This window comes from Mirounga leonina, unplaced genomic scaffold (genome assembly GCF_011800145.1).
Source record: "Mirounga leonina isolate KUSES-001 unplaced genomic scaffold, KU_Mleo_1.0 Mir_153, whole genome shotgun sequence".
NCBI lineage: Eukaryota > Metazoa > Chordata > Mammalia > Carnivora > Phocidae > Mirounga > Mirounga leonina.
The window spans coordinates 14,310,385-14,379,952 of NW_023270387.1; the positions used below are offsets into that span (position 1 = coordinate 14,310,385).

Sequence of the window (69,568 nt, forward strand, 5' to 3'; positions counted from 1 at the left end):
AATAAATAAATAAAATCTTAAAAAAAAAAAAAAAAAAACAACCCTGAGCACAGTGCCTGGCATATAGTAAGTATTTGATTAATGTATGCTTAAAATGAAGAAAGGCCGTATCAATATACAATGACATCAGCAATTTTTTTTTTAATTTTATTTATTTATTTGAGAGAGAGAATGAGATAGAGAGAGCATGAGAGGGGGGAGGGTCAGAGGGAGAAGCAGACCCCCCGCTGATCAGGGAGCCCGATGTGGGACTCCATCCCGGGACTCCAGGATCATGACCTGAGCCGAAGGCAGTCGCTTAACCAACTGAGCCACCCAGGCGCCCGACATCAGCAAATTTTGAGACTCACCTTTTACCCTTTCCAACACTGAATGCTGTGTTTTTAAATAATTTTGTAAAAATACATGTATATTTTTGTAAATTCATAGGCAAAAAAAAAGCGGGGGGGGACCTCATGGTTTTAAGCCAACGTGTATTTTCAAGTCAAGAGGCTTTGTTAATGAGATGTCCCTGCTATCCCATGACGGGCACACCATAAAGAAAGCAAAGGGTGCCCGGCTGGCTCAGTCCACAGAGCATGCAAATCTTGATCTCAGGGTTGTATGTTCAAGTCCCACGCTGAGTGTAGAGATTACTTAAAAATAAGATCTCAAAAAAAAAAAAAAAAATCTCATGGGGCGCCTGGGTGGCTCAGTTGGTTAAGCGACTGCCTTCGGCTCAGGTCATGATCCTGGAGTCCCGGGATGGAGTCCCACATCGGGCTCCCTGCTCGGCAGGGAGTCTGCTTCTCCCTCTGACCCTCCCCCTCTCATGCTCTTTTCTCTCTCAAATAAATAAATAAAATCTTAAAAAAAAAAAAAAAGATCTTTAGGGGCGCCTGGGTGGCTCAGTCAGTTAAGTGTCTGCCTTCGGCTCAGGTCATGATCTGACGTCCTGGTTTAGAGCCCAGAGGTGGGCTCCCTGCTCAGCGAGGAGTCAGCTTCTCCCTCTCCCTCTGCCCCTTTCCCCTGCCATGCTCTCCCTCTCACGCTCTCTCACTCTCTCAAATAAATAAATAAAACCTTTAAAAATAAATAAATAAAATAAAATATTTTTTTTAAAAAAAAGCAAATATTCAGTGCTCCCCTCCTTGTCACAGCTTATTTGGGGGGACGGGGTATTTGAGAAGGGAGTCCCAGCCATGGCATTATTACCATGCAAGGCCCCGCGCAGTGAAATTGCAGGTATTTCTCATCTTCCCTTCAGGTTTTGCCACAGCGCTGTTGCTTGTGCTATGGGAAGATAGGGGGCCCATCTCTCCCCAGCCAACCCAGGTGGCTGCCTCTGCCTCCAACGTTTCCAAGTGACGTAGAACCCTACAGGCCCAGAGGCCCCTCCACACTTCCTGTGTGGGGTTCAGAAACTCGCCTCCCCTCCCAGCCTTAGGTGCCTGCTTCGGAAAATGGTGAGTCTTCCTCTCACGGGTCCCCTTTTTCATCCCGGCATTGGGAACGATGACCTCAGGGTCCTCACCTTCAGCAGGGGTTTTGGGAAAGTCCTCTGGTTTCTTTTTCAGAAGTAATAAGCCACCGGCCTCCGCCATCTTAGGTAGAATAAGGGTCCATCCAGTGAGAGAAGGATGCAGTCGGGGAACCTCTGGAGAATTCTGGGACTCTGTCTCTTATCAGGTAAGTAGGATGAAATGAGAAAGGGTGGTATTTCTCCAGACTATGGGAAGGCTCCCAGCCTACCTTTGTGCTGCCCAGTGGTCCCACGGAGCCTCATTTACCAGAAGACGGAAGGAATGTTTTGTGCTACATGAAGGCAGGGATCTAAGACTGCAAGCTAGTGGGAAAGAATACGCTCCATGCACGGGAGAATTTTCAGGGAACAGCCAAAGAAAAGCATTTGGGATCATTGCTTTTGAAAGCAGAGAACTTTCTCTGCCTCCAAGAACAAAAGCTGGTTCATCAGTAAACTACCCAGCCTCGAAGAATGAACACAAAAGAGATTAGAGCTAATCTCCACCCCTCCTCCAGCCAGGAATCTCAAAATTAATCCCCAAGACAATACACGCTGGTGACCAAGAGCTTTCAATTAATTTAGTCCTTTTTGAAGCAAGGGAGAATATAAATTGATAAATAACCAAAAGCAATTCCACATCCCAAAGGAGATAAGATAAAAAAAATAAAATAAAGGTTGCTGTTTAAGTGCCAGACACTGTATAAAGAAAAAATTCTTTACACGTGTTACCTAATTTAATTCTTACCTCCATCTTGGAAGGTAAACGTTACATCCTCTATTTTACAGACAAAGAAACTGATACGCGAAGGTAGTAAATAACTTGTTTAAAGCCACGCAGCTAGTAAGTGCGAAAGCAGACCTGGGGAACGCGACTGTCTGCCTACAAGGCCTATGCGCTTCATGGCTACATGGTGTAAAATGGCTCTGGATGGCTTTATTTCAGCGGCCTAGAAAAGGCTGGGGCTCCGCAGAGCCAGAGCCATGATGTCTCCACTTCCTGCTTCGCTGTAAGGGTCTCAGGCTTTTTTTTTAAGATTTTATTTATTTATTTGACAGAGAGAGACACAGCGAGAGAGGGAACACAAGTGGGGGGAGCGGGAGAGGGAGAAGCAGGCTTCCCGCCAAGCAGGGAGCCCGATTCGGGGCTCGATCCCAGGACCCTGGGATCATGACCTGAGCGGAAGGCAGACGCTTCACGACTGAGCCTCCCAGGCGCCCCAGAGTTTCTCAGGCTTGAAGGCTCACACAAATCACCTGGTATTCTGCAGCTTCTGCTTCGGCGGGACTGGAGTAGCGATTGCCATTCTGCATTGCTAATAAGCTCTTGGGCTTTTAAATCTGCGACTGGTCCAAGGAAAACATTTTGAGGTTGTCAAGGGGCAGGGTGTGACTCCTGCAAGGAGGGATCAGGCATTTTCTTAGAGGCTTATAATATCAACTATGTTTTCCCAGGGCGGAGGGGACAGGGGGGATGGAGAGAGAGAAAGAGACTGGATATCAATGTCCCAAGCACCCCTCAAGATTTGACATCATGAGACTGTGCCCCATCTGCTCTGGAAATGGATGGGCGGTGGGCAGGTGGAGGGGGTCTCACTCCATGTAGAGGCTGTTGGTAAAAGAGAGGTCCAGGTATACGGAAAACTTTCAGGCAACATCAGGGAAACTGGTCATCCATAATGAGTCCAAGTTAGTGCTAAGTGAGGAGCCCATTGGAAATGTGACCAGGCACAACGGCTCTACGTGATGAGTAAGGGGAGTGTCAAATATCTCCATCTCAAGCAGAAAACAAATGGAAAAACTGAACAGACAAGCCAGAGCCAGAGACAGAACAAGATTCTCAACATTTGTACCTAACCGAGAGCTTGCTTTTCTTCCACAGTCTGATTTTCAAAATGGAGGCTTGGTGGCAAAATTCTTTTGCTATTTCTCCAGTGGCCCAAAAAGTAGCCTGAACTTTTTCTACCTCCTGTTTGTCAAATACTGAGTGTTCATGTTCAATGCTAGACGCTTCTTTGCTTTGTTTCATCCAAACTGATCAGGAACCCCTGGTCCATACCCAGCAATACGCATCCCTTACCTGGGGTACAGCAATGAATATGACCCAGGGGTGGTTGGGAAAGACTTTAGATGTTCAGAAATGGTCAGACCAGACCACATTACTTTCTCGGCTTGGAATTTCAGGGACCCACAACATTTACTAACTCCTTTTTTTTTTATTATTTTATTTTCTAGTTGGCGCTTGGGGGCAGGAAGGTAAGATATGCTTTCTTTCCTTGTTATGAAATCAACCTGGCATTCTTTGTTTTTATGAATGGAGCTTTCTCTAGACTCCCCCCACCCCCACCCCCACCCCCACCAACAGAGCTTCCCCAGAGACCCATAAAAGAGGTTTCTACCACCTTCTCCTTTGCCTTTTCCTGGTCAGTCTAAAGATAGTTCCAGCCCAGAAGAGGAAAAGCAATGGACATCATAGGAAATACAAGTCTTAACCATTCAAAAGAAAAAAATTTAGACTGTTGAGTTGAATGTGCCAAAAGTTTTCATTTGTTTGCATGTCATATTTGGTGTGGGATTTTGTAGAAGGTATGAATGTATGCACGGGGATGTGGTGAATAAGCCTCTGGAGCATCATGTGGGTGCACCTTAGAGTCACATGTCCAAATACTCTGAATGCGTGTGCATTGCATTCATGTGTGCACACGAATGTGAATACACCTGGCCTGGACTTACTTCCCGATCACAGTGGCAGAGTCAGGAGTGTCCCTGTATTGGAAGGCTTTCTATTCAATCAGCTTCTCTGTGCTGAGTGACCCATTTTGTGTTTTAAGGCGGCCACTGGGCCCATCTACATTCTGTGACACTGCCCCCTTTGCAATGTTTTTAGAATCCTTTCTTTTTTTTTCTTTTTTACCCTGCAGCATGCTTTAATATTACCTTATTGACAGATGGAATGTGTCGAAAGCACTCATGTGCTTCAGGGTAACTAATCTCTTCTGCAAGCTACTGCCAGTTAAAGTTGATTTTTCTTCATCGTTGATTTATGTGCAATACCTATCTTCTTTTTTCCCCAGCTTTATTGAGATATAATTAATGTATAACACAATGTAAGTTTAAGGTGTATAATGTGGTAATTGATATTGCAAAATCACTACTTAGGATCCATGTTTGTAAATTGCCATCAGGTGTTAATGTAGGATGTAGGGCCCCAAACAGCTTTTCCTATACAGTCATGAGGAATTTGAAGACCCATTGTTGTCTTCTTTTTAATTTAGAAAATTATATTTTATTTTTTTAAGATTTAAAAAAAATCTCCACACCCAATGTGGGGCTCAAACTTACAACCCCAAGATCAAGAGTTGCACATTCCATCAACCGAGCCAGCCAGGCGCCCCAGAAAATCACATTTTAATACTGTAGAGAAGTGGAAAGATAAATATAAACTTGCCCATAATTATTTCACCAGTCATAAACATTGCTGACAGGCTGATGCAATTCCATGATGCAGTCTTTTTTTTCCTTTTCTTTTTCTTTTTTTCTTGGAATTGAGTTGACATACAATGTTACATTAGTTTCAGAAGGTCCTGACCCAGGGGAGCAGGGTCTGTTCTGAGTAGCTGATAGAAGTATAGCTAATAGGGGCGCCTGGGTGGCTCAGTCGTTAAGCGTCTGCCTTCGGCTCAGGTCATGATCCCAGGGTCCTGGGATCGAGCCCCGCATCGAGCCCCGCATCGAGCCCCGCATCGAGCCCCGCATCGAGCCCCGCATCGGGCTCCCTGCTCAGCGGGAAGCCTGCTTCTCCCTCTCCCACTCCCCCTGCTTGTGTTCCCTCTCTCGCTGTGTCTCTCTTCAAATAAATAAATAAAATCTTTTTAAAAATTTAAAAAAAAAAAGAAGTATAGCTAATAGTTGCTTTATCATTTCCTTTTCAGAGACTGAGGAACATACAGGTAAGAGGATTTTCACTCTATGTGGAACAAAATGGTATTAAGGACAATCGTAGTAATAAACACTGAGAACCAGAACTACCAGAAGAAAAATACAATTGTCCATCGGTAGGATTTGTAAGAAATGCGCCTACGTCTGTGGCTGACATGTATCCCTGAGCATGCATTCAGGGAAGCATACACATGTGGGTGTGGGTGGGAGCCACCACTGAATTTTTATGTGAATCACAAGTTCTTTGAAGGCACAGATGGCGTCTTATTCACCTGGCCCAGTGCCTGGCACATAGTAGGTGCCCAGCAAATATTTTTTAAATGAGTAAATGATCACTAATTCCCTTTCTTCAAGAAGCTGATGGTTTTCTGTAAAAGATAAATAACTGATAGTACAGTGCGTTGTGTGCTGTGATATGGGTAAGTACCAGCTAAAATGAACTATAAAAACAGTAGTGGTCGGGGCGCCTGGGTGGCTCAGTTGGTTAAGCGACTGCCTTTGGCTCAGGTCATGATCCTGGAGTCCCGGGATCGAGTCCCGCATCGGGCTCCCTGCTGCGCAGGGAGTCTGCTTCTCCCTCTGACCCTCCTCCCTCTCATTCTCTCTGTCTGAAATAAATAAATAAAATCTTTAAAAAAAAAAAAACAGTAGTGGTCAACTCTACAGAAGATAGTAGGGAAGCTTCCCCAGAGGTGATTCTTTTTTGTTTTGTTTTGTTTTGTTTTTTGTTTTTTTGTTTTCTTTTTGTTTTGTTTTTTGTTTTTTTGTTTTGTTTTTTGTTGTTGTTTTGTTTTGTTTTTTTGTTTTGTTTTGTTTTGTTTTGTTTTTTTCCCAGAGGTGATTCTTGAGCTGAGTTTTAAAGGATGAGCTTTGGGACGCTGGGATGGCTCAGTCAGTTAAATGTCTGACTCGTGATTTTGGCTCAGGTCATGATTTCAGGGTCATGAGATCGAGCCCTGTATCAGGGTTTGTGCTGAGCATGGAGCCTGCTTAAGATTCTGTCTCTCTCTTTCTCTCTCTGCCCCTCCCGCTCACATGCACTCTCTCTCTCTCTTAAAAAAAAAAGTAGTAAAATAAAGGATGACTTTGTATTTTTTTTTTTTTTTAGATTTTATTTATTTATTTGACAGAGAGAGACACAGAGAGAGAGGGAACACAAGCAGAGGGAGTGAGAGAGGGAGAAACAGGCTTCCTGCTGAGCAGGGAGCCCGATGCAGGGCTGGTTCCCAGGACCCTGAGATCATGACCTGAGCCGAAGGCAGACGCTTAACGACTGAGCCACTCAGGCGCCCCAATGACCTTGTATTTTAGAAAGAAGAATATTTTTTTTTAAAGATTTTTATTTATTTATTTATTTGACAGAGAGAGAGATAGCGAGAGCAGGAACACAAGCAGGGGGAGTGGGAGAGGGAGAAGCAGGCTTCCTGCCGAGCAGGGAGCCCGATGTGGGACTCGATCCCAGGACCCTGGGATCATGACCTGAGCCGAAGGCAGACGCTTGACGACTGAGCCACCCAGGCGCCCTAGAAAGAAGAATATTTTAGTCAGAGGAGTTAAGGCTGTGTGGTGTGAGGTTAAGAAGCTTAGAGTGCCATATTTGAACCCTGGATCAACTTCTTATTCGTTGAGTGTCTGAATAATTTACTTCACTCTTCTATGCTATAGCATCATCGTGTATAAAATGGAAATAATAATGATACCTAGCTTGTAAGTTTGTTTTAAGGATGGAATAAGTGATTCACTTAGAACATTATCTGACATATAGAAGCAATGGGTGAATTTTAGTTATTATTCTATGGGAAACATGCAGACTAGATAATAAGCATTAGAGTTTATTGAGCATGCGTATTCTAGGTATTGCCCTAAATATTTTACCTGAATTTCTCATTTAATTCTTCTAATCTCCCTATTCTACAGATAAGGAAACCAAGGTTTAGAAAATAAATAGCCCGAACACTGAGATAAATAGAAATGCAGATCTAGTTGATACTGATGCTCATTTTCTTAACCATCATGAAACACTGTCTCTGGATGGATGTATATTAAATCTTTGTGAGCATTCTAACTATTTCTAGGCACAGACGTCCAGGCCCTTGTATGAGCATGTATGTCTAAGCTCTGCTACCAAATCTGCGCTGATAAAACTCCTGAGCAATTTTCTTTACATTCTTTACATTTCTTTTCAAACAAACACACCACGCAGAGTGAAGTGTCTATTTACTTTTAAATGGTTTTATTTATGATTTCTAGCTTATTTAACATTGCTAAGAAATAGCAGTATTGAAAAATTATTTCTAAGTCAAAATAACATCAACTATCTACATCATTATACTCAACCCCCAATTATTAGCAGATAGATAAATTTGGAGAATGACTTGTTTACCATTCCGTATGATCTCAGCCAGAGAGGTGCCTGAGCAACTGGGTCAGAACTCAGTTCTGTTCTCCATTGTAGCAGGACTCCAAGAAGGAAAGGAAGAAAGTAACTAATATTTTTCTTTAAGCATCCGCTGTGTACCATTCATTTTAACCAGCACAATCCATTTAATACTCACAAATACCCTGTGAGGTGGGTGTTTCATCTCCATTTCCCAGATGAGTAAACTGAGGCTCAGAGAAATTCAATGACTTGTCCTCAAGCACACAGCCTAAGGCAGATCTGGGATCCAAACACAGGGCTGATGCAGTCCAGTGCTCTTTCCCCAACAGCATACTGTAGCAAAAAGCCCCCAACAGGGAGAGGGCTGTCTCTGAGCACCACCACCTCTCCTGTATTCCAGCTGCCACATCCAGGCTTGAGCATAACCTAGTGCCGCCCTGTGTCCCGGCCACAAGTCTTCCAAAAAGCAAGGATGCACCCTAGCCGCACCTCCCAGGATAGCATTGCCTGCTGTGGGGAATGTGCCTGGGCCCCTAAATTATCTTAGTGGATTTTAGTTGTCCACAGCAAGAGTGCCTCCCTCTAACAAAAATTATTGAGAGTTGATTATACTCAGGAGATGGTTCAACATAAAGCCACTTTTTATTGGAAGAACCATTCCTTTAAAATGAGTACAGTCCTTTACATAATTTAAGGGCAATGAAAGAAAAGTGGTATAAAATAAGGAGAAAGATGCTTGATCTCTACTATGAGGGATTCTGTTCATTATAAGAGAGAACTTCTGAATGGTGAAAAATAGGTAAGACCAAGAATCAGTGGCTCAAAGATCTTGTGAAGATGAGTGAAGGTCTTTATCTCTGAGAAGACTCTTTCATGTCTATCCAGAATACAGTTTGTGCTAATGTAGGAGGCTGAGCTTGAAGACTTCTAGAATTTTTCAGCTTTAGGGTTTTAAGACTTTCTGAGCTTTGGGCGCCTGGGTAGCTCAGATGGTTAAGCGTCTGCCTTCGGCTCAGGTCATGATCTCAGGGTCCTGGGATCGAGTCCCGCATCGGGCTCCCTGCTCCTTGGGAGCCTGCTTCTCCCTCTGCCTTTCTCTCTCGCTCTGTCTCTCATGATTAAAAAAAAAAAAAAAAATCTTTAAAAAAAAGACTTTCTGAGCTTCAGTGGATCTGGATCTAGGGGCACATGCTGGTATAGTCTCAATGTGATGCATCTGAGCTGCATCAACAAGCATACCTCACCTTCCAGGCTTGGGGCTCCCTAAAGGATGGGCCTTCTTTGGAGGTTCTTGGGGATAATGTCTAGTCCCACTTGAAAATTTTTGTCTACAATTTAAACTTAATCCAAGGTTATTTTCTTACAGTGCTTTCCTTTTCTCATGTTCAGGTGAATCAACAGGTTCACCTCCAGAGAAAGGTAAGTTTCTCTGTCTTTCATGGATGCCTTGAGGATGCAGGTGGGTGGTTAGAGGAGAGGGAATTGGTTGGGAGAGATTATCCCCAAGAACTGAGGTCATTCCAACTCCTGTTTTGGAAATAGTCCCAAAGGGACTTTTCTAGGCTTTCCTTTACTTCCCTCCTCCCCTTCCCAAGCCCCCATGTCCATGCCTAAACTCTGAAGTCATGCTCAAAACGTTCTCCAGTTCCCCTTCTCCATCAGATCCCCTCTTTCATGCCCTCTAGCCAGTAGAGCTCCCCTTTGATGAGAAAATCCAAGACCTGGATGACGGGTGACCTTCTGCGTCTGGTTGGTTCTTCTATTCCTAATTTACCTTTGCCAAAATCTTAATGGTTTCTCCCTCCAATTTCTCTTCTCTTCTCTCCCGTTTCCCAGGGTATAAAGTTTCCATCTCTGGAACCACGGTAGTGCTGATATGCCCTGAGGAAGTTGAAGGTGAAAATCTACAATGGGAAATGAATGGTGAAAAAATACCAGAGGCTAATGAAAAGCAGCTATCTCTGGCTGAGTTTTCAGAAGTGGAGCACAGTGGTTATTATGCCTGCTATGCAGACGTCTCGAAGAAGAACTATCTCTACCTGAAGGCAAGAGGTAATACAGGTCCCCGGAGCAGACACCATGGGACACCTTAGACAGGGCCATTTCAAGAGCGCATTTTCAATCATTTCTTCCAATGCACCTCACGGTCCCCTGGTATCTTTGTGCTTCTCTTCTACTCAATCCTGAGACTCTCAGGGGCCACACAGCATCAGTGTTTTCTGAAATATGGATTAAACACCAATATGGGGGTTATCTGGGAAAGCTCAGTCAGCACTTAGATCTAAAATAACAACTTTCCAAGAGACAGAATCACGTCATTTGCGTTATGTCGAATCTGGAATTATGGCACATAGATAGGGGTTTATCTGGTGCTTTATCCAGAGATCAATTCTTCAGAAGAATTTGCAAAGCTGCTATAAGAAAGTGTCATAAACTAAGGCATAATAATGATAGCTAACATTAGGTGTTTCAAGCACTTGCATGGATTTTTTTTCATATAATCCTCTCAACAACCATGAGTTAAGTACTATTTAGTTCCCATTTTTTATTTATTTTTTTAAAGATTTTTTACTTATTTATTTGACAGAGAGACAGACAGCGAGAGAGGGAACACAAGCAAGGGGAGTGGGAGAGGGAGAAGCAGGCTTCCCGCTGAGGAGGGAGCCCGATGCGGGGCTGGATCCCAGGACCCTGGGATCATGACCAGAACAGAAGGCAGGTGCTCAACCATCTGAGCCACCCAGGCACCCCTTAGTTCCCATTTTTTTAAAAGATTTTATTTATTTATTTATTTATTTGAGAGAGAGAGAGCACAAGCACGGGGCAGGGAGAGGGGGAAGCAGGCTCAATCGCAGGACCCCGGGATCATGACCTGAGCCAAAGGCAGATGCTTAACCACCCAGGCACCCCTGTTTTATTCCCATTTTATACAAGGGGAAACAGGGACTTTGTGAGTTGAAAACACTTCACACAATTCTCACAGCTAGTGAGTGAAGGAGCTGGGACTTGAACCCAGGACTCTCTGACTCCAGAGCCTCTACCCATAACCTTCACTCTTTGCTTGGTGTTACACACATTGAAAGGTCCGGCTCTGGCCATGGCAAGCATGTGAGTAGTAAAGGGAGAATCGCCCTTATTTGTTCCTTGGTGGTCTCTACTGTCCTTGTGTCTTCTTTTCTCGGTAATTTCTCTTCCCCTCCCCATATCTCTGTCCCCCACAGTGTGTAGGAACTGCATGGAGGTGGACGTGATGGCAGTGGTTGCAATCATCATAGCTGACATCTGCATCACTCTGGGCTTGGGGCTGCTGGTGTATTACTACAGCAAGAACAGAAAGGCCAATGCCATGCCTGTGATGAGAGCAAGAGGTGCCGGCGGCAAGACTAGGGGTAAGACCATGGAGTTACATCGGAAGAGAGTCCCACCAAGGGGGGGATGTCCAGCCTGGGCCAGGATGGGTGGCAAGTCCACAGCCAGCTCAAGACAGCTTCTATAGAACATTCCCCGTGTGGCCAACATCTGGACAGAGGGTATCACGTCTCAGATGGCTTCTCTCTGTCCTGCCCTAGAGAAATACAAAAAGTGTATTAACAGGATGGCTGTGGAGTATTCTGGAGTAACCAGATTCCACACCTCCTCCCTCCAATCTGTGGGGAGAGAGACTTTGGGATCTTCGTTCCTGCCTTTTCCCTTCCCTTACCCATAGAAAAGGAGACATGGAAGGACTTTGAGCTGAGGAAAATCATAAAGTGATACGAAGAGTATGGAGGTCATTAGGGATGGGATTAAAGGAAACAGGAGACAGAGTGGCCAAGATGGAGAAAGGGAGGCCTAGAGGAGAGAAAGAAGGGGTTTGCCGTCCCTCCCGGATCTCGGTCTCATGGCCCCGAGATGGGTGTTCCCTCGTGGGAGCTAACCCTTTCCCCCTCCCTCCTCTGCAGGACAAAATAAGGAGAGGCCACCACCTGTTCCCAATCCGGACTACGAGGTACCAAGGGATGGAGTCGGGGAGGGGAGCTTTCTAGGGGAGAAGGGGACAGGTGGGCCTGTCCATCCGGCCTGCCAGACACTTCGAAGCCCCTCACTCAGGCTTGCCAGACAGCCCGCCTTGTGCTGGCCTCTGCCGAGCTGGGCTGTTTCCAAGGCTGCATGGCTTCTACAACCATGGCGTTGGGTCGGGGGCGGGGGGCGGTGACACCCTCTTTCGGTGGCTTATTCACTAGCTGGGATACAGCATGGGGAATACCATATCCACACACGCCCACATGACAAATTCAGCACTGAGGTTCCACCTGCACGCACTGTGCAGCCACATCGGCCGTTGAAATATGAAAGTACTTCATTGGTAAATAGCCGCCAGCTTCCTGCCCCGCTCTCCCAGCACACACACTGCCAGACATCACAGCCTCTCCCCCCACTAGACTGCCTCTCGATCTGACAACTGAAGAGTTAATGCCTGGCATGGCAGAGAACTGCCAGGATTGTTTCGATTGCTTGGTGTGCGTGTCCTACCAGTTGTTCAGTATCGGGAATATCACACCTGAACAAGGGCCACAGGTATTTCTCGAGCACCAGGCAAGCAGGTGGTATTCACTTCCATGTAAGTGACTCCATTTAATCCTGACAAATGCCCTGAGAGGTGGGTCTTTAGATTCCCATTTTGGAGATGGGAAGGCTGAGGCTCCCAGAAGGTGATAGGTTCAAATCTGTTACCAGGGGGCACCAGGTTAGGATTGGAGCCTGTCTCCTGGTTCCTAGTGCAAGGTTCTTTCCGTGGCACTAAAGCTAGATCTTCAGGGGCCCTTCTTTGTTAGGAACTACTTCCTCCCATCCTGCCGACCACAACCTCTCTATTCACCCCCCGCCCCCCAGCCCATCCGGAAAGGCCAGCAGGACCTGTACTCTGGCCTGAATCAGAGAGGCATCTGACGGCTCCTGAGGACGCTGCCTCCTCCAGGCCCAGCTCTGGCTTCTCCAAGGCCTGCTACTCCCTGTACCCTGGGTAAATCCTGGACTCCAGAAGAGAATTGTTCCTCTGCCTGCTGGAGAACTCACACCCTGCAGCCTTGTCCCCAGCTCCCTCCATTCTGCCTTCTCTGCTGGCCCTCAGCCCTAGACTATCTCTGCCTCATTATCTTGTGAAACATCACAGCTCCTCACGCCCTCACGCCCTCACGCCCGGGCTGCCCTCTGGTCAGGCTATTTATTTCTGTTATTCACCCCCACCATCACCAGTTCCTTCCTACCCTGCAGGAGATGTCCCTGCTCCCTTCCCTTCCCCCCTTTCCTGGGAAGAACTTGCCCCCATCCCTAACTATTGCATCTGTCTACCTTTCTTTTCTTCCAGCTCTCTCTTTGGCAACGCTTTGTGGGGATGGACTGGGTAACTCCAGCAGGGGGCCTGCCCCATGCACAGACCCTGGCCCAGAGCCAGCCCGTTACTCCCTACCCCAGGTCTTCCCTGCAGGCCCCTCCAATGAATATGCTAGGCTCCCTGACAGCTGAGAGAGAAAAGAAATAAAGTGTATTTGGCCGAAAGAATTGCTGTCCCTCTTTTCTGGGAGGCCCTCAGAGGCTGCCTTGTTTCCTCACGTCCTCTCTACCTTTGCCTCAATGCCGCCCCCCCACTATGATCCCCAAAACAGGTGCTGCCGCTGTCTTTGGAGAGGGTGTTAGGGAATAAATAAAAAAGAGACAGAGAAAGAAGTAAACAAATAGTCCTCTGACTCACTTCTCTTGGAGAAAAGCACCAAGGATGTCAGAGAGTGACTGATGGGTCCCCGGTGGAGTGGTCAATTGAGAAAACAGAGGCACAGAAGCAGAAGCCTTCAAAGGCAGGTGGGGGCGGCGGATGGGGAGCTTGGAGGCTTCGGGGCGGGACCCAGACTTCCACAAGCTGCTGGGAGAGGAAGCCAGGGCTGAGCCCCCGGCGGGGCCGTGGAGAAGGAGGTGCTGCCGAGAAGCACCCTCCCGCCCCCTGCGAGGCAGCCAGAAGGTGGCTGAGGTTTGGCAGGCCCGGATGTGGGCTGCGGGGGCCGGTAGGAGGGCCTGGCCCCCACCCGGCTCCCTGTGCTCCTCCAGCACAGAGCAGAGGCCGGAGCTATGAGAAGCCCCAGCAGGCCCCCTTCACCCTCACTGCACCCAGAAACCTCCCCGGCTGACCACAGGGCTATTGATGCGTGTGGCCACCACGAAAAGGCCATTCGTGGTTAGCAGCCTGCCACGTGCCGTGCACACTCAGCCTCAGGCTTGCGGCTACAGGTCTGTTGGCCCCTGTCGGTGCTTCTTGCCCTCTGTGCACAACACCAGATGCTCACTCACTAGCTGCTGACCAGCAGGCTGGCGCTCTTGTCCCAGGTGCACCTGATCATGTTCCAGGAAGGGGACGTATGGCTCAGGGTGAGAAAAGCAGTAACAGCTAAGGGCTAGTGAGCAGTGACTAGGCTCTTGAAATCACCCTCAGCACTTTCCATGCCTTATCTCATTTAATCCTTAGCGCAACAAAGTAGACAAGATGGATGGTGTCCTCCTTTTACAGATGAGGCTACAGAGACTCAGAGAGGTTAAGTTATTTGCCCAAGTTGCACAGCTAGTGAGTGAGGGAGCAGGAATGAACAGGCAGGACTGTCCAACTCCAACGCTCTGAACATCTACCCAGTGCCGGTGCTGACAGTGATCATAAAGAATGCCCTCGGGTTTCCTGGCTTTCAAGTTCTGTATTTAATCACTTAGGCACTCCTGCAGCGAGTGCTTTTCTCATCACTCATGTCGCAGACCAGCACTGTGCTAAGTGCTCAGGGGAGACAAAAATAAAATAAAATAAAACTCTCTCTCTCTCTCCTCTCTTCCCTCCCTTCCTTCTCTCTCTTCCATCTCCTACATACACATTGTGTTGGTTCTGTTTCTCTAGAGAACCCTAATGACAAAGCCTGATGTCAAAACCAGGCAAAAACAGGGGCGCCTGGATGGCTCAGTCGTTAAGCCTCTGCCTTCAGCTCAGGTCATGATCCCAGGGTCCTGGGATCGAGCCCCGCATCAGGCTCCCTGCTCCGCGGGGAAACCTGCTTCTCCCCCTCCCACTCTCCCTGCTTGTGTTCCCTCTCTTGCTGTGTCTCTCTCTGTCAAATAAATAAAATTTAAAAAGTAAAATAAAACAGGCAAAAACATTACAAGAAAAAAAAACTGCAGACAAATATTCCTTATGAATAGATGCAAAAATTCTTCACTAAATTTTAACAAATTTAATCTAATAATATATAAAAAGAAAAAAAAAGAATAGGGCCACCCAGCTGGCTCAGTCAGTGGAGCATGCAACTCTTGATCTTGGGGTCGTGAGTTCAAGCCCCACGTTGGGAGTAGACTTTACTTAAGAAAGGGGGTGGTGCGCCTGGGTGGCTCAGTCATTAAGCCTTTGCCTTCGACTCAGGTCCTGGGATCAAGCCCCGCATCAGGCTCCCTGCTCAGCAGGTAGCCTGCTTCTCCGTCTCCCACTCCCCCTCCTTGTGTTCCCTCTCTCATTCTCTCTCTCTGTCAAATAAATAAATAAATAAATCTTTTAAAAAAAAAAATATATATATATATAATAAAGAATAATACATAATGACCAAGAACAGTTTATTTCAGGAATGTAGGTTCGGTGCAACAAATCATGCCCCCAACGTAATTTATCATATTAACCGACTAAAGAAGTAAAACCATATAATCATCTCAGCGGATGCAGAAAAAGCATTTGACAATACTCAACTATTTTTACTAAAAATCCCCAGCAAACTAGAAAGAGAACGGAATATCCTCAATCTGTTAAAGAGCATCTAAGAAAAACCTATGGCGAATATCATCCTTAATGATGAAAGACAATGTTTCCCCCTAAGATCACAAATAAGGCAAAAACATCCTCACTTCTCTTCTATTCAACATTGTACTGGAGGTTTCTAGCCACTGCAATAAGCCAAAGAACAGAAGTAAAATACATCCAGATTGGAAATGGAAAAGTTAAACTGTCTTTATTCGCAAGCAACATGATCATTATGTAGAAATTCTGATGGGCTTTACAAAAAAAAAAAAAAAAAGTGGTACTATAATTAATATGTGAATTTAGGAAGTTTTCAGGGTACAGGATCAATATACAAAACAACTATATTTCTAGATACTATCAATGAACAATTGGAGATTGAAAGTTTAGAAATACCATATAAAAGAGCATAAAAAAATATAAAATACTTAAGGGATAAATCTGACAAAAGATGTGTTTGTGGATTGGCAGAGTCAGTATCATTAAGATGTTGAGTCTCCCCAAGCAGATCTATAAATTCAACACAGTCCTGATCAAAATCCCAGCAGGCATTTTGTAGTAACTGAGAAGCTAATTCACATGGAATTACAAAAGACCTAGAACAGCCAAACTACTTTCTTTTGAAGTTGCATCTCAGCCTATCCACTCCTGAGTATTTATCCAACAGAAATAAAAGCATATGTCCACACAATAACTTACATGTGAATGTTCATGACAGCTTTATTTATAATAGCCCAAACCAGGAAATAATCCAAAAGAATATCAACAAGTGAATAGATAAATATCCTGTGGTATATACAATGGAATACTACTGGACAGTATAAAGGAATAAAATATTGTAGATGTACCAAGATGTATGAATCTCAAAATAATTATGCTGAGGTGTAAGAAGCCAGACCAAAAAAGGGTACATGTTACATTAGTATACTTATGTATATAAAAATCTAGAAAAACAAAAACTAATCTATAATGACAGAGCAGATCAGTGGTTGCCTGGAGGGTAGAGGGATAAGGGAGGGATTGCAGGCAAAGGGGCACAAGGAAACTGTTCAGGGTGTTGGATATCTTCATTACCTTTATTGTGGTGATGTCTCACGAGTGTATACATATGACAAAACATCACATTTTATACTTTAAATATATGTATTTATTCCTGTCAATTTACCTCAGTAAAGCTTTTTTTTTTTTAAGATTGATTTATTTATTTGAGAGAGAGAGTGTGTGTGTAGGGAGAGAGGCAGAGGGAGAGGAAGAGAGAGAATCTCAAGCAGACTCCCCACTGAGTGCAGAGCCCAACACGGGTCTTGATCTCACAACCCTGAGATCATGACCTGAGCCAAAATTAAGAGTCGCACACTCAAATGTCAGAGCCACCCATGCGCCCCAGTAAAGCTGTTTATTAAAAGCACAGAAAAAGAGGGACACCCGGGTGGCTCAGTCAGTTAAGCGTCTGCCTTCGGCTCAGGTCATCATTGCAGGGTCCTGGGATCGAGTCCTGCAATGGGCTCCTTGCTCAGCGGGGAGCCTGCTTCTTCCTTTGCCACTCCCCCTGCTTGTGCTCTCTTGCTCTCTCTTTCTCTCTCTGATAAATAAATAAATAAATAAATAAATAAATAAATAAATAACTTTAAAAACAAAAAAGAGAACCAAAGGACACAAGTTTCCAGAAGGGCTTAGGTGGAGGGCAGTTTTCTCAACCTTGGCTTCACCATGGAATCACCTTAAGCCATTTTGAAAGTCCTGATGCCTTTGCCCAAGATAATCAGAAGCTCTGGAGATTCCCAAGTGCATGCAATGTTGAGAACTAGTGAGAGGTATGGGGGGATATAAGAGCCTACAAGGACTACAAGGTGAAGGGAAGTGTGCAGGGTGTTGGAAGGAGACAAGTACTGGGTGCAGTAGAAGTCACCGGAAAGTTCCCCAAGGCGGAGGGATCCAATGTGGAAAGTGGGAGGCAGGCTGCAAAGGACTACAGTCCTAGGGATGTAAACGGTATAAAGCCATAACCACGAATGAAGCCTGTGTACATTGGAAGTTCATTCTGTCTCTAACAAAATCAGCATCTGTGTATAGCTCAGGAAAATAGTGGGCAGAATCATCCAGATCTCTGGCTGTGTGGTTGTTCATTCTTTCTTTCCCACTTTGGGAACCTTGGTCTTGGAAATTCCCACTCTTATTAAACTGTCCCAAAGGGCGCCTGGGTGGCTCAGTCGTTAAGCGTCTGCCTTCGGCTCAGGTCATGATCCCAGGGTCCTGGGATCGAGTCCCACATCGGGCTCCCTGCTCGGCAGGAAGCCTGCTTCTCCCTCTCGCACTCCCCCTGCTTGTGTTCCTGCTGTCGCTCTCTCTCTCTCTGTCAAATAAATAAATAAAATCTTTAAAAAAAAATAAATTTAAAAAAAAACACAAAACTGTCCCGAAGTTCTTTCAGTTACCATAACTCAGAGAACAAAAGGAGGGGTTGCCCCTGTGGTAGACAGGAACGAGCATAAAGGACACGAAAGCTTCAATGGCCTCAGTTCTTCCTCTAAACCGGAGACTCTCTATATTGGGGCTGCTTCAGAATCACCTGGGGGCTACATGCCTAGAGTGGAGCCCAAGTGTCTATGTTTTTAATAAATCCTTCAGGCTCCCAAGGTTTCAGAACCACCACCAACCCACTAGCTGAAGATGACATCCATTGAAAATATCCCAAGCCCCTGTCCACTCCCCAATTCCAGCTTTCTAAGTGGGTGAGGAAGGGTAATGAGTTTCTGGTATTAGTTTACCATGCAGAAGACAGGGGCGGGACAGGGCAGATTCCGAGGAGAGAAAGGTGAATGGTACCTTCTCTACAGGAGTAAAGGTTCCTGAACGGGCCTCTACATTGAAACCTCCTCACAGCTAGTGGCTACCACTCCATGGGGGTCATAAAGCCAAGGCCAGCCCCTTAGCAGAAGTGGGACTTTGTCACACATGCTCTCCAAGTCTTGATAAGAAGTGACCTCCTGGGGGGCGCCTGGGTGTCTCAGTCGTTAAGTGTCTGCCTTCAGCTCAGGTCATGATCCCAGGGTCCTGGGATCGAGCCCCACATCGGGCTCCCTGCTTGGCGGGAAGCCTGCTTCTCCCTCTCCCACTCTCCCTGCTTATGTTTCCTCTCTCGCTGTGTCTCTCTCTGTCAAATAAATAAATAAAATCTTAAAAAAAAAAAAAAAGGAGTGATCTCCTGGGCCCTTGATGTTTCCACCTCCTCTGCTCATGATGTCATGGAAACTTCTGTGTGGCTGGGTCTGTAAACATAGCAGCCCGCCCTCAACTGTGGTAAGGAAACCAAAGCCCTTCAGGGGCTGTAATAGGGGGCTGGAGGCAACAAGTATCTGAGGGAGAGTGGTGGAGCAGACCCCATCCCCAGGGAGCCCACCGGGCCAGAAACACCAGTGGGCCAGAATGGGGTGAGAGACTGCCCATCACACTGTCCATCTGGGGCAGAGGAATGGAAGCAATGAAGGAAGGACACAGGTGGACAGGGAAGGCAAGGGTCCAGCCAAGGCAGAACAACTCCCATGCCTTGCCCAAGAGCCTTGAAAAGTCCAGGCACCTGCTGAGTGGAAGAAGACATCTTTATTGGCTGAACAAGGGAAGAAGGTACAGTCGATACTCCCATAAACCACCGGTCTCAGGTTCACTTCTTCCGAGGCCAGTTTTCACCAAGATGACTGTACTGAGCATCATTCCGATCTCGAAGGGGCTAGGAGGTGAGAGGGAACAGTGAGGTAGGGTCAGTTTCTCCAGGGAAGACCCCAGTAGGCCCCAGAGATGAGAGCCCATGCCTGAGTTTTCCAGCCCCGCCAGTGATGAGTTCCCCACTAGGACCCTTCATCCGTACACATAACACCTAACGTCAGGCTCTTCACCCCCTCCCATTCATGTCTCTTTCCCTTTAGGGCTCACCTGATAGAGCTGGTCATTTTCCAACAGAACTTGAGAGTCAGCAGCTAGAAGAAACAGGGGGAAAGAGTCATCAAGGGCCTAGGAGGATAGGACATTGAGACCCCATGACCACTGCAGGAGGACTACAGCTTGTTGTACCCTCAGAAGTCTGCATGGGCAATATGGGCACAAGTCTTCCAATCACCAGTTTTAGGAGTCATTAGGAGATGCGAGAGTGACTCCCACATGAGACACAACCCACTGCCAGCCCCGGTCTTAGCAGGTGCACACTCATACCCACACCCACAACATACATGTGCATGCACACACGCACACACACTCTGTCCCGTCCACTTACCCTTAGAGAGCCTTCCAGTCTCATGTCCAGCAAAGCAATAAGCTCCCAAAGCAAAGAGCAGAGTGGCGATTATGTCAGTGATGATGATACCAGCCAGGGTGGCTGAGTCCAGCTCCACACAGTTCTGACACACTGAGGGGAAGAGGGGCCAGAGGAGAGCTGGAGAGCCTTCAAGACCAGCAACCATTTCTGTCTCCTAGGGCAACCCTAGGACCTCACACCAAGACCTAAACTGCAGTAAGATACCTGGAGAAAGGCCTGCTGATGCCCTGGCTACATCCCCCTCTGCCCTTAATCCCAAGGAATCCCTGAGAAGGGTCAAGAAGCAGTATCAGCTTTGTAAGAATGTAGACAAGGCAGCAAGGCCAAGCCACTCTCCCAACCAAGGCTCTACTGCTTGAGTCATAAGGCCCCTGCTGTTTTTTCCATTAGTTAAGCTCCAAAGTCTGGCTCCTCCCATTACAAGAGTGACCCCCACTTTGTTTAGAGAACAGGTTGGTCCACCACAGTCCCCTCTGGCTATAAGGTTCTCATATCCAGAGGTCCCATTCATTTCAACCCAAAGGGTCCAGAAGGCACATACTTCGATAATATACTTGCATATAAGGTGTTTTGTCGTCTTGTTCATCTGTCCCCTTGCACCGATACACTCCTCGTGGGTCCAGGATGCGTTTTCCCAAGTTCCACATTTTATCATGTGGGAATGGTGTTCCCCTCGTTCCCTCTACCAGAATGATACTGGTATTGCAATTCAGGAACACCTTGTCCTCAAGTTCCTCCACGATTATGTTGTAGGGGCTCACTACAGGGCAAACAACAACAACAACAAAACCCAACCATGATTGCAGCCAGCTGTTTGGTCTGCAGCAGATGCCTTATGCTGCTGAGGTTTATACTTAAAAAGGACCACTTTCTAAGTCTAGGACAATTTATGGTTTAGTGAGAGAGACAGAAGTCACAAGAAAAAGGCTTTGGGAGGCTCCCCATGAAATGCCGGGGCCAGGAAGGATGCAAGGATTCAGTCCGAGCAGAGCACAGACCCTGATGGACATGGAGCAAAAGAGGAAATCGTAGAGCCGGGCGGATCCAAGAACCTTCCTGGAAATGAGTTCAGACCACTGATTAGAAGTAGAAGGGGAGTGTAGACTGCTGAAGCACCCAAGAGATACGGAAAGGCAGAAGAACGTTCCTTGGTTGGAGATGGCCACATTTGTTCTCCAACAAAACTATTTTTTTTTAAGATTTTATTTATTTATTTGAGACAGAGAGAAAAGGAGCAGGGGGGGAGGGGGAGGGGCAGAGGGAGAAGCAGCCTCCCTGCTGAGCAGGGAGCCCAAGGAGGGGCTCGACGAGGGGTTCCACGAGGAGCTCAATCCCTTTACCCTGAGATCATGACCTGAGCCGAAGGCAGACGTTGAACTGACTAAGCCACCCAGGTGCCCCTCCAACAAAACTTCTAATTCTACCTCCCAGCCATCTACAACCCTCCCACTTCAACTTCTCACCCTTTTCCCTCCCTCTTTGCCCCTGCCCCAACTACCAAGAGAATGGGACTCTCACTACTAAAGTCTTTCCCGGGACCGGTGATGGTTGGAGTAGGAGAGAAGCTGGTATGAATTATTCCAAAAGGAGACCCAGGGCAAATCTCATGTAAAGATTTTTAGTTGTTCTACCCTTGCTTAAGGGAAGGGAGGTAGAAAAAATTTTTTTATCAAATTCATTCTTGGGGCTCCATACAAGTCAAGACTTATAGGGAGCTTAAGGGCTGGACGTATGCACAGCACCTCTCTAGATCCACTGGATTTTTTTGACTGAGAGCATCTCCATAGCCCACAGAGGGGATCTGTGTCTCCAATCCCAGGGAAAAGTGGAATCCAGATTTTCCCTGAATTCATATTCAGTTACCAATTTGAATACAAGAACATCCTCTGAAAAATCCCCAAAAGAGCTGTTTCTCATGTGTCTCAAGCAGGCCAAGATTATATGAGTATATCTCAGGAAGATACATGTACATCAGATGCTTCACATCCTACAGCCACGCTTTCCATGGGGATCTCTTTCCATTGGAAATCCTGAATATCCCAAAGCATTCATCCCAGTTTGCCTGAGATTGAGGGGTTTCTGGGACAAAGCACTATCAGTTTTAACACCAGGCAAATCAAGATGAGTTGATCATCCTACCACTCCAGATCTACCCTCCTTCCTTCTCCACCTAAAGTTAACTTTCTCTTAAGACATCCCCCTGAGTACTGGGCCATGGCTCCTGGTGGTGACAAATGATGGCCAAATGACTAAGAGTCCTAGATCCCAGAGACTCTCTGTCTTAGAAGAAATAGTGCTCCCTTACCAGCCCTAGGCTCAGGCCCCCACAGACTGCACATTTCCTGCAGATCTCTGGCCTAAGGCCTTTAGAGAGACATTCAAGGCCAACATGTTCACCTAGCTGGACTCAGTCAAAGCCAAGAGCCTGTTTCCCAAGCCCAAACCCTGTGCTACATCCCAACCCTGCCCTCCTTGACAACTCTGCCTGGTGAAGTAAAGCTACCATTGAGAAGGACTTTCAAGTGGGGCTCAGTCCAGGTGCTAATGTCCCTCTCAGGTCCCTTCTCCAAGATGCCCCCACCACCTGGAGAAGCCTTACCTTGGGAGAGAAGGACAGCCAGTATCACGCCAGCCAGAAACCTACAGTGTTCCATTTTCCAGCAGAATTCCTTCAGTAGGTAGACCCAGGTCACAGAACTATCAGCCAGGGTGAGAGATGCCCTCCCCCAACGGACTCACGGGTACCCGGAAAAAGTAAAGGGGCGGGGAGGAACCAGAAGACGCCTATTTCTCTGCTCTCTGCCGTTGATCATGGGAGACTGTCAGGGTAGGGGTAGACTGGGGGTGGGGTAGGAAGGAAGCAGGTGCAAATTGCTCTTTCTCCGAGCACTGAGCTTGGGGATGAGGTGGAAGAGAGAGCAGAGAATGTGGAAAAGATTGCCTAGACCTCTAGGAAGTAAAAGAAGATTTAGGATGTTCTTTCCCGAGTCACGGATGAAAACCAGTAATTTCAGAGTTTTTGTCAACAGTGTAACTACATTTAGTCACCCCCTGAAAACTGCCAGCTCAAAACCCTTGAGAGAAAGTGTGAGCCCCATCCCATAAGCCATACCAGCAAGGTTCCTCCCAGTTCTGGTCTTTCTTGGGACCCTGCCCAAGGTCCTCCTTGGGCAGCCTGGACACCAGACTAAGTAGCTTCTTACCAGTGAGAGGTTGGGCTTTAGAGCCTTCCAAACCAGACATTTGAATCCCAGCTCCAATACTGCCTACCCACTGGCCCTGGGCCCATTATGGAATTTTTCAGAGCCTAATTTCCTCAGTACCCCAATAAGGATTCGGACAAAAAGTTTGCCTGGTGCGTGAGATATATCACATTTGCTCAATAAGAGATAGTTATTAATAACAGTATGATTGACTCACAGGCAGAGTATGATTGAGCCTCCCCAGGAGACAAGTGGACTTTTCTCCCCTGTGGCCTATGGGGATCCAAACTCTGTACACCCCTGGAGTTGGACTGTAATTTACCTGAATAGTGCTCCCTTACCAGCCCTAGGCTCAGGCCCCCGCAGACTGCACATTTCCTGCAGATCTCTGGCCTAAGGCCTTTAGAGAGACATTCAAGGCCAACATGTTCACCTAGCTGGACTCAGTCAAAGCCAAGAGCCTGTTTCCCAAGCCCAAACCCTGTGCTACATCCCAACCCTGCCCTCCTTGACAACTCTGCCTGGTGAAGTAAAGCTAGCATTGAGAAGGACTTTCAAGTGGGGCTCAGTCCAGAGATAGCATATGTCTTGCTGCCTTCTGTAGCTCCACCACCTGGCTTGTGCCTGGCACGTAACGAGAGGTCTGCAGATTTTTGTTGACTCACTGATGGACCGGCTGAGGAAGACAGGGGCCTAAGATCCTGGAAACTCAGCTCAGGTTCTGGCCCCTGGAAATGTAGGGCTTATCTCATTGCAATTGTCCTGCCTATTCTTGTCCAGGCAGGCACCTTTTTGATGATCTTGTCTCAAAAGAGCAGTGAAAAATTCCTGAACAAGGGCCTGGACCGTGGTGGTTTTCTGCTCAGAGCTCCAGCCTTGCACACATGAGTGTTCTCACTTAAATTCATTAGTTCTAGCAAGAAGCAACAACCAGCTGACGTCCTAGCAACCAGCGGTGGCAGAGATGTTTACCCCTCTCATGAGGAAATGGGCCCAAGCCATCTCCTACCCAGAACCCAAGGGGTTTTTCTGTGCAAGCTGTCTCTGAGATGGGGATCCATCACTCTCTGCCTTTCCCTCCCACCACCTTCCGTTCTCTACTCCTTCACAGAAAGCAAGATACATATGCACCTGCAGCCTCGCTGAGGCCCCTCGCTGCCCACATTTGAAGTAGAGGGTGGTGGCTCCGGATTCGTGCCTTCTCTCAGGGGCCCCAGCCTGAATGATGCTGGGCGGGGCCAGACTAGCTGCTCTAAGGCAGGCTGGCTGCTGGGAGTTGCTTAGTGCTTCTTCGGGAGGAAAGGCAGAGACTGACATGGAGCTGGGGAAGTATCTGGCTGGCCTCATCTTGGCTGTCACTCTTCTTCAAGGTACGGGGTTCTGGCAGTCCGGAGAAAGGCTCAGGAGAAGAGATCATTACAGGGAGAGGAAGGCTACTGGGGTCTCTAACCTCAAGCCTACCTCAGCTGTCGCACTAGAATTCTGAGAAGGAAGGGCAAAAATGAAGCCTCTTATTGTTTTCTCTTAGAGAGAAGCAGTGTCCCATGGGACAGCTGGGGTCCTTGTCTTTTAAGAAATGAAATCAAAGGACTTTACTGGCTAGAGGGAGGACCCGGATGCCGCCATCTTAGGTTGCTTGTAGCCCAAAGGGACACAGGCCAGGAACCTGAAAAGAGAAAATATGTGTTCCTTAACTCAGAGCTGGAGTTAGGAGGAGACCTATAAGGCATTCACTCACTCAGTTGGTCAGTTGGTCAACTGATCAACAAATATGAATGAGATCCTATTACATGATAGGCTAGGAAGATATAAGGATGAATAAAAAGCTTCTGCCCTAGTGAGCTTATAGTCTAATTGGAGAAATAAGCTTCAGTGTCACCAGACTGAGTAAAAGGTGCAATATAGGACGCCTATATGAATATTCTGTTGGAAATAAGCAACAGGAAGTGGATGAACCGTGTCGATGCCCGGAATCTGGACTAGAGATGGTTCTCCACACACTGGGGGAAGCTAAAACTACGAAAGTTGTTGAAATCATACAAGTACTACGTGAGATGTGAGGAAGAGGGGCTGAGGATGGAACTGAGAGGATATTAACCTTTAAAGGGTAGTTAGAGGAAAACATCTCAGAAAAGAGATAAGAGACGATCAAAGAGCTGGGATAATCAGATGAGTGCAATACCATAGAAACCAAGGGAGTAGAGAGCTTCCAGAAGGAAAGAATCACCAATAATGAAATATTATAGAGATGTCCTGCTGATAGAAGAATATGTTTAAAAGTTTAAGCCTGTGGGATTTGGCAAAATAAAGGCCATGGATGATTTATAACACTTTCAATGGGGTAGTATGAGTGGAAACCGAATAGAAATGTGTAGAAGGTGAGGGCGGGTGATTAATACTTGGTACACCAAGTACAGACTATTTTTAAAGACGTTTGGATGAGAAGAGAAGAGAGTTTGAGGGTAAGTAGAAAAGGAAATAGGATCTAAGATGAAATATTTTTGAGTGAGAGAAATGTGAGCACATTTCTAGGCTAAAGGAAAACATAGAGAGTAAGTTCCTGGAGTTGATGTTGAAAGGATGGAGTCAAGAGTGGGGTCGAGGACACAGAGGAGAAGGCAAACTTACCCTCTGAGATGAGGAGAAATGAAGTGCAAATGGCTTTGGCCATGGGTAGGTGTGTAGATGGTCAGGAAGCTGGAGAGGATCATTACAGCATCTACGTTCTCAACGACCTAAGTGGCAGACGATGTTGCTTGCTGAAACTGAGCTGGGTGATCGCTGAGTGAGGGACTTGAGGAGGATAGTGAGAGTTTAGAATGATTTCTGCAGGAAATGGGAAAAGAGCCACAAAAGATCACACAGGTAGAGGGGCAGGGCTGAAAGCCTGTGTGAGGCAGATAGATATAGCAGAAAGAGCAACAGAAACCTGAGCTCTGGGTCCAGCTCAGTCACCTATGAGCTGTGTGAACTTGGAGGATGCCTCCTTCCTATGGGCTCTGTCCTCTTACAAGTCAACCTAGGAAATTTGGATACAAGAGCTCTCAAATCCTAAAAAGAAAGAAGACTCAGAGAAACAAAATTAAAGGATGTCAGCAATCAGTTGGACCCTCTCTCCTATAGAATCGGAGTTAGAACGAGGGGCCTCTTTGTTCCTCCCATGATGATCAGGTGGTCAGGGAGAACCGCTGGTGAGAAATCTGCATAACTGTTTGCCTTGCCTTTTTTTTCTTTTATTCACTCATTCATTCATTCATGCACTCATTCAACAAATATAAAGCTCCTACCATGTTCCAAACACTATGCTAGGTACTATTAATAATCAGTTCAGTCCTGCAAGAGATTCTAAAACAACTGACTCCTTCCAACTGTTTCCATCATACTTTTTTTCCCTTCGTACTTTGATTCATGCTTCATCTGTCCCCATCACGCACTCCACCTCTAGACACGCTACCTCTCTGTCCTTTTCCAACCTGTGTCTTTGCTCAGCTATTCCTTCTCCCCAGGATGCCTTTCTCTGTCCGGTGAATACCTAATCATTCAAGGCCCAACCAAATGTCACCTTCTCTGTTAAGTTTTCCCTGTCCCTGACTCTGGGGCAAAATCAATAGCTTCTAGCCCCTTTCAAATGCATTCACATGAGTACTAAAGGTAATTTCTAAGTTCTATTATATTAATTACATGTGTATTTATTTTTCCTACTTCATTGTAAACTCTTTGGAAGCAGCGAGTTAGTTCTTTGTATCACCACATTTGTCTTTTCACATTGCTTAATCATGCCAGGTACATCATAGTGCATGGTAAATGTTTGCATTCGATCCAATTGAACTGAATTCCGGTGCTAGTTCTCTGTAGTACATCTACCAGTGCAACTCTACTACTCTGAGTTTTGACACAGATCTGAGGGCTACTGAATAGCTACCTCCCCTAGGATGTCCAAGGTTCCTACAAAAAATGGATCACCAAGGCTGAGGATTTTAGAAGTCTTTAGTTAGTGTAACCCCACTTTTTGCCAGAGCTTTAGCTGCTAAAAAAAAACAGAGCATTCTAGACTGTAACAGGCAATACCTTTATGTATATTGCAGTATAGTTCTAATGCTAACCATCCGGAGTTAACATCAGACCCCACAGGTCAAGGGCACTGTGCCCAACAAGAATGCCCTCACTTTAAGTTCCAGGTACAAGTTCAGGGCTTCCTATACCACCTACACTTCTGACAAACTGGGTACAAATCTGGAGGGTTCCCAGATTTGACAATTTGTTAGAACAACTCACAAAACTCGGGAAAGCACCATATTTACTATTACAGTTCAGATTTTTTTTAAAGATTTATTTATTTATTTATTTATTTATTTATTTATTTGAGAGAGAGAGAGAGAGAGAGCACGAGCAGGGTGAGGGGCAGAAGGAGAGGCAAGCTCTTTGCTGAGCAGGGAGCCCAACGCGGGGCTCAATCCCAGAACTTCAGGACCACGACCTGAGCTGAAGGCAGATGCTTAATGACTGAGCCATCCAGGCACCCCTTTATTATTGCAGTTTAATTATAAAAAATAAAATCAGGATTTTCCAAATGAAGAGACACATAGGTGAGGTCTGAGAGGGCCCTGAACACAGAGCTCCTGTGCTCTCTCCCTGTGGAATCAGAATATATTACCCTCCTGGTACATTGATGCATTCACCAACCAGGAAGCTCCACTAAGGTGGGGTTTTTTTTTTTCTTGACTTTTTTTTTTTTAAGAGAAAGAGGGAGCAGGGGGAGGGGTAGAGAGAGAGGGTGAGAATCTCAAGCAGGCTCTGCGCCCAGCACAAAGTCCAATACGGGGTTTGATCTCACCACCCAGAGATCATGACCTGAGCCAAAACCAAGAGTTAGATATTCAACCAGCTGAGCCACCCAGGGACCCCGCCACTGAGTTTTGTTTTGTTTTGTTTTGTTTTGTTTTGTTTTTAAGATTTTATTTATTTATTTGACAGAGAGAGAGAGAGAACAAGCAGGGGGAGTGGCAGGCAGAGGGAGAGGGAGAAGCAGAGTCCCCACTGAGAAGGGGGCCCAATGCACGCTTGATCCCAGGACCCTGGGATCATGACCTGAGTTGAAGGCAGACACTTAACCAACTGAGCCACCCATGCGCCCCTCCACTGAGTTTTTATTGGGGTTTCATGACACAGGTATAATTGAATTATTGGCCATGTGACTGGACTCGATCTCCAGCTCCCTTCCCCTCCCAGGGCTCAAATTCCCAGATTACACCGGTCTTGACCAGCCCCATCCTGAGTCATCTCGTAAAACAAATTCATGTATGGTCCAAAAGCCCACCAAGGGGCATCTGAGTGGCTCAGTCCATTGAGCGTCCAACTTTTGATTTTGGCTCGTATCATGATCTCAGGGTGAGTGGGGCTCCGTACTCAGCAGGGAGTCTGCTTCTCTCTCTCTCCCTCTCCCTCAAGCCCTCTCCCCCTCATGTGCTCTCTCGTGCTTTCTCTCAAATAAACAAATCTTAAAAAAAAAAAAAAAAAAAGCCCGCCAAGAATAAAAAAGACACCCCTATCACTCATGAAATTCCAAGGGTTTAGAAACTCCCTCCTAGGAATCCATGACAAAGACCAGACAAATTCTTTATTATACAACACCCTGAATTCAATTTGGTGATGTAGGCTACAACCCAGGGAAGTAAGTCTAGATACTACCCACTCTCCGAGATTAGGATATCTAATCTATCTTGGCCTCGAATGACCAAGGAAATGATACCTCAGGGCATCTGGACAACTCTATGCCCAGCTGATCCTCTGTCTCTCTTCTGTCTCTACAGGTACTATAGCCCAGAAGAAACAAGGTAGGCTGAATGGCTGCTTTACATCCTCAAACGCTGAGAAAATTCACAGAAATATGGTTCCTATGCTAATAGTCCTATAGGACTGAGTGACAGAGGGGATGGGATGATAAGTGATAATAGCAAACCTCTCATTGTCAACCAAATGAGTGGCCAGTCATGACCTTTCTGGGCACCTTTCCTGTAGCCAAACAATTAACTCTCTAGTTCTTCAAGTAGAAACAGGACCCCAGCAGCTAGGCATTATTCAAAGTGGGACCCATGAACCAACACCATTGGCATCATGTTAGAAATGCCCCATTTCATCTCCTTCCCAGAACTACTAAATAGAATCTGAAATTCTCACCAGATTCCCCATGTGGTCCATGTGCACATTAAAGTTTGAGAACCACCACTACAAATGGTCTTGTTGTGATATCTTGGGGCAGGGAAAATTTCAGAGGAAAGATCCTTAACGGACAGTGGCTTTTCCCTTTTCAGAAGTTCCTGTGGTAAAAGTGGATGACAAACGAGAAGATGGTTTGGTATTTCTGATTTGTGACTCACAAGACACAAATGTCACATGGTTTAAAGACGGGAAGGCAACAACTTCGTCGCATAAAAATAAAAACAAGTTTGATCTGGGAAGCAGTATCAAGGACCCTCAAGGGATATATCAGTGTCAAGGATCAAAGAACATTTCAAAACCACTCCAAGTATATTACAGAAGTATGTAATCCCCTTCGGTTTGTTTGTTGTCCAATTAAGCAGTACTGCTGTTCTGGTGGGCTTCCTATCCCTGGTGAGTGTGGGAAGAGACACTCAGTGGTTCTCGTTCTCTTAATCTCAGCGTGCCTCTTTTTGAATATAACAAGACAGTTCCCCCATCTTCTTGGAAAAGCATAACCAGTCCTGTAAAGCCTGGTTTAATTTTGGATAGGCCTTCATGGATTGGAGCAGTCAGCTATTTATATAAACTGAGTTGGGGTAGCCCAGGGAGACAGAGGGGATTATAAGGGGAGCAGCAACGAAATGTAGAAGGCAGTTGACCACGGAGAAAGGGATCTGATCTTCCTTCTATTTCACATAGTTCCTGGTGGTCAGACTATATAGGCTTCCCTAGGGTGCCTGGGGGACAGAGGGATATCAAGTGTATTGCATTCTTAGTCCAGAGATCTTCCCAGGCAATTCCCTTACCATAGCTTGCACAGAGAGAGGAATCTGCTACCCCAAATGGAGGCATTAGCACTGTAGGCAAGAGTAAAAGATTCAGAAGAACCACTTTCACACCCTGACGGAGTATTGTCCCTCCCTTTCCCCACAGTGTGTCAGAACTGCATTGACCTGAATGCAGGCACTGTATCTGGCTTTGTCTTCGCTGAAATCATCAGCATTTCCTTCCTTGCTGTCGGGGTTTACTTCATTGCTGGACAGGATGGAGTTCGCCAGTCAAGAGGTAAAAGAATGTTCCTCAGTAAGGGATGAGACCCCCTGGGACCCTGAGTTTCCTTCCTACCAGATAGACCCAATAGAAGAGATGAGGTGGGCATGTATTGCCATCTAGCCCAATTGGGTGTAAAGGACACTGGTGTGTCCACAGCATAATTACCTGTCTCGAGATCCACCTCCCTCTGATTTTCCTCCGATTCCTCTGATTTTTAAAAAAAACTCTTTAACTGAACCAAAACCTACAGAGAGAAACATGCATGAATGACAAGCATACTGCTAAACAAGCAAACACACCCATGAATCCAACACCCAGTTTAAGAAAGAGAATATTACCCACACCCTACACGTCCCCCTTGTGGTCAGTTCCAGCCTGTACCTATCCCCCAAAGCGAGTACTAGCCTGACTTCTAAGAATGTTGATTAATTTTGCCTGTTTTCACTCCTTATGTCAATGGACTCCAGAAGTGCTCTTGTGTGTGTGCCTCTGTTACTCAAAAAAACATGCCTGTGAGATCTTTCCGCCTTGTTGTATATAGATGTATTTCACTCTTACTGCTATTTAGTGCTGTGAATATAACCCAATTTCTTCACCATTCTACCTTGCGTATTTTATTTTTATTTTTTGTAGCTTCAGACAAGCAGACTCTGTTGTCCAATGACCAGCTTTACCAGGTAAGGGAAGGGGGAATGAAAGAGACATTGCTACAGTTAGAAGTACAATTGGGGGATGGGGGACAAGTTATTCAGAGGATACTATACAGATAAGGAACTGCTTAAGGCATACCAGATGATTACATAGTTACACTTTGGGTAGAATGGATGAATTGAAGAGAAAGGTTGAGAGAGATTGAGGTCAAGACCCAGGGAGAAAAAGCTGAAGAACACAGAGAGAGGGACACACAAAGAAACTGTATACAGAGCCTCCACCCTCCTTGTCCTCTTTCCACCCCCAGGACAGTGAAGCACCCACTCCAAAGCCTTGCACATGAAAAGCATTCAATAAATATGCATCAAATTAATTCACAGAGGAGGAGGGAAAATGAGTTTATGACCGTGCTGTCCTTTCTAGCCCCTCAGAGATCGGGAAAATGACCAATACGGCCACCTTGAAGGAAAGCGATTGAGGAAAAACTGAACTCAGGACCCAAAGTAGGTGTGTCCTTCTACACCAATTCTAAGAAATTACCTTTCCTGGGGCGCCTGGGTGGCTCAGTAGGGTAAGTGTCTGATTCTTGATTTCAGCTCAGGTCATGATCTCAGGGTTGTGAGCTCGAGCCCCGCACTGAGCTCTGTGCTCAGCACAGAACCTGCTTAAGATTCTCTCTCACCCTCTCCCTCTCCCCCACAGTGCTCGCTCACTCTCTCTCACTCTCTAGAAGAAGAAAAAAAAAAAAAACACCTTTCCTTTACCTGCCTTCCCATCTATTGCCAAGTCTATCTCCTTTTTCCAAACAGCTATAAGCTTAGGAGAGGGTGGGTGACTGATAATCCCTTGTCATGAGGGGACTGTCCTGTGCATTGTAGGGTTTTTAGCAGCATCCCTGGCCTCAGTCCACCAAATCCCAGTAGTATCCCCAGTTGTAACAATCAAAAATATCTCCAGATATTTCCAGTGTATCCTCTGGGGCAAAATCAGCATTCGTTACGAACCACTGACCTATATTAACCTTTTGATCAACCAGTCAATCAATCAGAAGTTCTGATTCCATCAATCAAGTTTCACCCAGGAAAACAGGACCCAAGCATTATTTGGTTTTCTGAACCAATTCCAATTTTGTCTTTTTTTGATCCAGGTGTTCTCCCTTTGAATAGTTCTCAGAAACATGGCAATACGGTTTGCAGCACTCCTAGCAAAGAGACGGTCAGCCCTAAATCTAGATTCAAGTCTCCCAAAGGTGACAAATGGAGAAAAAAAGCCCATCAGGGCAAATTTGGATTTTTCTCAAAATAAACTAAAAGTAAAGTAAAAATATGTATGGTGTTGCAGGAGCGCCACCTATTGGGAGGTAATTTTTCTGTAAAAGAAAACTGAAAAGGTCAAATAACCCCCTCTATTTGAATGTTACTTTTTTAAAGTTCTAATTTTGATTTACCTTCTGTATAAGTCATAATTTACATGGTTCAAATATATAATGAAGGTCTCCCTCCACCTCCATCCCCAGCCATTCAGCTGTCCTTTCCAGAGACAAACAATATACTAGTTTCTTATATATCTTTATTAGGTCTATAAGGTATTATAAATCAGAGGTATTCTAGGCATACGTAAGCAAACTCTCTTTTTTTTTTTCATAAGCAAACTCTTAAGTACACATTATTCTTCCCTTCCCTATTTTTCACACAAATGGTACCATACTATACATCTTGCACTTTTCACCTAATAAAATTTAAGATTATTTCATACCAGCAAGTAAAGGAGCGCCTTTTTTTTTTTAAATGCAACCACATTGCACAGACTCACTATGATTTATTTAATCAGTCCTCTATTAATGGACAAAATATTACTGCCAATATTTTGCTCTTAAAATACTGCAATGACTAACACTGTATAAATGTCATTTTAAAAATAATTGTATTGAGGTATAAATTATATGCTAGAAAATTCACTCATTTTAAGCAATTTCTCCTGTTCTCAGTAAGTTTTACAAAATTTACCCAGCTGTGCAATCAACACAATCATTAGAACATTTCCATTACCCTCTTAAGATTTCTTCTGCTGTTTGCAGTCATTCCCTGTTCCCACTCTCAGCCCCAGGCAACCACAAAAGAGACTTTTGAATCTCTTTTCTGTCAGAGTTGCCTTTTCTACACATTTCATATAAATGGAATTATACAATATGCTGTTAATTATAAAATGTGCTGGACAATCTCATGTCAAAGATCACGCTAATCGTGGGCGCCTGGGTGGCTCAGTCGTTAAGCGTCTGCCTTCGACTCAGGTCATGATCCCAGGGTCCTGGGATCGAGCCCCGCATCGGGCTCCCTGCTCGGCGGGAAGCCTGCTTCTCCCTCTCCCACTCCCCCTGCTTGTGTTCCTGTTCTCGCTGTCTCTCTCTGTCATATAAATAAATAAAATCTTTAAAAAAAAAAAAAAAAGATCACGCTAATCTTTGTGTGCACCCCATGTCTACATTTCTCCGGGACTGACACCTGGGAGTGAAGAATTGCTGTGTTGTATGGCAAATTTATGTTTAACTTTTTAAGAAATTCCCTGTACCTTTTTACGTTCCCACTAGCAATGGATGAGGGTTTCTGTTTCTCTATTATCCTCACCAATATTTGTTACTTTGTTTTTTTAGTATAGCCGATTCTTCTAGGTATAAAATGGCATCTTATTGTACCTTTAATTTGCATTTCCCTAATGATTAATGTTGTTGAACATCTTTCCATGGGCTTGTCTGCCATTCTTTTGTACCTTTTGTACCATCTTATTGTACCTTTAATTTGCATTTCCCTAATGATTAATGTTGTTGAACATCTTTCCATGGGCTTGTCTGCCATATCTTTAGTGAAACGTCTATTTCAAATCTTTTTTTTAAATTTGGGTTGTTTCTTTGTCTTACTGTTGAATTGAAGGAGTTCTTCTATATTTTGAATACAAGTCCTTTATTACATATGTGATTTACAAATACATCGGCCAGTCTGTGGTTTGTCTTTTCATTCTCTTCATGGTGACTTTTGAAGCACAAAAATTTTTAATTTTGATGAAGTGCATTTTACCCTTTTTTTTTTTTTTTATGGATTGTGCTTTTGATGTCATGCCTAAGAAATCTTTGACAAACTCAAGGTCATGATGATTTCTCCTATGTCTTCTTTTTGTAGTTTTTAATGTTCCATGGGTTTACTTCTGTCAAATGTCATTTTGAACATACTTACGACAATTCATAACAAATACCAATAAATGAGATTTGGAAGCCATAATGTATTTGCACTTGTAATTTTATTAAATATTGCCAAATTGCACTTCATGGAGGTTGGACCAGTGTTTACACCCAGTAACAATAATTGAGAGTGCCTTTTACTCCCTACTTTTTGAACTTTGCCAATCTGATAAGTTAAAAATGGCATCTCAGTGTCGTTTTAATTTACATTTTCCTTATTAAAAATGGAAGTGAACCATGTGTTTTTCCTTCTCATGATATATAGGCTCATATCCTTTTATCTTTTTCTTATTGACTTGCAACAGCCCTTTACATATGTGGGAAATTAGATCTTTTGTTTGTGATATTAGTTGCAGATATTATTCCAATTTTGGTATTTGTTCTTTGACGATGATGATTGGTTTTCTATGTACATTTTATTTATCTGCATATAGTAGAATTCACTGGTCTTTTATGGCTTCTAGGTTGTTTCCTATTTAGAAAGGTCTTCCCCAAGTTAAGATTATCCTTTTAGGGGCGCCTGGGTGGCTCAGTCAGTTAAACATCTCTCTTTGGCTCAGGTCATGATCCCAGGGTCCTGGGATTGAGCCCCACAATGGGCTCCCTGCCCAGTGGGGAGTGCCACTCCTGACTGCTTGTTCTCTCTCTCAAATAAAGAAATAAAATCTTCTTTAAAAAAGATTATTCTTTTAAAAAAGTTTTCCTATGGGGGCACCTGGGTGGCTCAGTCGTTGAGCATCTGCCTTTGGCTCAGGTCATGATCCCGGGGTCTTGGGATCGAGCCCCACATCGGGCTCCCTGCTCGGCGGGAAGCCTGCTTCTCCCTCTCCCACTCCCCCAGCTTGTGTTCCCTCTCTCGCTGTGTCTCTCTGTGCAGTAAATAAATAAAATCTTTAAAAAAAAAAAAAAGAAAGTTTTCCTATGAATTCCTCTGACATTTTTATGGTTTCATATTATACACTTAAATGAATGATCCATCTTGATTAATTTTAATGTAAAGGCCTAACATATTGACTAACTTTCACACCACATAGCTACCCAACCATTCCAGAACTATTTTTTGAATGATCCATTTTGTTCCCATTGATTTTAAATGGTGTTACACGGTCACCAGACTGTAAGCTCCAGGAAGGAAAAGACTTGTGTATTTTTTACTAATGTATCTTCAGAAACTAGTATAATGCTGGAACAAGACAGGCATTCAAAGATTGCACAGAGCTCTGTGTGTGTATATGTATGTGTGGTGAAGTATACATAACATGAAATTTACCATTTTAAACATTTTAAGTGTACTATTCAGTGGCATTAAGTACATTCACAATGCTGTGCAACCATCACCACCAACCATTTCAAGAACTTTTTTCATCACCTTAACCTCTGTACTCATTAAACAATAATTCCCCATTCTTCCTTTCCCCCAGCCCCTGGTAACCTCTATTCTACTTTTCTATCCCTATGAATCTGCCTATTCTAGGTACCACATATAAGTGGAATCATACAGTATTTGTCCTTTTGTGTCTGGCTTTTTTCACATAACATAATGTTTTCAAGGTTTATCCATGTTGTAGCATGTATTAGCATTTCAGCCTTTTTAAGGCTAAATAATAGTCAATTGTATGTATATACCACATTTTCTTTATCCATTCATTTGTCAGTGCACATTTTGGGTTGTTTCCCCTTTTTGCCTATTTTGAATAATATTGTTATGAACATTGGTGTACAAGTATCTGTTTGAGTCCCTGCCTTCAATTCTTTGTGGTGTACACCCAGAAGCGGAATTGCTGTATCATACGGTAATTCTATGTTTAACTATATGAGGAACCACCAAAATTTTCCCAAAGTGCTGCACTATTTTACAATCCCATCAGCAATGCCCAAGGGTTCCTTATCTCTCCTCCTCGCCAACACTTCTTTTCCATTTTTTTGATAATAGACTTCCTAAAGGATGTGAGGTATTATTTCATTGCAGTTTCGATTTGCATTTCTGTAATGATTAGTGTCATTGAGCATCTTTTCATGTGCTTATTGGCCATTTGTATATCTTCCTTGGAGGAATGTCTATTCAAGTCCATTGCCCATTTTTGAATCACTGTGTTTTTGTTGTTGTTGTGTTACAGTTCTTTATATATTTTGGACATTAATCCTTTATCAGACATATGACTTACAAATATTTTGTCTCATTCTATGAATTGTCTTTTCACTTGCACTTTTTTTTTTTTAAAGATTATATATATCTATTTGACAGAGAGACACAGCGAGAGAGGGAACACAAAGGGCTCCACGCGGGGCTCCACCCCAGGACCCTGGGATCATGACCTGAGCCCGAGGGCAGACGCTTAACGACTGAGCCACCCAGGCGCCCCTTCACTTGCACTCTGGAAAAGAATGCTGCTTTCACTGCCTTTGTATACCTCAAAGTAACCTTGTAGCACGCATGTTGTCACCACTTTACAGATAAAACTGAAATCCAACACTAGCATATCTTAGCACACTGCCTGACACCTAATAAGAGCTCAAAACTTTGTTATCGTTATTGCTGTTATTGCTCTTGTTGTTGCCTCATATAATAATCTATGAAGAGTAACAGAAGCTGCTTTAAAACGGCATGACACTGGCGGGAAAAATAGAAAGCAAAAGCCCACAGAGGTTGCCAGCGGCGCCAAGGATCACCAAGTCATAGCCTCCGGCTATACACCAGATTTCAAAACCCGCCTCGTTTTTCACCAAGCTCCAAACCATCCCCATGCTCCCGCCCCACCAACCCTCCCGGGACCCGCCCCGGACCCGCCCCGGACCCGCCCCGGCCGGAGCCCAAGGCCATTTCCGGCCGCTTCCGCCCCGCCCAGCTCGCTAGCGCGTGCGCCGTGAAGCTGTTTGCGCGCCAGTTCCCCGCGCAGAGCGGCACACCCTGTTTCCGGCGCCGGGATAAGATTCCACAAGGCCCGGCGCCTGGTCATGATGTAAGTTCCGGTTGCTGTGCTGAGTCGGAAGTGGGAATCCTTCGGCCACTAAGACTTGTCGTGTCGTCGCTGCTGGCCCTTCAGGCTCTGGTAAGAGAGGAAATAGCTTGACGGGAGGGGATCGTTGAGTCTGCGATGGGATTTTCTTCTCCTAGTTGAATGCCACTGCAGGTCTCTGCACTCTTGCCTCCAAATTCCTTCTCCTGTGTTTTCCTGACCCTTGACCCTCTCCTTCGTGAACTTCGACCCTGTCTGATTTGGGACCCCTTTATAGTGCCCAAGCTTCTGGCACCTCTACCCTTTTTTGCCATTCCCCTCCAGGAAAAGGCCAGAATACTGGCCTTGCATTATCTTTGACTTCCTTTCTCTGAAAGGAGCGCCGAGTGGGTGGGTCTCCCTCCTCGCGGCGAATCCCTTACGGAACCTGGAGAGATGAAATGCAAAGCGTAGACAACAAATAGCCAGATGCCAAAGAAGGGGAAATTAAGCACGAGTCGCAGCAGTCAAACCAGTTGAATACACACGGCAAGATAATTGACATTTCTTAAGGCAGGTGATCAGTTCACTACTCAAAACTCTCCTGGCGCTCTGCTTCGTGCTCCCTCACGAATATAGGGCGTAGAAGACACTAATAAGATTGAGTAACCGCAGTTCTGGAGCTTATATTTGATGGGTCTTCTCTTTGGGATCAGTTTTTCGCTCCCAGAGTAAGGACTCGTTTAGTCTCACTGTTTTGGTCTCCTATGGGAACCCTCCTGAGATAAAATGGGACCCAGGAAAGAATGCTGTTGGCTTTTTGACTTGAGGAGATCCTTCTAGCTTGTCGATGTGTTGTTAGGATCTGTTGCCACTTTAGCGGGACTTGAAAGAATTTTGGGGTGGAACATCTAATACTGAAAACATTTTAATTCATTTTTAGTTTAATGTCTCACCAGGACAGAGACCTTAAAAAGTATGGTTCAACAGAGCTTGATTTTTGCCAGTCCAATTTTACGAAGTATTCTACATATTTTCCTAAAAGCAATAACAAGTCTGATGTTAAAACATTTGCGTGCTCACCTCTTTAAGGGCTGACAATGGTCCTTAGGGATTAACAGTACTGTTCATAAACAAAAGATTGAATGGGGTGGGGAGGGTGATTGTAGTACTGGAAGTAAATAGCTGTTGTAGATGTAGACCCTTGCAGCGAGTAAGTAGGACATATTAAAATGGAATCAAATCTGGGTTGCCTGGGTGGCTTAGTTGGTTAGGCATCAGACGGGCTCAGGTCATGATCCCTGGGTCCTGGAATCGAGCCCCAATTCGGGCTCCCTACTCAGGGGAGTCTGCTTCTCCCTCTTCCTATGCCCCACCCCCCGCTCCTGCTCATGTGCAATCTCTCTCTCTCAAATAAATAAAATCTTTTTAAAAAAAGTAATCAAATCCAAAAGCTCCTAAGGATTGATGGTGGCACCATCCCAAAAGCTGACAACAGGATGGTGCTGTATCTCTGTATGGCAGTTGAAAATAGGAGATTATAAGTAATTGGTGACATTGAATATTAAAACAAAATATCAGGGTTATTTTACCAGACCTGTTGGGAGTAGGTAATATCTAGGTACTGTTATATTTGTGAGACCATTGAACGTATCTATACTGACATCTCCACAAAGGTTCCCATCAAGTGATCATTCTTCCCGTTTCCCGTGAAACTTTTTAAAAGTGGTTACACAATATTGGACTATGAAAGTAGTTTGTGCACAGATTTGAAGTTCATATGAGAAAGATGAACTTAGTGAGGTAGGCAGAAACTTTTTTGTTTTTCAAAAAGACGTATAGCAGAGATGACAAGAGATTTATTTCCGTTCTCTATTCTACACATCCTGAGATACCAAAGAGCCACAAGTGTCTGGCCCAGAAGCTTGACCTGCTACTGCAACCCAAGACACATAGTAAAGCCCTTACCTTGAAGGAAGATCATGGGTGCTTACAAGGAGGTCAGGAGTAATGACATGTAAGATTGAATCATTCAGTAAATATTTATTTGGGATTCTGTGATTGTAATGTACAATGCTGGACACAGAAGAAAAACTAATCAGATATGAAATTGTACTCAGATTGCTTACTGTCTAGCAAGGTAGAAGGTCTGCATTAGGAATACAATGTAGAAAGTTATACATCTTATTAATATAGATAAAATGTAATGGGAAGCTAGCTTCTTTTTTTTTTAAGATTTATTTATTTAGGGGCACCTGCGTGGCTCAGTCGTTAAGCGTCTACCTTCGGCTCAGGTCATGATCCTGAGGTCCTGGGATCGAGCCCCACATCACACTCCCTGCTCTGCGGGAAGCCTGCTTCTCCCTCTCCCACTCCCCCTGCTTATGTTCCCTCTCTGGCTGTGTCTCTCTGTCAAATAAATAAAATCTTTAAAAAGAAAAAAGAAAAGAAATATTTTTTTAAAAAGATTTATTTATTTATCTTAATGCACGCACACGCGGCAGGGAGGGGCAGAGGCGGAGTCTTAAGCAGACTACAGTTGAGTGTGGAGCCTGACATGGAACTCAGTCTCACGACTCTGTGATCATGACCTGAGCTGAAACCAAGCATCGGACACTTAACGGACTGTGCCGCCCAGGCGCTCCTAGCTTCTTTTTGTAATGTGACAGTATAATATTGGGAAAGGAGGAAATAATGCCATTTATTATCATAAATTCTGTTTATTTGTCTCGATAGTCTAAGGAGCCTATCTTTTCATATGTTCTGTGTTCCTCACTTTCATCTTGCTTCCTTTCTACCTCTTATAGAGGTACAGATGATGCATCTCCTTTGTATTTTTTTTTTTTTTAAAGATTTTATTTATTTGTCAGAGAGAGAGAAAGCACAAGCAGGGGGAGCTGCAGGCAGAGGGAGAAGCAGGCTCCCCACCGAGCAAGGAACCCGATGCGGGGCTCGATCCCAGGACCCTGGGATCATGACCTGAGCCAAAGGCAGACGCTTAACTGACTGAGCCACCCAGGCGTCCCCCTCTCCTTTGTATTAATTTAAACTCTTTTCAGTTGTGTTTTTTAAGTTTTTTTTTAAATTTTTTTAAGATTATTTATTTATTTGTCAGAGAGCACAAGCAGGGGGAGCAGCAAGCACAGGGTATGCAGGCCCCCCACTAAGCAGGGAGCCCGATGCGGGGCTCCATCCCAGGACCCTGGGATCATGACCTGAGGTGAAGGCAGTCACTTAACCGACTGAGCCACCCAGGCGTCCCTAAGATTTTATTTTCAAGTATTCTCTACACCCAACGTGGAGCTCAAACTTAGAACCCTGACATCAAGAGTTGCATGCTGTACTGACTGAGCCAGCCAGGCGCCCCTCTGTTGTGTTTTTAAAAGCCGATTCAAACTGGCTTACACAATATAGGGAAATCTATTGGCTTTTTTATAACAGAAAGACTCTTTGCATCTCTCAACTCTGTTTTCCTATATCTTGCCTTAGTTTGGGGGTAGGCCTCTTCTAGATGATGGAAAGATGGCAATTCCAGGTTTATTTCTTATCCTGCTAACAACCCAAGCAGGAAAAAAGAGTTCCCTTTTCTGTAGATTCAGCCAAAGGCCTGAAGCTGGGTGTTCATTGATTCTGATAGGCCTTGTTAGGGTCTTGTGCCTACTCCTCAATCAGTCACTTTGGCCAGAGTATGCTGCATTCTTTTTGGCCAAGCCAGATTCATATGCTCCTTCCTGGAGCTAGTGGGTGAGGCCATCCTCTTCTGAACACATGGACTGAGAATGGGATGGATCCCCAAAGGAAAAATGTAGGGTGTCATGTTGAAAAAAGAGGATGATGTTTCAAAGACAGAAAATGACAAGAGCTCACTATACTTTTTGCATGCCTCTGGACTTGAGGGTACCTTAGGATAGAGGTAGGGTGGTGGTCAGCTAACAATGAGACAACTGTTAGTGTCTCTACATGAATGAGGAGCAACAATTAAGCTTATGCAGTGGTTAAATGAGGGGGAAGTCCTCTCAAGGATCATGAATTCCAGCACTAAATGTGCTATCTTTATTTTTGGATTATTAAGCTTAACTAAACTATACATTGCAAAAAATAAATTTATAGAGCAACATCTACATTTCCTTGAGCAGTAAAGCCCAGAACCATGCTAAGAGGAGACTAGACTGTGTGCCTAAGTCATTACAGATAATTAGCCATTAGCTCTTATGCAGAAAACACTTGACAGAGAGGGTGAAGCAATTGGTGGAGATGTCTCAGAATTGTCAAGAAGTGTTAGAGTCTCTCCTCCTCCAGAAAATAAGGGTAACTTTTCCGACTTATATTAGTTTTTGTTAATATGTTTCTGTAAGGAGTCTTACTTCAGGAGATTAAAGGTAGACCCCCCAAATTTTTTTTCTCCTTCCCTCATACCCCATCCCCACTCTTTTTAAGTAAGGCCTCTGTCCTTTTAGCAGCTCAGTATCTTTGAGAGCTGAATATTCATACCCTTTGTCTCTTCCCCACCCTTCTCAGGGTTGTACTTCTGTGCTGTGGCCTTAAAATTTCAGGAAGGGAAGAAAGCCTTTCAGGGTGCTCCGCTCATCACATTGTGCCTCTGAGTCCCCTTGGTGCTTGAATGAGGAAATATAATCAGAAGAGTGCAAATGCAGACTCAGTTAGCTCCACTAAATACCTTTGAGGTATATATCTATGATGTCATGTTCCACGTTAGGAATTGGTGTGTGTTGGCAGTATTATAAAAAATCAAATAAGTAGTGGAAATTAAATATAGAATTAAGCAAAGACCATTTAGTTTTTAGTGGAAGAAATCTCAATTGTTTTAAGCCTCGGAGTAGAGATAAATTGCCTAATACATATTTGAAACCCACAACACGCTGTTGGTCAGGTTCCTGTCCTTATTTGCCATTCCATGTCCGATACAGGCTTACAGTTAGTTTATATGTAGCTGAGGAATTCCCGGCTGCAGCTTTAAGTCCTGGAAGGCTGAGCAAGCGCCATCTTATGTTCATGGTGAATGAGAACCAGATTTATGGAAAATGTGTAGCTGTTGTCATATTTTTCAGTCAGTGCCACATTGTTATTACGATGAGTAGATGAGTTTCCTCATCAGTAATTCCTTCTGCTTAACCTATTTTTTAAAGGTGTGGCAAATAGAAACGTGTCAACAGATAAATGCATTCCAGCTTGAATATTTTTAAAGCTTTTTGGTTTTAGCCGCCCCCAAATCAAGCCAACTTACCCAGTTGGTGGGTTCATAACCATTTTGCCAAAAATGCCTTGAATCTTGGAACAGGAATTGGAAGGTCTTACCCAAAGCCTTTTTACATGTATTGTGTTCGAGAAATGGGAAAGGAACCGACGACTGTGGGTCTAATCCCAGCTGTTGTGTTATCTGCCCCTCCGTGTCTGATACCTGTCCTCTCTGCAGCCCCTCCCCCCCCAGGTCTGGATGGAGGATACTTTAAAGTGAAATGACAGACCAGGAGAATAACAACAACATCTCAAGTAACCCCTTTGCTGCTCTTTTTGGCTCCCTGGCTGATGCCAAGCAGTTTGCAGCAATCCAAAAAGAGCAGCTGAAGCAGCAGTCTGGTAAGTAGGGGACCCAGTAGCAGCGGAGGAGATGACCTAGAATGGGGTCTTCCCAAGTGAAGTCTTCTTAGGGTCCATAATTGCAGTTGGAATCGACCTGGGGGTCAATTTTGTTGTTCATTTAGGGCATAAATTGGGGTTTTTGTTCATTTTCCTTCGTTTTGTTTTCGGGTCCTCTCCTCCCTGCTGCATAAAGAGAGACCAGATAGCAGGTGGTTCTGTAGTAACAGATGTTAGTCGTGATCCCAGTGCTGTCGAGCTATTTATTTTAAAAATCACCCAGCAGAAGATACTTAAATAAATCTTTTTAACATAGGAAACTGAGATTGCAGACATAGGTGGAGAAAGCAGGTTACGTGCAGCTGTAGAAAGCAGATGTGTAAAAGGAAGAATTATAAAAGTTTTTTGGCTTTTTGATAGACAAATAAATGAAATTTGTTCTTAAGCCTGGTGCTTCAGAGTCAATCCCAAGCAAAATACTTCTTCCATTCCATAGAGTGGCCTCTTTCATAGCATAATGCTGTTAGAACAGACTTGTAAGAAAATCTGATCCTTTGCCTTAATGTGAAAAAAAAATCAGAATATCTCACTAATCAGAAAAATGGTTTTCCTCGTCTAGGACCAAAATTAAGATCGGGTCTAACTTCCTCCTTTGAGAAGACATATAGCCTAGGAGAATTAGGATGCTGTTTCTCAAATTTATTAGTCTTCTGAGGGTAGTCACAATCTTTCAAGCCAGAAATCACTCCCCTTCTCCCTGCAAAGAGAATAATAGTATTTTTTGGAAAGGAGAAATGTTTATATTTTACCTTTTTGTTTATTTCAAAAGTGTCGGTATACATAGCTGAGTTGTAGCCTTGCTCTCTGTTCAGGACTGAATAAAAAGGAGGTAAGGGCAAGACAGATGAGTAGTGGACAGGGTGATGATGAAGCAAGGGGGGAGTATATGTAACACTGACTTTACCATGATCGAAGGAGGCGGCTCTGGGTCTCAGTCTCTGAAATCTCTTCCAGATTCTTGCATTAGGAGATTGTAGGAGGAAAGGGAGAGTGAGGAATACGAATATAAGAAAATGGGGAAACATGATTTATGAGTATGTGGTTGGGGGAAATTTTGCTACATAGGTTCTTAGCTCCTATCGCTCTCAGGGTTCAGAGGAGAACTTAACCTTATACGAGTAGAGTGACAGATGTTTGTCCTTCTGGCTGTCAGCAGACCTCAGGCTGGCTAGAGTTGGGAGCGTTGCAGGCACCAAGCCGTGGGACAAATCAGGTACATGCGCTCCTGTTACTATTTTGGCTTCTCCTCGTTTTAGTTTGTTTACGCTGAGTTTAGCGTGCCACCAGGTCTAACCTGTTTTCCACCAGCAGTTAGAAATCTGCCAAAACTTTCGGCCTCCTATATTGAGCTTCACATTGACTAAACTCACCACACTAAAGCAACTCTTAACTTCGGAGAGTTTTGCCTGGCCTTTCAGAATAATCACTGTAGATAGAGAGAAGCAGATGCAGACTCACGTGGCTTCTAGTGAACACCACGCTTGTACTCCTTCAGCCTGAATTCCATTCGGAGAGGCAGCTCTGTCTGCTGACAGCCAGAAGGACAAGCATCTGTCACTCTACTCCTATATGGTTAAGTTCTCCTCTGAACCCCAAGAGCGATAGGAGCTAAGAACCTATGTAGCAAAATTTCCCCCAACCACATACTCATAAATCATATTTTCCCATTTCCTTATAATTCCTATTCCTCACTCCCCTTTTCCTCCTACAATCTCCTAAGGCAAGGTTGCTTTTTTAAAAAGTAAAGGGATTCAATCAATAAAGAAAATAGTAACAAATTAGAGGGGAAAAGATTCAGATGAACAATTTATATACAATAATCAAATGATTTTAAAAATCTTGTCTCAATAATAGTTGGAGCACTGCCCATTAAAACAACAATTAGATTTTTACTTATGAAATTTGTGATGATTTAAACAGGTACTCTCTCATAGACTGCTGAGGGGCTTGTAAATGAGAGGAGTCTTTCTGAGGATAATTTGGTAATATATGTTAACTTTTAAATGTGCAAGCTCTTTAACTCAGCAATTCTGCTTCTACAAATTTACCTTACAGAAATCTCGTACAGGTGTACAAAAAGAGTACTATTCGGTGCAGTAGTGTTTGAAATCATGAAAAATTGGAAACAGCCCAAATGTTCATCAATTGAGAAGTAGCTACACAAGTCAGAGTGTGTGCATACAAATGCAGTACAGTGCAGCTATTACAAAGAATGAGGTAGGCCTACAAATGACCTAACAGAGAAGGATGTTGGTGCTGATTAAGTTTAAAAAGCAAGCTGAAAAGCAGTATATATAGTATGATCCCTCTCCCTCTCTTTTTTTTTTTTTTTAACTTAAAATCCTAGCAATAAGCATTCGCACCACAATAGGAAAAAAAAATCTGGAACAGTTTGCTAGCTGACATGCTTGTCCATAAGGAATTGGTTCAGAGGAGACTTTTCACATAATGTTTTCCTATACAGTTTGGGATTATTCAAATATATGTATTCTTTAAAATCAGGAAAGAGCCATATATTTAAAATAATTAGAGGCATATTGATCTGTTGTAGGTAATTCTCTGTTCACTAAGATTCTATAGGGAACATAATGTTGCTATTTTTGGTAATATGGGGTGCAGTTAATTATGAGTAGACAGAATAAAACTTTTGATTTGTAAAATTTGGTAGGATTTTCAGCCAGGGATTTCAGAATCCTGTACTAAGATGTTGCCTAATACAATTCAATAGCAAAAAAACACAAATTATCCAGTTTAGAAATGGGCAAAGGATCTACATAGACGTTTCTCCAAAGAAGACATACAGATGACTAACGGGTACACTAAAAGGTGCTCAGTATCACTCATCATCAAATAAATGCAAATCAAAACCACGATGAGATATCACCTCATACCTGTTAGAATGACTACTATCAAAAAGACAAGAAATAACAAGTGTTGGCAAGGATGTGGAAAAAAGGGAACCCTGGTGCACTGTTGGTGAGAATATAAATTGGTGCAGCCACTATGGAAAACATTATAGAGGTTCTTCAAAAATTTAAAAACAGAACTACCATATAATCCAGCAATTCCACTTCTGGGTATTTATACAAAGAAAACAAAAACACTAACTTGAAAAGATCTATGCACCCCTGTGTTTGTTGTAGCATTGTTTATAATAGCCAAGACATGGAAACAACCTGTGTCCATTGATGGATGAATGGATGAAGAAAATATGATATACACATACACACACACACACACACACACAATGGAATATTACTGCCATTTGCAACAACAGGGACGGACCTGTGTGAAATGAAATAGGTCAGACAGAAAAAGACAAATACAAACAAATGTTCTCAGTTATAGGTGATACCTGAAAAAGAAAGAAAGCTCATAGATACAGAGAACAGATTGGTGGTTGCCTGGAGTAGGGTAGGTACAGGGGATCACAAGGATCAAACTTGAGTTATAAAATAAATAAGCCATAGGGTTATAATGAATAGCATGGTGACTGTAGTTAATAATACTGTATTGCATATTTGAAAGTTACTAAGAGAGTAGATCTTAAAAGTTCTCTTCACAAGAGAAAATATAACTGTATGGTGATAGATGTTAAGCAGAATTATTGTGTTGACCATTTTGCAATATATATAAATATCAAATCATTATTTTGTATACCTGAAATGAATATGATGTTATACGTCATTTTTTAAATGTTATACCTCAATTTTTACCTCAATTAAAAAAAAAAAGATGTTGCCTGACTTGAGATGTTCACTAATTAGATGATTAACTTGTTTCCCATCCAGAATTATCTTTCTCTTGATAACATTTATCATTTTTTTTTTAAAGATTTTATTTATTTGACAGAGACACAGTGAGAGAGGGAACACAAGCAGGGGGAGTGGGAGAGGGAGGAGCAGGCTTCCCGCTGAGCAGGGAGCCCGATGCAGGGCTCGATCCCACGACCCTGGGATCATGACCTGAGCCGAAGGCAGACACTTAATGACTGAGCCACCCAGGCGCCCCACATTTATCATTTTTGATAGTATACTTGGTTTTCTCTTAAAGAGAGGAGTTTAACTGTTAATGGCTTACATTTTCTGGCAGATGAACTCCCAGCTAGCCCAGATGACTCGGATAATAGTGTGTCTGAAAGCCTGGATGAATTTGATTACTCTGTGGCTGAGATTAGCCGCTCCTTCCGTTCACAGCAGGAAGTATGTGAACAACTCAACATCAATCACATGATCCAAAGGATCTTCCTCATTACTCTGGACAACAGTGAGTTACAGACTTGGAGCCAGTCTATTCATTACTCTTCCCTTCCTGCTTGGGCTAGGAACTTGTTCTTAGAAACTTATTATATCTCATGGTTAAACAAACCCACTGTCCTCCCTAAAACACAGGTTTGATAGTTTAGTGAAGCTTTTGATGTGACCTAAAAATAATTAGACAAGGTGCAGCTTTCATTATCATTTTGGTACACACTAGACCATATAGCTCCTTGCCTTTACCACCTTAAAAGGGAAATGCGAGTGGTAGCCAAATCCTTTTTCTTCTCAGAGGTGACCTAAACATTTAGACAGAAGCCCCATGAGGTGTCAGATAGTGTTTTCCCTCTGTGTCCTATCTGTAGTTAAAAAAAATAGATGCTGATGCCTGGGATTCATGATGTTATGTTTATAACAAAACCTGACATGCTCTTGGACTCTTTGAAAAGATTTAAGTCTTTAGATACTGCTTTGTATGTCAAGACTATCCTGATACTACCTGAGTCAGACTTGGAGTTCAAGAGAAATGCTGTCAAGATCCGTTGTCTATATAAGACAGAAGCATTATCCTTAACCTACCAGATTAAAACCATTTCCCAGGTGACCCCAGCTTGAAAAGTGGGAATGGCATCCCCAGTCGTTGTGTGTATTTGGAAGAAATGGCAGTAGACCTGGAAGATCAAGACTGGCTTGATATGAACAATGTTGAGCAGGTACCATTTCTGATGTTCCTTTCAGGTGCCTTCAGCACAAACTAGCCATACAGCTGAACTCTTCTCACATTTCTCCAACCATGACTTTGCTTATGTAATTCCATCTCTTAACATTGTCTTTGGTGTTCCTCCTTGGAGATCTTCTCATTTACCATGGCCACATATCTGAATTCCTGGAGTGATCTATCTGTGCCTCTCGGATGGCAGTTGTCACCTTCTGTCACATGTACTGGCTTTTTTTTATACCTGTCCTATCTCCCCTATCAGACCCTTAAGTTCTGCAAGGCCATGTCTTTGTACCTTTCCCCAAAATCAAAACCGTGTGTTTTACCTTATAAGTGCCTAATTAACATTAAAGGAATAAAACTTTGGTAGGACAGACACTTGACAACTTGTAGTTTAACTCTATGTGTAAATTCTATAAGTCTGAGTAAGGCCAGCAGTCACACAGAGGAGTAAATTTCATGTGTAAGTTCAATCGCTGATTCTCCACACCATTCAGTAAATACTGTTTTAATGCTTACTCTATGCTAGGGCTATACCAGAGGCTTGAGCTCTATTTGGGATAACTATACAGGTGACCCTTGAACAATTTGGGGGGTAGGGGCAGTTGAAAATCCACACATACCTTGTGACTCTCCAAAAACTTAACTAATAGCCTACTGTTGACAGGAAGCCTTATGGATAACAATAAAGTCAGCTAGGGTAAAGAAAATGTTATAAAGAAAATTAGAAGCAAGAGAAAATACATTTACAGTGCTGTTCTGTATTTACTGAAAAAAATCCACGTCAAACCCATATTGTTCAAGAATCAATGCATATACAGTTATATTTATGTACCTAATATTTTCTAAAGTAGTAAGGGGGGGGGTCTTATATTACCCCTTCACTCTACATCCTGTGCCTATCGCAGTAACCTGTGTCAAAATGACCTTCTACATCTTGGTATCCTAAGATTAACTTTGCAGTGGTTTAGTGTTTTGTTTGCTTTTCTTAAAGGCTGTCTTCGCTCGCTTACTACTTCAGGACCCAGGCAACCACTTGATTAACATGACTTCTTCTTCAACGTTGAATCTCTCTGCTGATCGAGATGCAGGGGAGAGGCACATTTTTTGTTACCTTTATTCCTGCTTCCAAAGAGCTAAGGAAGAGGTAAAGGACTAATCCCCATTGAGAACTGTGTAGTACTCTTGGGTTTGACTTTAACATGTAAGCCAGAGAGTTGGATGAGTGTCTTTTAAATCAGTTTATATACATCATAATACATCAGAAACTAGATATGAGAGGCACTATGAGTTGTCAGAAATTTTCGTCTGTTCTTTCTGTGGCTTGGGTCTATTCCTTTCCCCATTTAACCAGGGCCTCCTGTTCTACAAACCTTAAAAAGTCATACTCTTAGAAAAGGTCAGGGGAGGGGAAAAAAAAGTGCGATAAACTCATTTCCACTGAAGTATAAGTAAGAGTGAGCTAAGCTTGGTCACTTCCAGGATTAGAATTCTAGCAGGTGGGTGACTCCTTACACCAAAGAATGAACTCTTACGAATTTTTAAGCATCCACAGGACAGCAGTACTGTTTTGGGGTACATTGTCTTTTTCATTCTGTTTGCTGTGTTCACCCTTGTTCAGGTCATAGAGCTAGGCTCTCTCCTCTCTTCTTCATTCTGTTCCCAGATTACCAAAGTTCCAGAGAACCTGCTCCCCTTTGCGGTTCAATGCAGGAACCTCACTGTGTCCAATACCCGAACAGTACTCCTCACGCCAGAGATCTATATTGACCAGAACATCCATGAGCAACTGGTAGATTTGATGTTGGAAGCCATCCAAGGAGCCCGTGAGTACATAAGCAAGATCTCTGAGTTTCTACATCTTGATTTCTAAATTTAAAATTCCTTTAATTGCATTAGAAACCTCAGAGCCACTATGGTTCCAGAAGTATAAATTAAGGAAGAGAGCGGGGCGCCTGGGTGGCTCAGTCGTTAAGCGTTTGCCTTCAGCTCAGGTCATGATCCCGAGGTCCTGGGATCGAGCCCCGCATCGGGCTCCCTGCTCCGCGGGAAGCCTGCTTCTCCCTCTCCCACTCCCCCTGCTTGTGTTTCCTCTCTCGCTGTGTCTCTGTCAAATAAATAAAATCTTTAAAAAAAAAAAAAAAATTAAGGAAGAGAGCTCATATCTTGACCTTTGGGGTTGAATACCAGTAGAATTATCAGAATGTGAGAAGAGTAGCCTGTATGTAAAAGCATATAAAAATTGCTATGGGCGGGGCTCCTGGGTGGCTCAGTCATTAAGCGTCTGCCTTCGGCTCAGGGCATGATCCCAGGTCCTGGGATCGAGCCTCACATCGGGCTCCCTGCTCCACGGGAAGCCTGCTTCTCCCTCTCCCACTCTCCCTGCTTGTGTTCCCTCTCTCACTGTGTCTCTCTCTGTCAAATTAAAAAAAAAAAAGATTTAAAAAAAAATTGCTGTGGGCTTCTTTTCCTCTCATTTGTCATTTGTTAGATTTTGAAGATGTAACTGAGTTTCTGGAAGAGGTCATTGAAGCCTTGATATTGGATGAGGAAGTTCGCACATTTCCAGAAGTTATGATTCCAGTGTTTGATATTTTATTGGGCCGAATAAAAGATCTAGAACTCTGTCAGATCCTGTTTTATGCATATCTGGATATTCTTCTCTATTTCACTAGGCAGAAGGATATGGCAAAGGTAGGTTTGAAAGGTGGTACGTATTCATTTGAGCTGGTGATTTAATATCCTGTCCTGAGGGTGCTCTAATATTACCTGTTGAGTAAAAGAAAGATACATTAGTTGTTGTATAGACTTAACTCTTTGAAATCCGTTCACCTCACCACCTTTCCCTCCTCATACAGACGAGTAAGTAGGACTTGTTTTCTCCTATAGGTTTTTGTAGAGTACATTCAGCCCAAGGACCCTAGCAATGGGCAGATGTACCAGAAGACCTTGCTGGGAGTAATCCTGAATATCTCCTGCTTATTAAAAACTCCAGGTGTAGTAGAAAATCATGGCTACTTCCTGAATCCATCTCGTTCCAGTCCCCAGGAGATCAAAGTGCAAGAGGCCAACATCCATCAGGTGGAACTGTCTCCCAGCCCCCTAATCTTAGATGAAGTCGCGTTTCCTCGGGAAGCAGATGCAGATAAGGCTGCTTGAGCCTCTTTGGGGAAGCATATCGATCTGCTTGGCTTTCTACCATAATCACGTAAAGAAATTGTCCTCTTTTCAGCACAGGCCCAGGGCAGAGGAGAAGCTGGTGCACGGTTTCAGAGTAAGCTGCTGCTCCTCTCTGCCCTGTGCTCTGGGCCAGCCACTTCCCCTCAGTCCTCACTGTCGTCACCAAGCCGTTTCTTATAACCTGGGCTCCTAAAATCTTCCAGCTGAACTCCAGCTGATAAACCGAATTTTTTTTCCTTTCCTTCCTTCCACCAACGTCCCCTCCATTTGGACTTCTTAGTGTAAATTCTAGCAGAGGTCTGGCCAACACGTGAGGCAGTAAGTGGTTGAATTGGGGACGGTCTAAATCTCCCACCATCACAACTCTTAAGGCAGGGATTGGCAAATTACTGCAGTGGCCAGATCCGGCCTGCCCCCTATTTTGGTAAATAGTTCTATTGAACACAGCCATGCCCATTCATACACGTTGTTTTTGGCTTGGTTTCATGCCGCGGTGGTAGAGTTGAATAGTTGCCACAGTCAGCGTATAGCTTGCAAAGCTGAAAATATTTATCGTCTGGCCCTTTGCAGACAGTTTATTGACCCCTGCTCTAAAGCTATGTAAATGCTATCTGTAGTTTGGCAGCTCATCAGGGAATCTCTCATAAGTGCCCAGAAATTTTTTTTTTTATTCAGAACTGGGGTATAAAATTAGGATGAGAATATTTTTGGAAATTGCCAGTGGCTAAGGTTTGGGAGTAACAAATATGAGGATTGTGAAACTGGAATGTTCTGTGGTTGTGTTTTCTGGTTAAACAGTTCATGGCTCAGTTCCATGAAAAGATCTACCAGATGCTGAAGAACTTACTCCAGCTTTCTCCAGAAACCAAACACTGTATCTTGTCCTGGCTTGGAAACTGTTTGCATGCAAACGCAGGCCGCACCAAGATTTGGGCCAATCAGATGCCAGAAATCTTCTTCCAAATGTATGCCTCGGATGCCTTCTTTCTGAATCTGGGTGCTGCTCTCCTGAAGCTATGCCAGCCGTTTTGCAAACCCAGATCCTCTCGGCTCCTCACCTTTAACCCCACTTACTGTGCCCTGAAGGAGTTGAATGATGAAGAACGAAAAATTAAAAATGTGCACATGAGAGGTAGGGGGGAACTGGCCTTCTCAAGATGGTGTGTGTGTGCGCGCGCTTGCATGTGTGTGTGTAACATCAGAGGCATTCACTTTTATCCTTTTTCACAAAGGTGCCTCTTTCTCAAAAGAAGACGAGGCAAAAAGAAAAGCTAGTATAAATTTTAAAAAGACAGACGTCTAAAAAAAACTGGTAGCTTTTAGATGTGCTTTCATGAGATCTTCTTTCTGAATTTAGCCGCCTTTAGGTATTGATTGATTCATTCTTTCTAAAAATAAAGCACAGTCCCTGCTTTGTCTTTTAACTCAAAGCCTCCAGAAGAAAGCAGATATGTTAACAGAGAATCATAATATGGTGTAGGGCCAAACTATGGGAGCACAGAGGAGAGAGTGAACAATAAATTCTACAGAAGTTGGAAGTCTTTGCGGCCGAGTCTTGAGAGATGAGTTGGGTTTAAAGTATAAAGGTACAAAGCTGTGGAAGGCTTGATTGGAGAACAGTGGGAAATTGAGGGGGAGAGCTAGGTGGGAAAGGGGTATGGGAATTGGCAGGAAATGAGTCTAGGGAGGAAGAATATTGGGGCCAGTTTGGAGAAAACTCAAACAATGCAGAGAAGTGAAAAGAAGAAAATAAGTCATTCAAAATGAATCACTCTTCAAAAAAAAAAAATGAATCCCTCTTAATTTTGGTGTATTTCCTCTCCGTTTTATGACTCTTTAATCCTAAAAGCAATACATGGTCAAAAGGAAGTAAATCTGGAAAAGCACGAATAGATACAGATGATCCACTGTCTATCACTTGGCAACATCCACAGTGTTTTCTACATTTGTTTTTAAAAGAAAATTACTAAAAAAAAAAAAAAAAAAACCTCTCACTGGTAGCAGTATGGACGTGAAGCTAGAGTAAGGGGACACTGGAGACCCAGGACAGAAGTCTGTGGTGAGTCATTTACTGTTCCTTTTACTTTCTTTGAGGTTTGGACAAAGAGACTTGTTTGATCCCAGCTGTGCAGGAGCCAAAGTTCCCCCAGAACTACAACCTTGTGACGGAGAACCTTGTCCTGACCGAGTATACCTTATACTTGGGATTTCACAGGTAACTGCTCTGATGTCATTCAAAAAGAACTGTTCTGTGGGGTTAAGAACCAGAAGGTTGAAAGTGAGTCTCACTTTATTCTGAAGGCTCCCATTAGGATCTAATGGGAATGGAGTTTTGTATGCACTTAATCATGTTTACGTGAATTGCCTTTGTACAGATAACTGAATTTACTTTTCATTTTTGACCTGCTACACTTCTTAAAATTAAACACACTAGTATTGTTCTCTAAACACACAGATTTTTTTGAAGATTTCTTTATTTTAGAGAGAGAGCACGCACACGTGCAGGGGGAGGGGCAGAGGGGGAGAGAGAGAGAATCCTCAAGCAGACTCCCCTCTGAGCACAGAGCCTGACTCGGGACTCGATCCCATAGCCATGCATGACTGGAGCCAAAATCAAGAGTCAGACTCTTAACCAACTGAGCCACCCAGGCACCCCTAAACTTGCAAAAAAAAAATTTTTTTTTGAAGATTTTATTTATTTACTTGACAGAGGGAGAGAGAGCACAAGCGGGGGAGTGGGAGAGGGAGAGGCAGGCTCCCCGCTGAGTAGGGAGCCTGATGAGGGGCTCAATCCCAGGACCCTGGGATTATGACCTGAGCCAAAGGCAGACACTTAACCAACTAAGCTAGCCAGGCACCCCTAAACTTGAAAATTTTTAAATCACTATCTTCCTGTTGTGATCTGTGAAAGGGGAATTGTTTTAACTTTTCACTTTCCGCTCTTGAATTTTCATTACTTACTACTCCTGATGAAAAAAAGATGACCCTCTACTTTATGGTATAGAGACAAAATTAAAGAAATGTTTGGGGCTCGAGACACACGTGCACGCACTCTCACTCTCTCTTTAAAGAATAAATTAAAAAAAAAGAAGAAAAGAAGTGTTTATCAGGGATTCCGGTAAGATCAGTAGGACCAAAGGACTCTGGAAGTGTGAACATTTAAGAACTAGAGTGTATGACTTTCAAAAGCGGTTCTGGTTCTGCCTGGTCACACACCATTCTGTGATTTTTCCCTCCTCTGGTTTAGTTGATTATGACTGCATGTATAAATAAAGTCGTTACAGTCCTTAGGAAGAGGTACTGAGGATAGCAGTTTTTAATGTCTTCTCAGCATACTTACATTGGCACAGAGCATTTTTTAAAACTCGGCAAATTTCTAGAAAAATGAAATTATATCTTTATTAGAGAGTTTTTCTATCCCGGTCATTGACATTTTAAATGAGACAATAGATAATGCAGCATATGTTTAACCTGTTCAACCACTGACATTCAGACATAGAAATGAATGTCATCTATTCTCCCCATACTGGCTAGCTAACCCTAGACATTGTCTACAGGGCCAAAGAAGATGACTTTGGACTGTATCCATAGAGACAACTATCCATAACATTGAATTACAGGGCTTCCTTTCATTAGAGAACATTTGGCTGGCCCTTTGTGAAGAATAATGTAATTTTATATTGAACAACAGAGGACTGGAAGCTGTTTCTTAGGTTGTGGCCCAGGTGGCTACCAGTTTATATGTGGTCATTACTGATCTAGAGTCCTTTTTCTCCAGCTTTTGTTCTTAACTAACAGTAGAAAGACTGTCCATATAACCACATCCAAGCACAAACATTGCAGCTGTGCAGTGTCAAACTATCCTGCTGGGCTCTTTTTGTAATTTGTCTAATCGTTATTTATTTTACATGGTAACAGCCCAGTCTACACCCTGCTTAACCAAGCTACTGTTCTTTGGATGGTGCGTTTCAGCTGAAGGCTGCTATTTGTAGTGAGCGTCATTTATGTCAAATACTTGGTAACATTTGCCCAGTGCTCTGACCCCTGCCCCAGTCCTGTCCATAAGTTGTGTGAGTGCCTTCTGTGTCACCACAATAGCAATAGCAGCCCCCTATATCCTAAAAGAGAATACTAGAATAAATAAATGAAGATTTGTTTTTCCGGAACGATCTGTACTCAACTGCCCTATAGGAGCCTCCTGACCCAGTCTCTTGTGCTTTCTTGGGGGCAGGTTGCATGATCAGATGGTCAAAATCAACCAAAATCTGCATCGGCTGCAGGTTGCTTGGCGGGATGCTCAGCAAAGCTCTAGCCCTGCTGCTGACAACCTCCGGGAGCAGTTTGAACGACTGATGACCATCTATCTTTCCACCAAGACTGCCATGACGGAGCCCCAGATGCTACAGAACTGTCTCAACTTGCAGGTGTCCATGGCTGTTCTACTCGTTCAGCTGGCCTTGGGCAATGAGGGCTCACAGCCAATTGAGCTAACTTTTCCTCTGCCAGACGGCTACAGCTCTTTGGCTTACGTGCCAGGTAAGCAGGCTCTTCCTTGGGAACTGCCTATTTATAGCTATCTAAGTTTAACTGGGTCACTTTGGAAGTTTAATCCTCAGAGTACCCTTCCTTAAGTTATCATTCAACTGTTTTTGGAGAAACAACTCAAATTTATAGATAGTATCTACCGCTCAGAGTATGGGGGAACCAACAGCTTTTTCCTCAGCCTTGTGTCCCCACTTCTGTGTGTATCAGAAAATAGTCTTCAAAGGAGTAAGTGCAGCCAGGGTTTTCAGAGCTGTTAGTTTTGCATTAATGTTGTCTTCATTGTTCATCTTCTAAATTTATCTGTCCAACTCTCCGTGTGCTATTCTTTAGGGAGAAAAAAATTATCATCCCCTGTTGGTTGAGGAGGTCGTGTATGTAGGTTTGGCAGTGAGGAGCTGGCAGATACTGTCCATCAAAATCAGGTTATATGTTCTTGATCACTGTATTGGTCATCTATTGTTAAGTAACAGATCATCCTAAAACGTAGCACCTTAAAACAAACGTCATCTCACACGGTTTCTGTGGGTCAGGAATCCAGGAGTGGCTTGGCTGCATGGTTCTGCCTCTGGGTCTTTCATGCGGTTGCAGGCGAGCTGTCAGTCAGGACCACAGGAATCTGAGGACTTGACCAGAACTGGAGGATCTGCTTACAAGCCAGGTCATGTGGTTGTTGGTCGACCTCAGTTGCTTACTGGCCTCTTTCCCAGGCTACACAGGTCTCACCTTAGTACTATTCATGGTATGGCATCTGGCTTCCTTGAGAGCAAGCAACCAAAATGGAAGCTATAGGCTTCTATAACTTCACCATGGAAATGATATACCATTGCTTCTGAATGCCTCTACGCTGGAAGAGTGCAGGAAGGGACACACAAGGGCATGAATACCAGGAAGCAAAGACAATTGGAGGACCATCCTGGAGACTGATGACCAGAGTCATCTAACGTATTCATCTTTGTTGAAGATTCTTTATCCGTCTAAAGGGTTATTTAATGCATAGTTAACCTTGAGTGTGAAAAGAATGTGTATCAGTGTACCTTCTTAAGTTGCACTAGTGTGTGAACAGTATTTTGTGTCTGCTGTTTTCATATTGACTTGGATAGAAATAAAAATTGACTTACCTTTAAAGGAGAGTCTACATTTATGAACTTGTCACCATTCCTAGTACCTACAAGACATTTCAGATTTTTTAATCTTTATTAGGTAGAGCAAAAGGGAGGAATTTCAATATTGCTTAGTACAGAAAGTCAGATGTTTCACTAATTGCAGTGAATGGGTTTGTCTGTCTGTCTTCCAGAATTTTTTGCAGATAACTTGGGTGATTTCCTCATTTTTCTCCGCCGCTTTGCCGATGACATCTTGGAGACATCAGCAGACTCCCTAGAACATGTTCTTCACTTTATCACAATTTTCACTGGAAGCATAGAAAGGTGAGGTGTTGAAAGCTTGGCTCTGACACCATTTAGAGGTGCAGAGCATTCAGAAGACTTCTAAACCAAGCCTGACTCATAAGGGCTTGCCTTCAGAAGTTGTGTTAACACTAATGAATCACCTGACCACCCTTAAGGATAGCCAGAAATCCCCCTCTTCAGAGGCATAATAAGCCAAGGACTTTGCCCACAAACAATTTGAACCTGCGTAAGAGACCCGATGGGAATTCCACTGCTAGGGGCTGGTTAAAATAGTTACCTTAATGCCAGAAGCCTTACCAGTGGCAGCCAGTTCTGATGATCTAACAGTTGTAGGGTCACAAAGTTTACCCTTAATGTTCTGAGTTGCATGAGCAGTAAACACAGGTAAATGCTTTCTAATCTCATCTTGTCATTCATAGCTTCTACTCCCTTTCTCAGAGAAAGACGCCCACTGACCTTTGGAGTTCCTTCTCTGGTGTTTTTGGTGTCTAGGCCAAAGGAAACCATGTGTGCATGAGTGAAGATTTGCTGCACAAAGAGAATGATGTACAATTCCCTGAGCCATGTCAGTGAGAAGTAGGTAGAAGCCAATCCTTCACTGAGCTAAGCAGACCCAGTGGGAAATCATGAGTCAACTGGTATTTATTAGGCACACGTGGTGTGCAGCGTAAGTAACGTGGAAGAACTGCGTCCTAACCCTGGCCCTCAGGAAACTTAGAAAGGCAAGTTTATCCTCAATGAAACGGTCAGGGAATGTAAGCAATAAACAATGGATTATTGTAGAGAAGTAAACAGAGTGGCTAAGCGTTAAATAGAAACTTGAGTATTCATCCTCATACTTGGTAGCCTGTGATCTCAAAAGTTGAGTGAGGTTGTACCCTGCATCATCCCCCAGAAATTGACAGCCTTGACACTACAGAATTCTGTTTTCTCCTCCCAACAGTGGTATAGGGTGTTTTGGCTCCTCCTGTGGAGAAAATAGTCATGAATTTGAGAGTTGAGTTTTCTACCTGCTCAGCTTGCTTTCTGCACTTTTTGCAGGATGAAGAATCCCCACCTAAGGGCCAAACTGGCTGAGGTGTTGGAAGCAGTGATGCCCCACCTGGACCAGACTCCAAATCCCTTGGTATCCAGTGTGTTCCACCGGAAACGTGTGTTCTGCAACTTTCCCCATGCACCCCACCTTGCAGAAGCTCTAATCAAGGTCTTTGTGGACATTGAATTTACAGGTAAAGCAGTCCAGAACTGAGAAGCAGATACTAGTGGAGTCTCCTAGCTTGATCAGTATTTAATGTCAGAAAAATACCAGCAGCCATCATTTATTGAGTATCTGCTATGTGCCAGCCTTGATGCCAAGTGCTTTTCTAACATTGTTTCATTAATTTGTCACCATCTGGCAAGTTTTACTGTATTATCCCTGTCATACATATAAGGACATGAATGCTCGAAAAGATAATTTGTCTGTGTCATACAACTAAGTGGTAGAATCAGGTCAATTCTATCTCACCTCAAAAAGAAAAACAAGGGGGTGCGCCTGGGTGGCTCATTTGGTTAAGCGGCTGACTTTGGCTCAGGGTCCTGGGATGGAGGCCCATGTCAGCTTCTCCCTCTCCTTCTGCCCCTCCCTCCACTCGTGCGCTCTCCTTCTCTCTCCCTCTCCCAAATAAATAAATAAATAAAATCTTAAAACACACACACACACACACACACATTCTTATTATATGCTTGATTTAATTAAGCTCCAGCTAAGTAGCCTGTTCGATTACAACCCAGGTCTTTTTTTTTTTTTTTAGTGGGGGGAAGGGGCAGGGGAAGAGGTAGAGGGTGAATCATAAGCAGGCTCCATGCCCAGTGTGGAGCCCAATGCAGAGCTCAGGCTCACAACCCTGAGATCGTGACCTGAGCCGATATCAAGAGTCGGATGCTTAACCAATTGAGTCACGCAGCCGCCCCAACCCCAGGTATTTATTTTTATCTGCAGAATAGTGGGACAGGTCTTTTTTCTTTTCTTTTTTTTTTTTAAGTAAACTCTATCCCCAACATGGGGCTCAAACTCACCACCCTGAGATCAAAACTGTACCCCATCTCAACCAGTAAACAATATATGTTAGGCACTTATTTAAGACCCCTTTTAAAAGAGATGTTCTAAATAAATAAAATAAAAGTTGTCCTACCATCCAGTGATAAATACAGTTAATATTCAAAGAGACATTTAACATTGTACTGAGTGCCTTTCCCATTTGGATTTTGGTTTTGTCACATACCTCTGAGCCTTAGTGTCCTCATCTATAAAATGGGTTGAAGTGACGACTAATGAGATAGTGCATGTACATCTTCATAATACATACATAGTCACAATAAGTCACTGCAGTTATTATATGACCATTTCAACCCTTTACATGCAGCGGTAGAGGATGTATTATAATTCCTGTTTTATTTCTGAGGAAGTAGAAGTTAAAAAATGTTAAGAGACTTGAATTAGGTGGAGCCAAAAGGAAAACCTAGATCTTCTGACTCCAGATCCCATGATCTTCTTTCATTGTATGACCCAAGCTACAGAGATGTTGTGGTTCGTTCCTTTGATGGGTCAAAACAGTATAAGCCTCAGGTTTTTAGACCCTGACCTGATTTTTCAGAGTAACTAAGAACCAGTTCGTTTCGCAGCGGGGATGTTATCTATGAAGAATATGGAGGTTACTTAGTATCCCGTTCAGCACACGGCTGTCACTGCCACAATGGCCAGTTCAGAGGCCTCATTCAAAGTCTGATAAGTACTCTACGTTTGGATATGGAAGCATTTGTCTCCCCTGGCTTTTAGGGTACAGCTTGGTCCTTGTCCTTTTCTGCAGGCAGTATCTTTCATGTCTGTCTCCCTCTTGTTCTGTCCGTAAGAAAATAAGTAAACACTCGGCTGTCACTCTGGGCCTTTGTAAACTCCCAGGGCAGATCTTGCCAGTAGTCTTGACAACATTCAGAATCCAAGAAAATGGCTCCACAGGCAGAAGCTCTTACTCTTCCTCTAGTAGCACCACCTTTGCTGGGTTTTTGCTCTTACCCTATTCCAGGAGACCCGCATCAATTTGAACAGAAGTTTAATTACCGACGTCCCATGTATCCCATCCTAAGGTACATGTGGGGAACAGATACCTATCGAGAGAGCATTAAGGTGAGCGAGTTTTTGGTGAAGCCAAAGCTGAATTCTCTTGAGTTTTACTTCAGATAAGCCCCAGTGAGTTGTGGTTCAGGACTAAAATGGTTTTGTCTTGGGCTGGGACTTACAGGATTTGGCTGACTATGCCTCTAAGAATTTAGAAGCCATGAATCCCCCACTTTTCCTCCGCTTTCTTAACCTGCTAATGAACGATGCCATCTTCCTCCTGGATGAAGCCATACAGGTAAGAATAAGTATATAAAAATTTTTGGGGGACGCCTGGGTGGTTCAGTTGGTTAAGCGTCTGCCTTCAGCTCAGGTCATGATCCCAGGGTCCTGGGATCAGGTCCTGGGATCAAGTCCTACGTCGGGCTCCCTGCTCAGCAAGGAGCCTGCTTTTTCCCTCTGCCTGCCAGTCCCCCTGCTTGTGCGTGCGCGCGCTCTCTCTCTCTCTCAAAAATCTTTAAATAAAAATTTTTTAGAACAGATTTAACTGGGGCTCCTGGGTGGCTCAGTCGTTAAGTGTCAGCCTTTGGCTCAGGTCATGATCCCAGGGTCCTGGGATCGAGCCCCGCATCGGGCTCCCTACTCGGCGGGAAGTCTGCTTCTCCCTCTCCCACTCCCCCTGCTTGTGTTCCTGCTCTCACTGTATTTCTCTCTGTCAAATAAATAAATAAAATCTTCAAAAAAAAACAGATTTAACTGCCCTTATCAAATAATGATAAGTACATACTTTTTACCTTCAAATTACAGTAGAGCAGTCTTTATGCCCATAGTACCAATTGGGACACCAAAAATTTATGAGTAATAGTATACCATGAGCCTTGCCATTACAGAGCTTAATAGGTATTATTCCATTAGAGACCAAGATAAGGGTCATTGAAGCCTCATAAACTAGGATGATATTTTGGCAGAGAGTGGTAAAGAAAGGGTGATGAAGCTAAACTAAGATACACTGGCAGGATTAATCAGGCCAGCAGCACAGAAAGAAATCCGAGGACCTCGCATTTGGTCAATGACTTTCAACCATTTTCCATCCCAACGCATCAATAACAGTGACTCACTAAGGCAATGATTCTTATCCCCTTCCTGAAAGAGTCTGATTTTTGCACCACTCCTTGAAGAAAAAAATCTCTGGTTTGGGTTATTTTTTCATATAAACGCTGCAAGTTACCAGTACTCGCCACCTATCCGCAGCCTCCCAAATCTTTACATTTGAAACACGAGTGTCCCAAAGTCTACACCGGGTGCTTGTCAGCAACTTCAGTGCATCATCATGTCCTTACTCATCCTTCATGGAGCTGCTTCTTGCTCCTATTAAAAACTTCCGTTATCGGGGCACCTGGGTGGCTCAGTCGTTAAGCGTCTGCCTTCGGCTCAGGTCAGGGTCCCAGAGTCCTGGGATTGAGCCCCACATCGGGCTCCCTGCTCAGCGGGAAGCCTGCTTCTCCCTCTCCCTCTCCCCTTGCTTGTGTTCCCTCTCTCGCTGTGTGTCTCTGTCAAATAAAGAAATAAAATCTTAAAAAAAAAAAAAACAACCTTCCCTTATCTGTGACAAGTGTAAGAAAGCTAAGGCTGGGGCCCAAGGGGAGATGAGGCAGGTAAGTCGTGAAGGCGGCCTGTTAGACAGCCACACGCTCCTCATATTGATTAGCAGTCCCCCAGTAACTTGTATTTGATCTGTGAGGAGAGTTCCTGCTTTTTTCATAATCCCGTACTTTTAGATTTTAGATAGGTTTTCGTAGAAAACAAGAACAAGTCCTGTAATAAACAGACCCTTCTATGCAAGAGCTCTGTGATACAAAGAATGACACCAGATGGCATTGTCATAGGACTGCAAGAATGATGAGAAGTAGACGGTTTTTAATATTTATGCTTCTCCTTCCAGACATCTTGCATATTTGATAGAGCTTTGTTTTTTGATAGGCAGTTTTGGGTTTGGTTTTGTTTTTTGTTTTTTGGGGTTTTGTTTTTGTTTTTGTTTTGTTTTCATTTTTTAAGAAGGATTTGTCCCTTTTTTCACTTTAGCCTATTTATTTTTGCCTAGGTTTCAAACATGATACTACTTATTCTCCTTTCTATTTCAGAGACTATAATACACATATGGGAACTACCCACAAGTCCTCCCAGGCTAAAACAAATCTATGGAGCTTCAGCCCTATGCTGAGAAATAAAGGCTCACGTTTCTTACATAGTCCCTGGTTTTCCCGGGTTACTAAACTAGATTTTAGGGACGCTTGGGTGGTTCAGTTGGTTTAGCATCTGCCTTCAGCTCAAGTCATGATCCCAGGGTCCTGGGATGGAGTCCCACATCGGGCTCCTTGCTCAGCAGGGAGCTTGCCTCTCCCTCTGCCTGCCGCTCCCCTGTTTGTGCATGCTTGCGCGCGCGCTCTCTCTCTCTCTCTCTGACAAATAAAATCTTTTTTAGAAAAATAAAATAAAAACAAACTAGATTTTAAATAGAACCGCTTAAGGGGCACCTAGGTGACTTAGTTGGTTGAGCATCCAACTCTTGATTTCGTCTCAGGTTGTGATCTCAAGGTGGTAGGATCAAGCCCCGCATCAGGCTCTGCATTCAGCACAGAATCTTTGAGATCCTTTCTCCCTCTGCCTCTGTCCCTCCACCTGTTCTCACGCTCTCTCAAATAAATAAATTTTAAAAATAAATAGAACCGCTTAATTATCATCTTCCCTTCAACTGCACTTTCTTCTCTGATACATTTCACCTCTGGTTTCTGTAGTATTTGAGCAAGATAAAGATTCAACAGATTGAGAAAGACCGAGGTGAATGGGATAGTCTGACTCCAGAAGCCCGCCGAGAGAAGGAGGCTGGCCTACAGATGTTTGGACAGCTAGCACGTTTCCATAACATCATGTCCAATGAAACAATTGGTACCCTTGCCTTTCTGACATCAGGTAAGGACACAAAGCACCATATTCCCAAAAATTCCAGTGGTCAAGATCTGCTTCATTTGAGGGGTCAGCCCAGTTGAAACTATGAACTCAGACTCTGGCAATAGTACCCTCCACAGTCTGGGAGGGAAATGAATTACTAGAGAAGCTTCAAGAAGGATGATGCCCAGGGCACCTAGGTGGCTCAGTCAGTTAGGCATCCAACTCTTGATCACACAGCTCAGGTCTTGATCTCAGGGTCGGGAGTTCAAGCCCCGTGTTAGGTGCCGCGTTGGGCTCCACACTGGGCATGGAACCTCCTTAAAAAAAAGATGATGCCTATTGTTGATGTGGGAAACATTCACCCTCACACGGCTGCCAGAAAACGTAAGTTGGTATAATTTTTCTGGAGAACAAGTTAGCCATATAAATGTATCTGGGGAGTTTGTGTATATGTTTTTTGTTGTTTTTTTTTTAAAGATTTTATTTATTTATTTGAGAGAGAGAATGAGAGAGAGCATGAGAGGGAGGAGGGTTAGAGGGAGAAGCAGACTCCCTGCTGAGCAGGGAGCCCGATGCGGGACTCGATCCCGGGACTCCAGGATCATGACCTGAGCCGAAGGCAGTCGCTTAACCAACTGAGCCACCCAGGCGCCCCGAGTTTGTGTATATGTTAACCTGAAAACCATTTTTGAACTCTGGTTAAATGTGGTAGATCAAAGACACTTATCTCCACTCCCTCTCAAGCTAAGTGTCCAATTCAGTAGCCATTTGCCACATAATAGCTATCAGGCATTTTAAATGTGACTAGTCTGAATTGAGATGTGCTAGAACTATAAAATACACATCTCAAAACTTAGTATTTTTTTTAAAGTAAAATATTTTATTAATAATTTTATACTGATTACATACGAAACGATAACCAAGGATCACCAAACATTTGAGGAAATCCTCCAACATGAAACAGAGATATTGGATGAAAACTTTTTAAAAAATCTTTATAATCTCAGAGGAATAAGAGAAGATAGCATCCATAAAACAAGAACAAAGAGGCAATAAGTATTATTCAAAGAACAAGAAAGAGCACTTGGATATTGAAAATACAAGTAATTTTTACTTGTCAGAAGGGTTAGAAGATCACATTAAGGAGCTCTTCCATGAAAGTAGAACAGAAAGAAAAAGAGATGGAAATTAGAATGAAAAGGATAAGAAAACAAAGGATCAATCCAAAAAGTCTCAGAAGAGAAAAATGGAGTAGAGGAAATTATCAGAGAAATAATACCAAAAATTCTCAAAGACTAAAAGCCTCTAACTTGAAAGGGCCACAATGTGCCCAGCGCAAGGACCTTTTAAATTCTCACACTAGGTGACATTGTGACATTTCAGGAGATCAAGGTAAAGAGAAGACCCTCAAAGGTCCCAGAGGAAAGTCAGGTGATCTACAGTGGTTTAAGTATAAAATGTCTTTGATTTTCACAACAGTGACATTGGAAGCTGGAGCACACTCCTCGTGGAAAATAGCTTTTCAGCCCAGAATGCTATAGCCAGCCACACTGTCATTTCTGTTTGAGGGTGAAGGTATCAGATTTACTTCCAGTGTACCGTTTCTTGAGAAGCTACAAAAAGATTTACTCCATCAAAGTGAAAGAGTAAATCCAGAGGAGGAAGGTGGAATCCCATAAGAGGGAGACAAAGGAAGTGTCCAGGATTGTGGTAAAAGGAGCTTGTGTGACCACCACGCAGCAGGCTTATAGAGCAAGGAGTCCAGATTGGAGTGACAGATGGGAGCTTCCAGAAGGAGCATTTCCAAAAAATACAGAACTGCTAGAAATGATCCTATCGAGAGTTTTACATTTCTGGTGGAGAGTTTAGAAAGATTTAGTGATTGGTACTCTGAAAATAAGCAAACTAATTTTTACAAACTTATATTAAAAACTATATATCACTGGGACACCTGGATGGCTCAATCGGTTGAGTGTCCAACTCTGGTTTCGGCTCAAGTCATGATCTCAGGGTTGTGGGATCGAGCCCCACATTGGGTTCAGTGCTCAGTGGGGAGCCGGCTTGAAGAGTCTCTGCCTCTGTCCCTCCCCCCACTCACGCACCCGCTCTCTCTCTTTCAAATAGATATACCTTTTTTTTTAAGTATATATATTACTTTATGTATGTAATCATTAGGACACTATATGGCTCTGCTGTGAATGATTTTTACAATCTTCGTGACATAAAGATTTGATTATATACTGGGATTTGTATTTGGAAGAGAAGGATAGGAAGTAAGAGCTAAACTCTCATCAGTCGTGGAGTCAATAGACTGACTAAAAATATAACTTACTGAAACCCGGCATGTGTTAATGTATTTTTTTAATTTTGGGAGTTTATGTCCTGTGTCCTAGCAATTCCTTATAAATTCATTGTAAGGAAGTAGTAAGTCTACAAAATATGTACACAGTGAAGTTAATAAGTGAAATGGTGGGGCACCTGGCTGGCTCAGTCAGTGAAACATGCGATTCTTGGCCTCAGGGTTGTGAGTTTGAGCCCCATGCTGGGTGTGGAGATTACTTAAAGTCTTTTTTTTTTTTTTTTAAAGATTTTATTTATTTATTTGAGACAGAGAGAATGAGAGGGGGGAGGGTCAGAGGCAGAAGCAGGCTCCCTGCCAAGCAGGGAGCCCGATGCGGGACTCGATCCCAGGACTCACAGGATCATGACCTGAGCCGAAGGCAGTCGCTTAACCAACTAGCCACCCAGGCGCCCCTAAAGTCTTTTTTTTTTAAATAGATAGATACGAAATGTTTGTAATAGAATGTCTAGCAGTAAAAATAATGTCTAGCAATAAGGATAAATAACTTCAGGTACAGTCACACACTGGAAAATTATGTGGCCATTAAAAAGAGTGCAAATCATCACTATCCTACAGAACTTTCTCTGATGGAAATGCTCTATAAATCTGGACTCGTACTATAGATACTAGCCACGTGTGGCTATTGAACACTTGAGATGTGAGGTCAGTGTGACTGAGGAACTGAATTTTTAAACTAATTTAAATAGACACATCAGGCCAGCCAGTGGCTACCATGTTGGACAACACAGGGACATATATTTACCAAAATGGTGAGATAGTTATGATATAGTTACTGAAAAAGTAAGTTACAGAATAGGTACACATGATCATCATTTCGTTTTAAAAATGTGTATGTTTGTAAATATGGACAGAAAAGCTAGAAGGATGTATTTCAAAATGTTAACAGTGTTTATTTCTGGGTGGTAGTTTTATATTTTGTTTTGCTTACCAGTGTTTTCTAACATTCCTGCAATGAAAATGTATTACTTATATAATTTTTAAAATACTCCCCAGAGGTCTCCAAGTGAAACTCTTAAGACATAATAAGTAAAAGATGGCTTACGGGTTGAGTTTTCACAGACTGCCTTTTCTTCTAGAGATCAAATCACTCTTTGTGCATCCTTTCCTGGCTGAGCGCATCATCTCCATGTTGAACTACTTCCTGCAGCACCTGGTTGGCCCCAAGATGGGGGCCTTAAAAGTCAAGGACTTCAGTGAATTTGACTTCAAACCCCAGCAACTCGTATCAGATATCTGCACAATCTACTTAAATCTTGGGTACCTGAGATTTAATTGGGCAAGCCAGAGGGAATGCTGATGTTTTAATTTGGGGTTTTGATAATGGAATGACTGGTAATTACGTGGAAATAGAAAAGAAATGGTTCATTTCTATTGGTTGATGAAGGAATTTTACGTAGTTTTAATCATGAAATTTTGTCCGACCTTCGGGACACTGTTTAAAATTTTCAACATTCTGCCTTCATCTGTGCAAAGATAAACTTTACTAGTTGTAACCAATGTTTAGAAAAGCAGTATTCTTTTTAAGGTTACAGGATACTTGATAGATCTTCTCCCTAAAAATTAGAAGAAATCTTTCTATATCCAAAGAACATTGATGGCATGTAAGTGATGGGGAACCTTGTTCCTCAACCCAGCTGTTCTCTCCCTCACTGACCTGCCCTCTGATGCTCAGTTTCTTTCTGATGCTGACCTTCCAGGGACGAGGAGAACTTCTGTGCCACGGTGCCGAAGGATGGACGTTCCTATTCCCCAACTCTCTTTGCACAGACAGTCCGAGTCCTGAAGAAAATAAATAAGCCCGGGAATATGATTGTGGCTTTCAGCAACTTAGCAGAGAGAATCAAGGTGAGGGGGAGGAGGACTTGTTTATTAACATATTCAATAGAAGTCACTGTGTTGACTCAACTGTTCTGCTGGTTACCCTAATTTCAAGGGTATTGCCTTGAGAAAATATAAACAGATGATTCTTCCTGGTCAGTGAATAACTAGAACTGCCTTTTTTGGGTGTTTTTGTTTTTAAGTTTTTATTTTTATTCCAATTAGCTAACATACAGTGTTAGTTTCGGGTATACAATACAGTAAAGAATTCCATACAGCACCATATCATATCATCTTATCATCACTACCATATCCTTAATTCTCTTTTCAACATAAGAGGGAAGAACAGAAAATTGATTTAAGAAGCTTCTACTAGGGGGCGCCTGGGTGGCTCAGTTGGTTAAGCGACTGCCTTCGGCTCAGGTCATGATCCTGGAGTCCCGCATCGGGCTCCCTGCTCAGCAGGGGGTCTGCTTCTCCCTCTGACCCTCTTCCCTCTTGTGCTGTCTCTCACTCTCTCTCTCAAATAAATAAAATCTTTAAAAAAAAAAAAAAAACAGCTTCTACTAGGGGTGCCTGGGTGGCTCCGTCGTTAAGCATCTGCCTTCAGCTCAGGTCATGATCCCAGGGTTCTGGGATCTAGCCCTGCATCAGGCTCCCTGCTCTGTGGGAAGCCTGCTTCTCCCTCTCCCACTCCCTCTGCTTGTGTTCCCTCTCTCGCTGTCTCTCTCTCTCAAAGAAGGAAGGAAGGAAGGAAGGAAGGAAGAAGCTTCTACTGGAAGAGAAGAATGCACAGACTTCTGTAGACTTTCTATGAAATCTTTCCTGCACAGTGTTACCAATAGACTTGAAAACCTACATTGTTAACGCAGAACTTTTTCAAATAGGATTCAAGATCAGTTGTTTTTAGTCATTTGATTTGTATAGATTTTCTCTGTTCATTATATTTGTAGTTAGTAGTTGGCTTATATGGGCATAGTCCTATATTTGTAGATGAAAATACTATCTTATATTTAGCTAATCCCTTTGGTTGGAGTTTGACAGAGCTCCATTAGTTACAAAGAAGGAAAAATCATGGCACAGACTCTAATAGAAAACCTTCCCCATTTAAAAAAAGAAAAGAAAACCTTCCTTGTTGACATGCATGTTCCCTTCATTGAACTACTTTTTTTATTGAGTTGGGCTCCATCTTGCCTAGAGCTTAGCCAGATAGGTTCCTGAGGAACTAGAGTCATAGTTAGGGATCAAATGTTGAAGCTACTTTTAAACTCCTCCTATACCTGTTTGTACATAAAATCAGAAACTGCTTTTCATACACTGACTACATGAGTGACTCTGCAAATAACTCTCCTACCACCGTCCCCTTTTCAGTGATGACATTTACAGTAGGACTGCTGCCAGGAGGATCTTATATGTGATGCGTTTCTTTTTTTGTTAACACTTAAGCCCATCTTTAGTCATGACTGCCGGCAGCTGAGCCACACTGAAGTTTGGGAGTTGGGGTTGAATGCTAAACTCACTTTTATAAGATCCTTCTTGGCTCGTTTAGAAAATAAAGCTGAGATTGTCACTGTCGCTCTAAAGGGTCCTCAGTGACCTTTTAAGATTATAGTCACTGAATATTTGGGATTCAGCTGCTCTGTGAATTCACCTTAACAACCAGGTGTTTGTGCTTAGTCTCTAGCAGACCTCCAACAACAGGAGGAAGAGACCTATGCAGATGCCTGTGATGAGTTCCTGGATCCCATCATGAGCACACTCATGTCTGACCCTGTGGTGCTGCCATCCTCCAGAGTCACTGTGGATAGATCCACCATTGCCAGACATTTGCTCAGGTATGCTAGCCCCAGAGAGCAGCCAAACAACAGATGTGTGTGTGTTTGCTGTCCTTTTCCCCCAGTTTCCTAATACAGTACTATGCACCCAGTAGGTGCTCTATATTGTTGGTTTATGAATAAGTTGGGGAGGCATTTCAAGAGAGGTGTATCACTTGATTGTTAAGGATTTAAACATCCAAAACAAAACACTCCGTTGAGAAATGCTGGCTCTAACCCCTTACCTGTTCCTTCCTTGAGGAAATCATTTCTACCAGATGTTATAAATAATGTCAACCTGAAGACTTGAACGTGTTCTAATTGTATTAAGTTGTAAAAACATAAATGACAAGTTTGTTTTGTTTGTTTAAGTCTGGTTTGACGCTGTAGCCATCGCATATAGGTTCAGCCACCGTCCGCTCCTGCTGTCGTACTTGGCCACGGTGGCCACGGGTCCCGCCGAACCTGCAGGCAGGACCTGCTGCATTAGTCAGAAATGGGTACTGAGTAACTCTTCCTGTTTAAAATGAAGTTCTATAAGTTGACCCAGATTTAAGGGAATACT

The 69,568-nt window shown here is 43.6% G+C and overlaps 4 protein-coding genes across 5 annotated transcripts in view; 3 read left to right on the top strand and 1 right to left on the bottom strand.

Annotated features, from left to right (window-relative positions):
* The first annotated feature begins 1,244 nt into the window (after positions 1 to 1,244).
* On the top strand, positions 1,245 to 14,668 carry CD3E (CD3e molecule). The gene is made up of 9 exons (XM_035009050.1): positions 1,245 to 1,445; positions 1,557 to 1,668; positions 3,737 to 3,757; positions 5,434 to 5,451; positions 9,210 to 9,239; positions 9,657 to 9,872; positions 11,042 to 11,209; positions 11,762 to 11,808; positions 12,693 to 14,668. The coding sequence occupies exons 2-9, from the start codon at positions 1,620 to 1,622 to the stop codon at positions 12,747 to 12,749; spliced, it is 606 nt and encodes a 201-aa protein (XP_034864941.1). The 5' UTR covers positions 1,245 to 1,445; positions 1,557 to 1,619; the 3' UTR covers positions 12,750 to 14,668.
* Positions 14,669 to 18,864: 4,196 nt separating this feature from the next.
* CD3D (CD3d molecule) lies at positions 18,865 to 22,706 on the bottom strand. Its single transcript, XM_035009054.1, has 5 exons — positions 22,521 to 22,706; positions 20,463 to 20,681; positions 19,880 to 20,011; positions 19,543 to 19,586; positions 18,865 to 19,339 (listed from the first exon to the last, which is right to left on the bottom strand). The coding sequence occupies exons 1-5, from the start codon at positions 22,573 to 22,575 to the stop codon at positions 19,274 to 19,276; spliced, it is 516 nt and encodes a 171-aa protein (XP_034864945.1). The 5' UTR covers positions 22,576 to 22,706; the 3' UTR covers positions 18,865 to 19,273.
* Positions 22,707 to 24,383: 1,677 nt separating this feature from the next.
* Positions 24,384 to 34,778, top strand: CD3G (CD3g molecule). Of its 2 annotated transcripts, none has more exons than XM_035009051.1 (7): positions 24,384 to 24,494; positions 28,935 to 28,958; positions 29,436 to 29,663; positions 30,259 to 30,390; positions 31,012 to 31,055; positions 31,453 to 31,536; positions 32,177 to 34,778. In XM_035009051.1, the coding sequence occupies exons 1-6, from the start codon at positions 24,440 to 24,442 to the stop codon at positions 31,516 to 31,518; spliced, it is 549 nt and encodes a 182-aa protein (XP_034864942.1). In that variant the 5' UTR covers positions 24,384 to 24,439; the 3' UTR covers positions 31,519 to 31,536; positions 32,177 to 34,778. The 2 variants fall into 2 exon arrangements, with proteins under 2 accessions (XP_034864942.1, XP_034864944.1); XM_035009053.1 differs by having other exon boundaries at positions 31,453 to 31,532.
* A 2,440-nt stretch (positions 34,779 to 37,218) lies between these two features.
* Positions 37,219 to 69,568, top strand: part of UBE4A (ubiquitination factor E4A) — a 35,970-nt gene continuing 3,620 nt past the window's right edge. Inside the window, exons 1-19 of the mRNA XM_035009040.1 lie at positions 37,219 to 37,311; positions 42,632 to 42,795; positions 46,948 to 47,121; positions 47,712 to 47,824; positions 48,824 to 48,976; positions 49,496 to 49,655; positions 50,321 to 50,523; positions 50,719 to 50,910; positions 51,808 to 52,141; positions 53,104 to 53,224; positions 55,241 to 55,545; positions 56,849 to 56,981; positions 58,005 to 58,192; positions 60,029 to 60,129; positions 60,245 to 60,358; positions 62,856 to 63,030; positions 66,448 to 66,628; positions 67,069 to 67,216; positions 68,867 to 69,024. Coding sequence (XP_034864931.1) covers positions 42,675 to 42,795; positions 46,948 to 47,121; positions 47,712 to 47,824; positions 48,824 to 48,976; positions 49,496 to 49,655; positions 50,321 to 50,523; positions 50,719 to 50,910; positions 51,808 to 52,141; positions 53,104 to 53,224; positions 55,241 to 55,545; positions 56,849 to 56,981; positions 58,005 to 58,192; positions 60,029 to 60,129; positions 60,245 to 60,358; positions 62,856 to 63,030; positions 66,448 to 66,628; positions 67,069 to 67,216; positions 68,867 to 69,024 — 3,074 coding nt within the window. The 5' untranslated portion in view covers positions 37,219 to 37,311; positions 42,632 to 42,674. The remainder of the gene's footprint in view (positions 37,312 to 42,631; positions 42,796 to 46,947; positions 47,122 to 47,711; positions 47,825 to 48,823; positions 48,977 to 49,495; positions 49,656 to 50,320; positions 50,524 to 50,718; positions 50,911 to 51,807; positions 52,142 to 53,103; positions 53,225 to 55,240; positions 55,546 to 56,848; positions 56,982 to 58,004; positions 58,193 to 60,028; positions 60,130 to 60,244; positions 60,359 to 62,855; positions 63,031 to 66,447; positions 66,629 to 67,068; positions 67,217 to 68,866; positions 69,025 to 69,568) is intronic.

Excerpts from the sequence above, each read along its gene's own strand:
- CD3E (XM_035009050.1), top strand. The coding sequence starts at position 1,620 with ATGCAGTCGGGGAACCTCTGGAGAATTCTGGGACTCTGTCTCTTATCA. Across the intron at positions 11,210-11,761 it reads TGCCGGCGGCAAGACTAGGG|GACAAAATAAGGAGAGGCCA; the intron begins GTAAGACCATGG and ends CCTCCTCTGCAG. Across the intron at positions 11,809-12,692 it reads TTCCCAATCCGGACTACGAG|CCCATCCGGAAAGGCCAGCA; the intron begins GTACCAAGGGAT and ends CCCGCCCCCCAG.
- CD3D (XM_035009054.1), bottom strand. The coding sequence starts at position 22,575 with ATGGAACACTGTAGGTTTCTGGCTGGCGTGATACTGGCTGTCCTTCTC. Across the intron at positions 20,012-20,462 it reads TATGCAAGTATATTATCGAA|TGTGTCAGAACTGTGTGGAG; the intron begins GTATGTGCCTTC and ends TCTTCCCCTCAG. Across the intron at positions 19,340-19,542 it reads AAAATGACCAGCTCTATCAG|CCCCTTCGAGATCGGAATGA; the intron begins GTGAGCCCTAAA and ends CTCACCTCCTAG.
- CD3G (XM_035009051.1), top strand. The coding sequence starts at position 24,440 with ATGGAGCTGGGGAAGTATCTGGCTGGCCTCATCTTGGCTGTCACTCTT. Across the intron at positions 28,959-29,435 it reads TATAGCCCAGAAGAAACAAG|AAGTTCCTGTGGTAAAAGTG; the intron begins GTAGGCTGAATG and ends TTCCCTTTTCAG. Across the intron at positions 31,056-31,452 it reads CCAATGACCAGCTTTACCAG|CCCCTCAGAGATCGGGAAAA; the intron begins GTAAGGGAAGGG and ends TGTCCTTTCTAG.